General features: G+C 48.5%; 4 protein-coding genes across 5 annotated transcripts; 2 read left to right on the top strand and 2 right to left on the bottom strand.

Annotated features, from left to right (window-relative positions):
• Window positions 1–1,179: 1,179 nt before the first annotated feature.
• Window positions 1,180–11,912, bottom strand: LOC135814444 (serine/threonine-protein kinase PAK 5-like). The gene is made up of 6 exons (XM_065327567.1): window positions 10,684–11,912; window positions 10,048–10,181; window positions 8,044–8,170; window positions 7,263–7,388; window positions 2,474–2,608; window positions 1,180–1,822 (listed from the first exon to the last, which is right to left on the bottom strand). Exons 1-6 carry the CDS (start codon window positions 11,515–11,517, stop codon window positions 1,652–1,654), a joined length of 1,527 nt encoding a protein of 508 aa, XP_065183639.1. The 5' UTR covers window positions 11,518–11,912; the 3' UTR covers window positions 1,180–1,651.
• Window positions 11,913–13,634: 1,722 nt separating this feature from the next.
• LOC135814442 (sialate:O-sulfotransferase 1-like) lies at window positions 13,635–16,933 on the bottom strand. The gene is made up of 2 exons (XM_065327566.1): window positions 15,880–16,933; window positions 13,635–14,653 (listed from the first exon to the last, which is right to left on the bottom strand). Exons 1-2 carry the CDS (start codon window positions 16,487–16,489, stop codon window positions 14,268–14,270), a joined length of 996 nt encoding a protein of 331 aa, XP_065183638.1. The 5' UTR covers window positions 16,490–16,933; the 3' UTR covers window positions 13,635–14,267.
• A 3,872-nt stretch (window positions 16,934–20,805) lies between these two features.
• On the top strand, window positions 20,806–47,818 carry LOC135813403 (uncharacterized). Its single transcript, XM_065326499.1, has 13 exons — window positions 20,806–20,991; window positions 23,065–23,221; window positions 29,673–29,731; window positions 30,211–31,248; window positions 31,598–31,764; window positions 32,251–32,430; window positions 34,093–34,130; window positions 35,016–35,260; window positions 35,861–36,014; window positions 36,802–36,854; window positions 38,292–39,344; window positions 40,803–40,942; window positions 46,659–47,818. Exons 1-13 carry the CDS (start codon window positions 20,833–20,835, stop codon window positions 47,056–47,058), a joined length of 3,843 nt encoding a protein of 1,280 aa, XP_065182571.1. The 5' UTR covers window positions 20,806–20,832; the 3' UTR covers window positions 47,059–47,818.
• Window positions 47,819–50,259: 2,441 nt separating this feature from the next.
• On the top strand, window positions 50,260–61,196 carry LOC135814440 (cholinesterase 2-like). 2 transcript variants are annotated; one of them, XM_065327562.1, is made up of 6 exons: window positions 50,260–51,117; window positions 53,184–53,337; window positions 53,793–53,845; window positions 54,258–55,292; window positions 57,323–57,474; window positions 59,976–61,196. In XM_065327562.1, exons 1-6 carry the CDS (start codon window positions 50,881–50,883, stop codon window positions 60,262–60,264), a joined length of 1,920 nt encoding a protein of 639 aa, XP_065183634.1. In that variant the 5' UTR covers window positions 50,260–50,880; the 3' UTR covers window positions 60,265–61,196. The 2 variants fall into 2 exon arrangements, with proteins under 2 accessions (XP_065183634.1, XP_065183635.1); XM_065327563.1 differs by lacking the exons at window positions 57,323–57,474; window positions 59,976–61,196 and adding an exon at window positions 55,934–56,967.
• Window positions 61,197–71,135: the final 9,939 nt, after the last annotated feature.

The raw sequence follows: 71,135 nt of genomic DNA, 5'->3' as shown, positions 1-71,135 counted from the left end.
AGTGATACAGCATGCATTAGCACAGGCAGCTACACGAACTACACGTATTCAGCAATAGCGCTATAGCCTGCGCAAAAGAGCTTGCTTCTGTTAGTCGAAAAAGTGGTTGAGAGGGGGACAGCCTGTTCTTTGTCTATGGTTAACTTAGTCCTGCAAGGAAGACGTGGCCTAAGGCTATGTATGTGTGTTGTCTTGTGGTGGTACAGTTTGTGGAGACTAGGCTACCTCCCGGGGGGGGGGGGGGGGGAGGTACTTCAAACATGTACACTCAGTGTGACTTCCAACCAGTCGTCATAATAATTATCTGCATATTTTCTCGTTACTGAGGGCGCGTTCGAATTGTCACTCTTTGACTTTTCGAGGAGCTTCGTTTTCTGAAGAGGTGGCCTTATTGGCCTCTTCAGAAAAACGAAGCTCCTCGAAGCTCATCCGATGGGAAGGTGGATTAGTTTCGAAGAGTTTGGAATAGCTACGTCACGTAGTACGTGGAGATGGTCGATCTGATCGGACGTCATCATCGCCATAACAATTCCACTGAAAAACTCTGAAATGATAGAAATCGTTCTAATGGGACACTTCAACTAATCTCTTTATAAAATTTGTTAGAACAGTTGATGAAGACAATTCGAACGCGCCCTTAGTCTGCCATGGCGTCAGATGATACACGTAAATGTATCTACCCATAATGGTGACGTATGATATCCGTTCCCTAGGCCCTGCCCATCACATCCAGAGAATAACTGCCCCCAGGCCCTCTTAGTCTTACAATCATCCCATTGACTGTGCATTGCCATTGTATCATTGGTCACAACACAGTCACTGATTGTGTCAGTGCCGTACACTCCTCTTCATTACATCTCTTTGGGTGAGATAGTGTAGATCTACACACCGAGCACTCTGTAGCGTAGGTGACCATGCGTTCAATACTAATAATTATAATTATTTATGAGCCCGTGTAGCCACCAGGAATGCCCCACAGGCTGACCTTTAGCTGTACATTCCGCAATCGTATTTGTGTTTGTAGCACTGTATTCCACATAAAACTGCGTCATTTTAGTGTTTTACCTGTATCCATGGTCCATGAGGCCTATCACTTGTAAGCTGTAGACAAGGCTAAGGGAGTACGGCTTACACACATACACTGAATACACACAGTATGATACACACAGTAGGGCCAGGGCAGGGGTGCACTAAGGCGTTACAGTTAATGTTTAGAACTCGAAAGCCATTCACCCTAGCCAGATGGTTGGCTGGAGTGAGAACGTGCCTTTACTGTTTCGAGGCAAATTCAAACTGTGAACTCCATAGAAATTGCAAAAATAATAATAATTATTATAATGTTGGGGTCATACATTGCTTGTGGTTTCTCAAGTAGAGTTCAGGCTAGCTTCCAAGACCAGATCATTGCAGGAATTGTGTACACAACACATCACAGTTCAGATGGCATGTACAAGTATGAGTACATGAGACACATTTAAAAACAATCAGCTGCGATCGTTGTCACATGCATAACTACTACCTAGTTACAGTAGCAGCCCACGTAGAAGACACCACTGAACACATGTGCCGTCATACAGAGTCACATACTGTCAAATCAGCCGGTTGCTGCAGCAAACACTGCACCGGACCGCTCACTCCTTTCCCTACTCTGCTAGTTGAAGCCATAGGAGGACTGCGTATTGCTTTTGAGCAGTGTTGCTAGGGATTCCGGCGGCGCAACATGCTGCAGGATGGGATGGTGGAGGAGTGAGTTAGCAGTGGCTCTCTGCGCAGCGTTGTGCACCAGCATTTGTTGCAGGAAGCTGAGCAATGGTCTGGAAACCTGTAAAGGAAGACAGACAGTACATGTACATGGTCATAGTGTAGATGCAGCACATGATGGTGGAGGAATGGACAACAACGTTAACGGATGATGCCCATATTTTCCGGAGTATAAGTCGCACTTAAAACACCAGTAATTCACCCCAAAAACAGTCGGTGTGGCTTATACTACACTGGTCAAATTAACAGTCGTAAACAGGGTAGATGTCCGTATTTTCGGGACAACACATCTGGGTCCGGCTTATACTCCGGAAAATACGGTACACCTTCATAGAGAGGTGTCACAGACATGCTGCAACGCAAGCTAAAAGTGTGCATGGTTCTACAGTAGTCTGCAGAAGGAGTGGTTCAGCAGCTCATCCAACAAGCACGGTTGTGTTTGGAATGGCATAAAATCCTTTTCAAACATGCATGAAATCCGTATGGTGAGGATACCAGGGGGGGGGGGGGGGGCAAGAATAAAACACAACTTCAATTGAAGACAAAATGTGTGTAGATGCATGTTTCAATCAAGGGTGCGGTCCAAAGTTCTATTGCAACCTTATACTTGTACTTCAAAGTACTGTGAACCAAGCGCTTTAATCCCTGCAGGGTACGAAGACCCCTGTCGAAGCACAGCCGGGAAAAACAGAGCATGAATAATTCAACTCACACTAGAGCTGTCCTTGAAGGCTGGTGGCTGCATGTCTCGCACTTTCCTCATGGCCTGCAATGGCGGTTCATTGAAGTACGGCGGTTCTCCATCCACCATTTCTATCACCATGACGCCTAGAGACCAGATATCAACCTGGTCAGAGAGATCACACAGGCATCACAGGAGTTACACAAAACCAAAGGTCAGTCTGGATGAGATTGCCAATACTAGGGTGACAGTATTGCATTGCGCAAACTGTACGCAATGGTTTCTGACCCTATCGTATCTGACCAGATCAACTCTTTCAGATCGCAACTCACCAGAACTCGGACCACAAAGGAAAAAAAGACTTGACTCTTCAGACCTACTTCAAAGTAAATTGTACTGGACACTGCAGAGGCCCACTATGATGTCCCCCAATTCTAGACAAGAAATCGGGTTTCACTGGTCACAATCATGTGACACTGGACAATGCAGACAGTATCAACGCGGGTTGAACATGGGCCATGTTGGAAGCTCGGTGTTGGCTGACATTGAGAAGAGCACTCTGAGAGATACTAGTACATAGGGCAATTCAACAGTTCCATCAGGGAGAACGTGTTGTTCCAGGGAGAACGTGTTGTTCCAGGGAGAACGTGTTGTTCCAGGGAGAACGTGTTGTTCCAGGGAGAACGTGTTGTTCCAGGGAGAACGTGTTGTTCCAGGGAGAACGTGTTGTTCCAGGGAGAACGTGTTGTTCCAGGGAGAACGTGTTGTTCCAGGGAGAACGTGTTGTTCCAGGGAGAACGTGTTGTTCCAGGGAGAACGTGTTGTTCCAGGGAGAACGTGTTGTTCCAGGGAGAACGTGTTGTTCCAGGGAGAACGTGTTGTTCCAGGGAGAACGTGTTGTTCCAGGGAGAACGTGTTGTTCCAACAAAACCAATATACACATAGAGTCGGGTTTGCCAAATGAAAACTCATCTTCGTACACTGAGTAGTGTGAGGTCAGTGCCCAACTCGGTGTCCGGCTCTAGTATCCACCCCCCCCCCCCCCCTGAAGTATAATCGTGCTGTTGGTGACATATGCATTGCTTCGTGTGTGCTTAGTTGCTAGAGCAGGAACAGCTTTGTGTGGTTTGTTGATGTGGAGGCAGGAGGTCAGGCCTTGTTACAGAGTACCGCAATGGTACACGCTGCTTGTGCGATGATTGCATTGTGCCCCCTTAGTGATTTCTATTATTAGGGCGTTGGAACGTGATCTAAACTGCCAAGTGTGCCTGTGCAAGGAAGTTGCATTGCAATGTCAACATTGCAATAGATTTAGTTGGGTGGAAGCACCTTGTCTGCCATCTGTGTGATGACCTCGGACAAGTAACTTGCCTGCTTTGCTATGTTCTGTTTGCACCATTTTGCACGATCTCCGATCTCTGCTCGCCCTATGCATTATGGTTTTCACCTATCATCTTATTGTATTATCCTACTAATGTTCTGTTTCATGGTAAGAAGTAACCCAGTGCTACGGTTGTTGGTTGTGAGAAAGAAGACGTCTGTCCTGGAACTGTGTGGTGGACGAGAGGTACATGAGTTTTGCATGTTCTCTAACAGCGTGGTGCCGAAACCCGGGAACCAGTTTTAGGAGAGATGTCAAAAGCTCAGGGATACTTACGCCCGTATCGCGGGAGTGAGGATGACTTCGAGACATTTTGGGCCAAATTCGAGGTGCTCGCGACGATCAAGGAATGGGATTCCGACGAGAAGAAAATGCCGCAGCTACTGCTGTTTCTGGAGAAGGACGCTTTCCTTGTCTCAACAGGATGTCCGCGGAGGACAGGAAGAGCTCCACAGCAGTGAAGAAGAAGATGCAGAAGGCGTTCTGTGTCACACGAGCGCGAGCTTTCAGCTTGCTGACGAATCGGACGTTGAAGATTGACGAGTCGCCCGACGCATTTGTTGCGGACCTGAAGCGTCTGGGCAAACTAGCTGGACAAGAGTCCAGCGATAAGGATGACAACAGTGTCATCGTCGAGCAGCTAATGGCCGGTATTCCGTCTTCTTGGTCTCGCCAAATTCGTCTGTCAATGGCAGGAAAGGCGCTCACGGTGAGTGGGTGCTTAGAACTAGTCCGAGCCCTCAAGTTTAGTGACGACGGTCGATCTAGCAGTGCGGAGTATGGAACTGGAAGTGCGGCTGCGCTTGGCCCTGCTTCGAGTTCGAAACCGACAAAGAATGTGATATGCTTCCGGTGCAAGGAGCAAGGCCACATGAAACGTGATTGCCCGCAGGGTCAGCGCAAGCAGCCTGGACCATCGACTAGCTCGAGTCGCGCACGCGGAATTACGTGCTTCTTTTGTGACAAGAGTGGACACCGTAACGGCGTAAGGCTGATTGTCCTGAACGGAAGGCCTGGCAGGCCACGCAGTCAAGTAAGGGCACTGCCGCGGCTGCTGCCGAGATCGACGATGCTGCGCTCTGTTCTGTTGCTGTACCAGTGCTGACTGCAGGTGCCAGGCTCCCTAGGATTTATGTTGATGTCTGGAAAGGGGGGCAGTCGGGACAGTGCGCAATGGAAGGTGGCGGTCATTGACACTGGAGCCACAAGAACGCTGATGACCAATCAATGTGCTATGGATGGAGTACTGCAGTTGGCTGAGTCTGGCAGTCACATCATTGCCCTAGATGGCCAGCCACTGGGCATCATTGGCAAGGCCAGCGTGTGTGTACGACGACTGGACGACTGGACGGGTGGCGTGTTGCCACTGCTCGCGCGTACTCAGGAGCATAAGGCCAGTACGCCAGTTCGGCCATGTTTAGATTATCGCGGCGTGAACAAGCTGATCCAATCGCAACCGGGCTACGAGGCTCCCGTCTGTGCGGAGAAGATCAGGAAGTGGCGGCAGACTAGCGGTGGTGAGTGGAAGATGCTCGATATCAAGAAGGCCTACCTCCAGGTACACGTCAGCCCAGAGCTTGCACGATATCAAGCTGTGCTGTGGAAGGAGAAAGTCTATCTCATGACGAGAATGGGCTTCGGCCTAGCGATTGCGCCTAAGATCATGCACATGATTGTGCAGTGGGTCACCCGCAGCCATCCATCGGTTGACAACTATGTCGACGATATCCGCACCCCGGCTGGAGAAACGGAGCAGGTTGCCGCTGAGTTGGCTGCATATGGTCTGCCAACAAAGCCAGCTGAGCCACTGACGAAATCCCGTGTGCTTGGCATGCAGCTCAGGAACGATGACGACAACGACTGCAGGACCCAATGGACTAGAAGGGACATCGACCTGGAGCCACCGCCCAAGCTGACCAAACGTAGCTTGTTCGCATGGTGTGGGCGACTAATAGGCCACTATCCTATATGCTCTTGGCTACGACCTGCGTGCAGCTATCTCAAGCGGTTGGCCAGTCCAGAGGGAAGCGCGTGGGACGATCCGGTATCCCAAGCTGCAGTGCAATGCTGTGCCAACTTGTGTGTGTATGAAGCATGCTGAGGACGACCCAGTCCATGGCTGTTGGGATGTGGTGGCGGACGACGACTCGGTCTGGACGGTCTGGTGTGACGCGTCCGACCTCGCAATCGGTGTTGTCCTGGAGCTGCACGACGAAGTCATAGAGGATGCCTGCTGGCTGCGGCCAAAGCAGGACTAGCGTCATGTCAACGTGGCTGAACTCGACTCAGCAATCAAGGGCCTGAGTCTCGTAACCAAGTGGAAGGCTAAGCGTGTGAAGCTGGTGACCGACTCAAAAACAGTGGCAGGGTGGCTGACCCAAGTTGTCGATGGCACACGGCGTGTGCGAGCTGGTGGCCTGTATGAAGTTCTCGTGCAACGCCGACTGCAAATCGTAGACGACCTCATCGCAACAACTGGCTTGCAGGTCCAGGTCGTCTGGGTGCCGACATATCAGAACGTGGCGGATAAGATGACCCGTGTGCCATTTCGCTGCCCCAAGACGAGCAACAACGTGGCAGCCGCTGTACCGGCTGGTTCCGCTCCTGTCGAGCTGGCGGGGGTGAAGCAGGCGCAGCAAAACAACGGCCAGGTACGTGCCGTCATGGAACAAGTGTCGGTGGGCATGCCTGTGACAGATGACGACTTCAAGGCAGTGCGTTCCCAGCTCTGCATCAAAGATGACCTTCTCTGCCGGAGTGTGAAGGTCCCTGCTGACGGTGTGGTACTCGCACCAGTTCTTCCTGGCGAGATGGAAGATGGCGTCATTCGAGCGGCCCATGCCGGGTCTGGCCATGCATCATGGCAGACGGTCTATGAGATCCTACGCCAGAAGTGTTACTTTCCGCACATGGCAGAGAAGTGCCAGCAGTACGTCAGCCAGTGCCAGCAGTGTCGTGCAGCCAACAGCTCCGGAAGTCAGTCTGTGTCGCCAACTCGACACGAGATTCCTGGGAGCCCGTGGAGCACAGTCGTGATGGACACGCTCGAGCTAGGACTGTGTCGCAGCGGCAGATTCGCATGTGTCTTGATGGTAGTCGATGTCCTGACACGGTGGGCAGAGATTGTCCCGCTGCGCCGACATGACGGGCCCTTGGTTGCTGAAGCATTTACCGAGCTATGTCATTGTTGGGGCCCACCGGACACCGTCCGTATCGACAACAGTACCCAGCCCCAGTAGCAAGCCCCAGTACCCAGCCCCGTAGCAAGCCCCCCCCCCCCCCCCCCCCCCCCAGTACCCAGCCCCAGCACCCAGCCCCAGTAGCAAGCCCCAGTACCCAGCCCCAGTAGCAAGCCCCCCCCAGTACCCAGCTCCAGTACCCAGCCCCCAGTACCCATCGCTACTTATAGAGACACAGCAGCCGCCAGTCCTAGCTCACTTCAGTGGAGTATGCTTGTCGCGCAATGACCTGTGGTGCCATCCAGTAAGGTGTGCCAACCAGTGACCATCTCTTCGGCCGAGCATCATCCACACGAGCACAGAACCCAAAGTCAGATAGCTTCACCTGAAGTGGCAAGAAAGAGCATGATAAGAATGTCGAAGAGCATTCCGTTAACTTATCCGACGCATAGCACACAGACCAAGAAAGGATTTCGGGCATTCTGCTAAGCGTGGATGGGTGAACAGTTCTCAGCATGAATGCAACCATATCAATATCATCGAGGACGCAGGGTTAGGTGTGTCAGTGATGTTGGTAGTTTCAGCCTTGACACTGACTATATACATGTACATGTGCATCTTGTGAACGGTTCATCAAACGTAAAGTGCACTGGCAAAGAATAAATTCCCTTTCGTACTGCTTTCACTGGTCACGATGCATCGTCCCCGGAATGTGAATGCTCACCGGGCATCCCGAAAACACTCCGGCCAGATCACACTGAACTTGTGATAGAGCCTACTGCAGCTATGGTACAATACAAGCATCCTTGGTGCAAAATCATACTTTTAAAAAAAAGTACAGTGCATATAGAGAGTCACTCGCATCAAACAGAACAACTCCTCGTCTGCATCCTTCGAAGTAAAGTACTGTGTTACACATTATTTTCGGTATAACGTGAATTTCGGTAATTCCGGTAGAGAAATCAGGCACCAAACTTTAGATCACACCTAAAAGGCACCATGGCATGCACTGCTGATACAGGATGTAAGGAATAACTTACGTGTCCCTGCTGCGAGAGTAGAATACTATCACTCTTGATGTCCCGATGAATAATACCTTGCTCGTGTAAGTAGCTCAGTGCTTGCAGGCAACTCTTGCACACTGCAGCGATCTGATCCTCATCCATCCTGGAAAGCCGTGGCGGCGGCCACACCAAATTAACGGAAGTATATACATGTACATACAGTCGACCTACCCTTATAACGATATTTGCGTCACACCAAGAAATATTGTTATAAGGGTAATATAATATTATTGTTATAGGGGTAGCTGGTTCATTTCATACACATACGTCATAATGCATGGATTTTGTTCATTTTTACACTCTTCATAGCATAAAAAACTGACATACATGCACATTATGTGCACAGAAAGGTGCCCACTGGTGCCCCATTGCATTTCGTCATGTCCCAACGACTTATCAAGTGAAGCTTGCCCTACCTGGATACCGTAAAAGTTCGTAAATAAGTACGTATTTACTTTCGAATTTAGTGACCACACCCGTACCAACTTTCGGGCGGGTACTGACTTTCAGGCACGAACTAACTTTCGGACCTGACTCGTGTGTAGTGGAGAAGTCATTTTTCATGGTGATGTACATGCTACGTGCTGCATGTGCGCACCGTACCGGTACTTATTTCGGGCAGTATGTTTATCGGGCTTGACTTGACTTCAACAGACAGAGCCAAAAGAATGAAAGGGGTATTTCTTTCGGGCAGGTACTTATTAGACACCCTTAGCAAAAAACGTTATGTTGTAACGGTATTATCGTAAGGGGGGAAATACCGTGATTTGGGTTCAACCTTTAGCAAGATGCACGCTATATTTAGTACGCTGTTGCCACGAGAATAGCTTTGATTTCGCGCGGTACAACCATTTTTGTCACCATATACGCGATACAAGGTGAAATGCGTACGGACTATGCAATAATTGGCCAAAACACGTACCGTTGGTCACAACGATAAATCAGCCCCCATAATGTTTATACGCTGCAGCTTCAACGCTATTTGGGTGATCAAGGTACGAGTACCGTAAAAAATAGCGTTACCGTTGTTTGCTAAGGGTGTCTAATTACGGACTTTTACGGTAGTCGGCTCTACATATTTCCTGCTAGATATTGTTATAAAATGGAAAATGTCGATTGGTCAGCCCATTTTATATCGTTATAGGGGTAATATCGTTATAGCAATATTGTTATCGAGGTAAGGCATTGTATACACAAGTCAATGGAGTGATTTGGTTTGGCAGAAAAATATCGTTATAAGGGTAATATCATTATAGAGGTTATCGTTATAAGGGTAGGTCGACTGTACTAGTACACTATCCTGGTAACACCTCAGGGTTCTAGCCAAAGGGGGGTAGGGGGCGCAGCGCCCCCCCCCCCCCCCCCCCTGTGAAATAGTGCCGCCCCCCTACTCATTTTCCGATTTTTGTGTTTTTCACGCCATTCAACGAAAATACAGTCGATAGTCACTACTAGAGGGTTCATAAAGGCACATTTGTAAGGGGTGAAGTCGGGGTTCACCCTGTATGTTACATTTTGCATGGCAAGACAATTTTGGACAATGGAAAAAGTGGGTCATGGGGTAACTTTTTCCCATGCCCACCCCCTACTATATTGACCTGGCTAGAACACTGCACCTGGCATCCACCTAATCTATAAATTCAATGTGTTGCCACGCGCATATTTTTAACACCGACTGGCTGGTCAGTCTAGGCAGAGGCCAGTCCACTCCTCAGTGAGTGGTTGAGCATATGGACACACATCAGCTAAAATGCCAGCTGGCCGTGTCATCATTTTCGTTCAACTTCGGCGTTCGAACAAGTTGCATCGCAATAAGGGTGTTCAAACAGGACAGATTATAGATCTGTTGTCACAGTATCTAACACGCTATAATAGATGCATTCTCCCAGGGTTAGATCTACCTCTATACCCGTGCCGTGCGTGGGCACAGCATACCTACAATATAGCCAATTGGTCATCCGGCATGCACTGCATACCTACCTTAGATGAGTGACGATGTCCGTGAGTGCACCACCATTCATGTACTCCATCACCACCCACAGTTCATCGCGCACCAGGAACGAATCGAACATTTCCACCACGTTGGCATGGTGATAGTCGCGCATAATCACAACCTGACAGCAGCGTTGCGATACAAAAAGAGGAAAATAATAAAGGTGACTTCTAAAGACCATACCAAAGTCTCTACGTACCCAGCCGGAGTTGCCGGAGTTGGCTTTTACAGCATGTCCCACTGCTGTTTCAATGGTTACAATGTGACGGGCGGCAAATATAGATCCTTTTCTCGAATCAAATTATTAATTTTGCCCCCCGCCCCCTACCCCCTAACTAACACACATGTATGCATTGCATGCTATAACTTTGATACTTTTTCTCAATTCATCAACCAGGCGAATAGCACCTATCGTCTGGCAGGTGCAGCCATACACCACCCTGCATTGGACATTCCGTGCTGAGTGGAGAATGCTCGCTCTCTCTCTCTCTGCCGCCAGCACTGATGCAATGCACATGCACCAACAGTATGCGGTAGATATTGCATCCGTCACTCGGCACCCACTCTTCCAGCACACACACACATACAGTGGAGGAAGCACGGCTATTGTAGGTATTGTTTACCTCGTTAAATAGTAGCTCCCTACGCTGCTGCTTCTTGAGATCCATTTTCTTGATGGCGACCGTACGTTTTCGGACAAGATCCTTGGCGGTCACTACAACTCCAGTCGAGCCTTCGCCGACACGTACAAAGTTTTCATATTGATGGCGATTGCTCTCCGCACTCACGTGTCTCTCTAGCTGCAATCGGAATTCTTCATGGCTGACGGCTGTCCCATTGATGTTCATGTGTTTCTGTGCTGGTGAGCCAGGCTTTCTGGCTACCTCGCCTGATGCACTGGAAGCAGCCTTCGCTGCTGCTGCTGCTGCAGCCTGACTGGCAGCAGCTGCAGTGGCAGACACATCATTTGCAACTGTTGTGTTTGCTTGTGCTCCCTGATGACTGGCCACCGTTGGGTCAGTTCCTGTTGAGGCTGGACCAGCAACACCGTTACTAACGGACGATGGTTGCGCACCGACCCGCTCTACACTTTCCCTGGCATCGACAGACTGGCCTGCAGAGGAATTTTCCGCGTGGGTCGCAGCAGGAAATTCCCTGCGAACGTCCCCTGCGATTCGAACTGCTTCTGGAGCCGCTGCTCCATTGTCTTCGATTTCAGTTTCTGGATGAATGGGAGGCAAAGCAGCTAGAATTCTCCGTGTTTCTTCATCTGACAGAGCTAAACCTTCAACGATAGGTTTTGGCCTGGGCCCCTGGTTGATCAGGGTTTTCCACTGTGGAGGCAAGCCTTTGTACTGACGACTCTCCGGAATGTACTCCGTGTGGACTCGATGATGGAAATCTGTCGGAACGGAAATTGTCGGCTTGGACGAGCGGGAACCTCCGAAACACGACATTTTTTCTTGAATACGGATCCGTCACCGACCACGGCCTCACCGGACAGAACAGAACTATGTTCTTCGGACACTGCTTCAGCAACGTTATGGCAGAGCCGAACAGGTCAGCTGGCGTATCTCGCTGTCCCGACGGTCGCGGACTTTCAAGGTTTGGTCACTCAGAGTGCTATGTGCAGTGTTGTAATTATTATTATTTTCCAATGGATAAACCTCCAGGGGTTGGGTCAGAACAAAATCCTACGAAGTACAGGATAGTTAGTTGGAGTATGCAACACTACAAACAACACGGTAACCGACGAAGTAGAGCCATGCTGATAGATATCTGGCAAGATCAACAAGCGAACGAACGAGCGACACTTGTAAGTGTAGTTCATACTCATCACCGTAGGTCTACGCAACGACCACTCTGTCTCTCACCTGCTTTATCACGACTGTGTGACAGTGTGACAGGAGATACGGTCAGCTCCTGTTTCAAAAAATTTCATGAGCACTGACATGACTGGAGTCAAGCGATTGCCTTCTTTGTACATACAAAAAAGTGTAGATCTACCAGTCCAGTGTCCATGACATCCAACAGGCAACAGTCATCAACTACGGACTAGACTACTAGTACAGCTTAGCTAACAAGCACTCTCTTCGTTGTCCTATTCAAACAACTGACATAGTGACAGCCTAGCTAGCCAGGCAGTAGGGAGTCTGGCGACTTGAACGGTCCCATCTTTCACTTGTCACCAGGCCATGGGAGGGCAAGAGGAAAGATTGGGAGACAGCAACAAGAACAAAACAGCGGGGATAGTAGGCCGGGCTCCAGGGTAGAGCATGTGCTGGCGAGGCACACCAACAGCACTGGCAGAGCAGGCGCGTAGCACTGCCGTTGGAGATGGTCCCACGGAGGGTCCCCCCTGGGAAAATTTTGAAATAATTATGGTGCAAAATCCTGCATTCTGGGCACTTTTGGCATTGTGTTAAAAAAAGTGGTCCGGCCAAAGCCGGACCGGCTGCTACGCCCCTGCCTCTGCTCTTAGCGCTGGCGCTGTCGTGCGTCTTCACCTTGGCCACAGGTCACGATCCACAGGCCGAGTCCTGACAATACCCCCCCCCCCCCCACACACACACACACACGGCCCACCCCAGCCTCTCCCCAGCCAAGATAAGTGCTACTAGTACTAGTACAGTCATGTAGTATGTATTACCATGGTTACCGGTGTTCATCTACAGACTACACTCTATACACACCCCCACTCAGTGCACCAGACCAGAACATTTAGAATAAACACAATCACACATTTTTCATGACGATTACGTATGGAATCATTGTACATGATTCAGTGTAAGGACTCTCTTAGAATCTGGTCCCGATCAATACTGACATACACCGTACTTGTAAGATAAGCTAGCATCCAGCTCATTGTATAATGATAGGGTGAAGTGATAGCAGCTGAAGTGACAGATGATGGAGAGCCAAGGGACGTGTATCAAGCCATTTTCTCAGCCGATTGTTACCTTACGTCAGCCCTACAACCTGCACAGGGCAGGCCCGTCACTGACGTCTATGCTGGACAACTAATACTTCATTCAGTTGACGCAAGTGACAGACACATGCTGCAGCCGTCATCACCTGCTTGACAGCACAGCCATGCAGTCTCAATGCACATAACAAGCAAGATGGTAAAATCTGACCCTGAGGCATTCCCAGATGCTTAGGTCAAGAAAACAGAGAAAAAAGAAGCACTGGAGTTTGATTCAGACATATCAACAGGAGAGTCTCGGAACTGTTGCAAACCGGTGATCTAACCAGTGATTTTACACATATTGTCAGAACCAATAAGGAATGCCACACATCTACGGTAACATTAGGAGGAGAGTAGAGACATAGGTGCATCCTGAGCGACAAATGAATGCTCATCAGCATGTCCAGTCCTTTCCCTTGGCCTGGACCACACTGTAGCTATCAGGGATAAAGGCCTCACAAGGCCGCATCATGCACGTGCTTCATGAGGCCCGGGGTCTTCTTTCATGTCCTTTTGCAAATTACACAAGCAGCCCTCATTCTGATACACAAGCACACCTCACATGCAACACATGGCATAATTTTAAAGTGAATCACAATACCAAAATGAGATCGGACAATATGCTTGATTTTGTATTTCATTCAAATGGTTCATCTTGAAAAACGAATCGCTGTAAATTGGTTGCCCCAAACATGTCTTCAGAATTTGAAAATATCGATACTCCGATGCGAAACTAGTAGTGCGGCGTTGCAGAACTGCCAGAGAGACCGATGGTGAATAGGGGGAGGTCAACAATGCAGTACCTAGAAGTTTGGTCGTAAGTGGTTTCGACTGGTAGATCCTATCAACAACAGCAGCACAGCAGCAGGAGCGGCGGCGGTGAGGTCAGCCGCAGCGCTGCATGACAGTGCAAACATACAGCAGATCAAGGTGCTCTGAATGGCTGAGACAGCTGGACTAGGGTAATTGGCCAACAGATCTCAGTGGAATATCTAGATAACATGCATGAAACCTCAACGTTACCAAGCAGCACAAACTTGGCAAAGGGATAAATAATCCTCCATCTGTGAAATGTCTAGGATATAATCTGACTCTCGAGTGAGTTCAAGCCATGCTCATGAGCACACCGTGATGCTGTAGAAGTGAGCTCAAGCCATGCTCATGAGCACACAATGCTCGAGTGAGTTCAAGCCATGCTCATGAGCACACAATGCTGTAGATTTCTGCCACATGCATGGATCAAGGACTTTCAAATAGCTCCCTTCCATTGTCATCCTCCTCACTTCGCAGGTACTGCGCAACGCGAGGTAGAATCCTGGAGGAGGCGCGTATGTGACTGTTCATGATCCGGGTGAGCTCCTTGTCAAACGGATCGTAATTCTTGTATGATTGGGAATGGCTACGTTTGTTCACGCCCTGTCTATGATCAATAATACACTGGAAGCGGTCAGCGGGCACCTCCATGTTCAGGAAGTTTGCGATCCTCTGCAGCTCGCCTTTCAAATCCGCCACCAAGTCCTCAAAGTACACAATGTGCACAGGCCTACCGTTACTAACTCCAATCCAGAATGAAACAAGCTTCTCAAAACGACCTCCAATCACCGCCACGTTGTCCTTGAATAGATCTGGAGGAAAGCAATTTCAAACAATCGGAGAAATCAAAAACAGAACATCTTGAACATGTCACAGTGCTACATGTATTATAAACTCTCAATGTATATTCCGTTCCGCCATGGTTGGCTCTGTCTCCTCATCTAAATTGATTAACTTAATTGGCCGTCTTTCGACATGCCAGGAGATGTCACAGTGTCTAATGATAAAAATATAACGTAATCAGTTGCCTGATGATCGTGACTACGTGAAACTCGAAGTTGCAACACAGCCTCCCCTCTCTCACTTGTGTGGATAAAAAGTAAAATAAAAAAATGAAAAATCTCTTATGCTTGCCTGAACAACGGCAGCCAGATAGCCTTTCTTGGATTCAAAAGAAACCGACAGCAGTTCAGAAGTAAGCCCACCTTCGGGAGAGGAGGTTGGGGGGGGGGGGGGCAGTAGAATAAGTCATTTCGAATACTGCCAGAGCTATGTGCAACTACAGGATCCATAAAAATCGACCCCGCATGTGAGTTTTTGCTACGGGTGAAACGAGTCACATGTATATGTATATCAGAGCACTAGCTCGAAAATTTGAAAAGAGCGAGTACTCGTTTCCCAAAAAATACGCTAAGCATACTAGGCACAGCTGGCAACTGGAGGGCAGAATATTTCTGCCCTCCAGTTGCCAGCTGTGGTGTGTGTATGCACGTGTGCACATGCGGACATCCGATGTGTTTTGTGTGTGTGTGTGTGTGTGTGTGTGTGTGTGTGTGTGTGTGTGTGTGTGTGTGTGTGTGTGTGTGTGTGTGTGTCAATCCTTTTTCTGCACCTCGTCCTCACCCACTTACTGAGGTGTGGTGAGCCCATAAGTGGGATCATTTTCAAGTCCACCCAGAGTTTTGGGGATTTCAGGGGGTGTCGGCCGTTGGGCGGTTCAATAACCAATTGAGTCATCTTTCCAAGATTCCTTTTGAGTCTCTCTCCCCTCTCCCGGGGGGGGGGGGGGGGGGGGGGACTCACGTGACCAGTTCTGGCAGTGAGCAACAAGTACAGTACAGTACAGTACAGTGTGTGTTATGTGGTGTATGTGTGTGTGTGTGCAGATGTGTACTCACATGTGTTGTGTGTGCTGCACATGTACATGTATGTGTGTGTGTATAATATTGTGTGTATACGTGTGCACAATATTCATGTGTGTGGTGCCCTACAACCCAATGTAGTATTCCCAAATCAAACTGCTAAAAAATGTTCTTACCCCGTTTCGTTTTAAACATTTCCAGTGCGGCTGCTTCTCGATGGTTTCCCGTGGCTTCGCGGCTAAACTCGGCCTTTGCAGCATCAAACGGATTGCGTAGCAGCAGGATCGTACCTTCGTACTTCAACTCGTCGCCGAGCAGGAGCGAATGCGCCTTGACGACAACAACGGACGCGTTACTCCACGTGCCGCCACCCATACGTGTCTTGGACAGTTTCTCGGCGTATATTGATCCACTGTACACTCCGGTCATCTGCTCAATTAAATAGCGAGTCCAGAAGTTCCCACTCCCCGGAACACTGGTTAGCACTATTATGGGTCTCTTGCGCTGTAAGAATACAGGCTGCACGCACACATGGCCCATCAGTACGTGGTCATTTTCTGAAAACTGCTCACTCGCTGCCTTCATGGTCATTGCGATCCTGTCCCGCTCGGTCACACGTGGCCAGGACACCTCTTTGCCATGATTCCATACCGTAATGGGATGCAGCCTCCGGGGTGGCGAGGACCATGATGACTGTTTCCAGCCGAAAACAAACACAGTTATCACGACGATCGCCGTGCACGTCAATACGGCTCTCGGCTTCACTGCATCCAGGCTAAATGGCATGGCAGCGGCAGATAGAGTAACATTACCGGTACTAGCAACAGCACGCTGCCATTCTACACTTGGCTACTGACTACCGGACACTATCGTGGTCAATGACAAACGAACCGTTTGCACACATCTTCCTTCAGGACGATGCTGCTGCTGCCACACGAGAAAATAGTGAGCTGGCCCTGCTGTAGACCTACCAGTCACCTGTGCAGCTGCTGACTTGCAGCTGCGCAGCGAATAAAGCTACGATGCAGCCTTTGCTTTGCTTTGCAGAAAGCACCAAGATAAAAATATTTATACCTTTCGAGTTCGGGAGCCAAATTACATCCAGGATAGACGGATTCTGCTGAGCAGTTGGCGTAGATATCTGTGCACGAGTGATGTCAAGCGATTTGTTTAGCGACCCGTAACACGGAACACCTAGATCAGTCTGCGCTGCGCGCGCTTCGCAGATCTACCATACACACAGGACACCTCTTTATAATAGAGAGGTTCTGCAAAACGAAAATGTGTACGAACTTTCGCTCTACGTCACAAAGTGAGAAACTTCGCACGAACTTTCGCAACTTTGGACGCGAAACTTGCAGGGAACGCGAAATGAACTTTCGTAGGAAGTTTCGTGAGATCGGATCATGGCGTACGTGCACTTGGCGCATGCAAACTACGAAAATGTGCAGAACACAAAGTTCGTGCGAAAATTCGTACACATTTTCGCAAGACCTGTCGCGAAACTTCGTTCGAATTTTCGTTGTGCAGAACCTCTCTAATTATTTTAATTTGCTTCGTCGCGACTTCTTGCACAACTACTGCCTGCAGCCTGGCATTGTGTATTTGTGGCAAGTGGCAGTCGACAAGTAGTTACATTGTACTTGCGACGCGTGTTAGACAATCATGCAGAGCATGCGATCATCTGATCATGGGCCATGGCCACTCACCATGCATGCTCACTGATTCAGTCAGAAATCGTGTCACGTCTAAAGAATGCAGCTGAAGAATGACGTGAACCTTACAAAATAAAAATACAAGATGTAGATGACATCTACGTGGTGTCTACCCGTCACTCAGCGTCACGTCGACAGGGAGGAAAGTAGTAAAAATACAACTCCCTGCTACCGGTATACCCGTAGCCGTACCCGGGCCGTAGTGACATTAGTAGTAGTACTAGTAGTAGTGACCGTACCATGGTGACCAGTCAGGCCTTGTTCATGTTGTCAGTTGACGTCTACTACTACTAGTAGTAGTACAGTAGTAGTACTACTACCGTACTAGTACTAGTAGCGATGGCATGGCCGCCGGCGCAGCATGGAGCCAGGACTCAGGAGTCAGGACTGGTGATTTTCCAGACTCTACGGCCAGACGACTCACATCACGAATAGCCGAAAACCTCTGCTGGCCCTAGCCCCTCTCTGGATCATGTGCATGATGTGGATAGCTTCTGGCCGTCTCGGTCATCCCATACATGTACATGTACCCATGGCCCTAAGGGGGGGGGGGGCGATGATGTGCAAGAGTACCTCGGCTCGCTCACTGTCACTGACGCTCAGGCATGCAAAGACTCAATTAGTTACTAAGTCTAATCTTAGTTGCAAGGACGGATTGACAGCGTGTGTCTGTCGCCAGTCTGTCATGCTCTTCGACTACTGTAACTGAGTACTACTACTAGTACTACAGTACTACTTACTACTAGTACTAGTACTAGTACTAGTAGTAGTAACCTCAACTCAAGCTAGCTGTGTGTGCTTGCGACACCCGGACCAGACTCCAGAGTCCAGAGGCAGGCTTGCCGCGCCGCTGGGCAAAGACAGTAGTACTAGACGGTGCATGCTTGCGTGGACGTCTGGCGATGATGCCTGTACAGCTGTGCACCGCTAGCGCTCTCCCCTGACTGACTCAGTGACCATGGTGACTGTACTAGTACTAGTGAGACAACAGCGCTAGTGCCCGTACTAGTGCGAGTAGTGGTGCTGTGCCGGTCCAAGAACTAATTATTTTTTATTATGATCTGAATCACACAGCACAGGGTTTTCACGACTCCTAGACCTAGACCTGATAATTAAAAGTCCCTGGTACTGTACTGCCTCTCTCTACCAGACTCTAGTCTAGTACATAGTCATTATGTGATATAATGAAGCATATTAGTTTACTAGTATTAGTATTACGATTACGGATCTACACCACAGCCAGTCTCGCCACCATCATCGCACTGACACTGAGTCTGACATTCTGTACTGGAGCTGGAGGGCCCCGCCCGGGAGGATATCACCATGGAGATCATGATCGCTGACTTCGCACGCGCAAGCCGGGTCATCATCATGATCATGATTCCATGAACCTTTCCTGGCTTGAAAAGTAATTAAATTAGTTTAGTCGCACATCTGACTGCAAAATCCCCACAACACAGCTTACCAGACCAAGGTGTGGGTCCTCTGCACTCAGCTCAGTAGAGTCAAGTCGAGCGAGCTGCAACTCCCGGCGCCGAAAGGCGGGCTCACGCCCCGACACTAGGCTACATTATACATAACCATGATAACAAGGCTACTTCCCCTTGTCTAACCCACAAGACGAAAATGATAGTAGTAGTAATTAGTTCTAGGCACTTCAGTCACGTGACAGGACCTGTCAAAATTTGCTAAGGTGAGAGTGCGTACTGTACTTGCGTGGCACCAGTCAAGTGCATGCGCAAAACTGTACAGGTACGCGCTATGCTTCGTTGTACGGGCTGATAGTTGGGCGCATCGTGTTGCTCTGACGTTCAGCTTTCAGTAGATCCCGCATACGTCATAGTGCGTACATTTTTTGCGAGTTGTAGATCACGTACACTACCGGTAAAGAGTTTTTCACAAAGAACTGTTGTTTGCTCGCGTTTGAAACGCTGCCTATCGTCTTCAGCGTCGTCTTTCCATTCGGAAACAGTAGAGTTCTTGTTTACCAGGGCTTGCGCATCGCTGCGCAAGGAGACATTATGTACGTAGGCACTGAGAAGTATGCGCTTTAGGCGGAGGAGAACGACGATGCGTCGTCCTACCTGGGCGAATTCTCAAAGCGTACTGAAAGCCAAGTTTTGACACGGTTGCGCTGAAAGGCCTACTGATGTTTACGAACAATCAAAAAGCACAGTGGCTGCTGGAGAAACCCTCTGATGAGGGGATGCTTTGATATACGCAGCCAGGTACGCTTCACCAAAATTTCAAAGCTCACCAGCAGGCAATTCATGACTGCTGCATGGAGCAGTTGAAGGAGAGGGAGGCAGATATCACACCATGGAAAGAAGCTACCAACAGAGGTCCTGAGGAACTTCTTGCCAATTTGGAATCACTTGAGATGGCATGACTGTGGGCACGAATGTCCTGTGCAGCAATTCGCGCGCGCGCGCTTACCCTCCACGTTGCGGTGTACGGCGTACAACGAGGAAGTTGTGTGTTGTTTTTGTGCCAGAAGAATGTCTTTATAGCTCTTACGCTTTAGTACCCGCAGGAGCCTGCCAGTATGTCGTTATCAGTTCATTTCACAGCAAACTGAAGCTGTTACTATGGGTTACTATGGCGTTGCTATGGGTTGCTATGGAGTTGCTATAGTGATTGCGGTCACAATTGCCGTATTCTTGCCTATTCTGAACTTTTATCTGTATTGTTTCGATCCATACAGGGTTGTTGGTGTGAGTGAGTGATGTGTGCTTGAAAAAAACACTCTGATGTTTTGTGACTATATCCACTGATGATACTTCGGAGATGCTGTTGGTGCCACAAATTGTATTGATTTCGCCTTATGCAACTGCCTATCTTCAACCCTTCATATCTGAGTGGTATCACTGTGGATTTCAATAAAATTTTCTGTGTGACCTTGTGATACCCACCACCATCGATTACCGATGATAAACCTGGAAAAAACGCGATTTCAAAAAATGGGGTGAAGTGCCTGTCTGTGGCGTCGAAGTGCAGTACCATTCCGCAGCCTAGCCATGTGCAACACTGCCATGGGCTGTGAACTGGTGCGGGGCGCAAACGTACTTGACTCACGCACACAACGGCTTCATTGAGCCGCAGTATATTATTATTATACAATACCATCATATTTGCCGTAGTGTAGTTGACAAGGTTAGCACGTCGTTCAGGGGAGTGGCTGACACTCCGTCTTTCTGTGTCACGGAATACTCTACTACTACTACTACTGCTGTACATTGTAGTTTTCTTCAAAATGAATGGCCCGAAACTACCCCTTCTCGAAACTTTACTTGTAGCGAGGTGCCAACGTAATTACTTCTTGCAACATTTCTGACCTTAGTTCGTAGTTTCAACCCTCGAGCTTCACTGTCAGCTCTCGTCTTCAATTAACAGGGTGATCACTACTGTAGACCCATGGCGATCCAAGTCAGAAGACTGGCTACCAGTGCTGTTTCAGGAGTGTTCCTTGTGTTCCTTCTGCTGGGAAGGTTTCCGCAGAATGGCGCTGCCAACACAGTCAACACGACCACGGGTCCTGTGTCCGGCAAATCTGCCATCGTGGAAAGCAGAAAGGTACGTCACGGACGATGTTCCTAATTTCCTATCGCTATTGAACAAGATAAATACGCCACCTACAGGTACATGTTCATCACTCGGGTACATCGTAGCAGCTCAGTCCATGTAGTCCATGTAGTGCGCTGAGACAGTGAGAGCTCACACACCCGGGTAACAGTCACTCAGCCAGTGCAGGCTGGTACTTTACTACAATGATTATGTACAACTAGCAGCACCCCCGCCAGCGTTGCCTGGCCGAATGTGGCATGCGGGTGAAGCAAGTACATGAACAGCACACGTGCTCAGCACGTGGTGGTGGCCAGACCGCTGAAGTCCTGGTGAGGGAGGTTCTTCATCGTTGGAAGGAGAAGGAGGGACGTCTGTTACGCCTTCGGGAGGCTGGTCAGGGTTGTCCATCACCTAGCACCTGGTGGCGGATGAAGCGGCTCAAAAAATTCATAAACTTACGACCAAAAGTGCGATGCGCTCTTCACCGCAGATCAGATGCAGAGTGCAGTCAGTGCAGATCTTTTGTATCCTTTTGTTGCAGATATCAGATGTTTCTATTTGCAGAGAACGGTTCACGTGGTCCGCAGCGCTTGTGCGGCTGCTAGTAGTGCTACCTATGGCCTAGGCATAGGCTAGGTGGCTACATGATTCGCACCCTTCGCGTGCTCAGTGCTTCTGCGCGCGGCTGCTACTGCTACTCGTACTGATCGTGTCTGCTATGTATAAGTATAAGCGCTACCACCGGCCGTACCTACACTGTTCGCACGCTTCGCGTGCTCAGCACTTGGTGGTGGCTACACGATTCGAACGCTTCGCGTGCTCAGTGCTTCTGTACTGTGCCTGTGGCTGCTTCCGCTAGCTACACGATTCGCACGCTTCGCGTGCTCAGTGCTTCTGCGGCCGCTAGCTACACTGCACTGTGCTACACTGTTCGCACGCTTCGCGTGCTCAGGGCAGCGCTGCTCCGCAGCGCTTCAGCGTGACACAAAAACACACGTCACAGGTGCCTCTTCTTTATAAGGAGCGTGACACACACACACACACAGACACACGTCACAGGTGCCTCTCTTTTATAAGTAAAGATGTAGCAGATAGATGGTGCAGGCAGTAATAATACATGCAGTAATAACACCCAGTGAAAGATTTGTACATTGATATAATCAGTTTACGTAACCAGGCGCGTCCGCCGGTGCCCTTCACGGGGAGAGGTTCCGGGGGGTCTCCCCCGGAAAATTTTCAAAAAATGAAGCAAAATCCTGCATTTTGAGAGAAAAAAGGGGGGTTCCGGGCACCCAGGAACCTATACGGGGCACGCGCCTAGTAACGTAGTCTCTGTGTCCTTCTAGTTCTAATCTAACCACTCCAGTACATACACGACCATATCCAAGAGTCAGACACTATCATTCATAGTCGTGCAGCCTTTGTTAACAGATCTCAGTAGAATGATGGGATCATGGTGAAGGTCCATCAACTTAGTAAAGTAATAGTTTGCAGCTCCTGTGAGGCCCAGGCCCAGGTCATGTGCGTGTAACGTGCCCTCCTAGTCCTACTCAGTACTGACCGGTATTCATGCCAGAGCATGCAGATCTGGGCCTCGGTCTGGAAATTGCAGAACTACTGCAATGGGAACCAATGGTAACAGCAGATTTGTATACAAGAAGTGAATCATGACGTGACGTGATACCAATTTATACACCAACAGAATTGATGACTCGGCCTATAGCTAGGCTTCTTCTTCTCAAGATGCAAGATGCAAGATGCAGCTGTAGCTAAGTTACTGTACTCAGTAGTGGCTTTTGTCGGCCAATGAAAGTATGACTATGGTATCGGTCATGGGTGAAGCACCACAGTTTCTCAGGCCGTGACAGTTATCATGGTTAAGGCACACAGATATTAGGGTGTTGTGTGCCGAGTGGTGTGCCTGACGATGATTCCAAATTCCGCATTACCCACTCCTGCATGCGCAAATAGAGAACACCAACAAATGCTGTGCCTCCAAAACTTCGGGGAGTGAAAGCACCATCGGGCAGTCTGTAGAAAGTGTAAGACAGTGCCTGAATGCCCATTTCCTCTTCATTGCAGGTAGACAGTTACCAAGGTATTCCGTACGCTGTTCCTCCTGTTGGCAAGCTGCGCTTTCAACCACCTCAGTACCCACATCCGACCTGGGCGGCTGTGCTGGATGCCACAAAGCAAGGTCCAAGCTGCATTCAGCACTTGGAGAGTCAACACATACCAGGTGAACTACATGTCATAGCAAGCGTACAGTCATAACTGTTTATGTACTCTTTTGTTATAGTCACTGCATGCTGTAGACAGTGAGCTGTTTCGGCCATAACTTAACATCCTCATCAGTACAGCTACGAGCTTTAAAGGGGAAGTTAAGGCAAAAATTAAAATTTCACCAGTTGTAGTCTTCGGGGTGCTGAGTCGAATGGTCTTGGTCCGAGGAAGCTGAGACGCTCCCTTCCTACTTGAATCCCAATCGAACTCGCGCACTTCCACCGAAACTGGGTGACTGCGCCCTACTAGATGGGGATTTGTATGCAAAATGTCACTAAAAGCGCCATTTCGTTCTTATAAAAGCACGGATGACCGCGATTGGCCCATATGTTGTAATCTTTTGGACGCTGAGTCGACTGGTTTTGGTCCGAAAAGGCTGCGATGCAGCGTTCCTCCTTTATTCCCAATCGAACATGGTTGAAGAAGCGGTCACGTGCTCCTGGGTGCCCAAATCACCTGGTCACCACGCCAGCAGGTGACAACTTTCACACCAAGGTTCAACTCGAGTTCAACTCGAGTGACAGGACTGCACCCAAAAAAGGTCAAACAGGCTAGTAAGTTGTACCCTGCAGGCACGGTGACCAGGTGACTGGTGTACGCAGGAGCACGTGACCGCTTCTTCAACCATGTTCGATTGGGAATAAAGGAGGAACGCCGCATCGCAGCCTTTTCGGACCAAAACCAGTCGACTCAGCGTCCAAAAGACTACAACATATGGGCCAATCACGGTCATCCGTGCTTTTATAAGAACGAAATGGCGCTTTTAGTGACATTTTGCATACAAATCCCCATCTAGTAGGGCGCAGTCACCCAGTTTCGGTGGAAGTGCGCGAATTCGATTGGGATTCAAGTAGGAAGGGAGCGTCTCAGCTTCCTCGGACCACGACCATTCGACTCAGCACCCCGAAGACTACAACTGGTGAAATTTTAATTTTTGCCTTAACTTCCCCTTTAAGTAAGCCGAGTTGCCAGCCATGGTGCAAAAGTTGCACCACAGACATTAAGACAACTTGTTGCTCTAGTGCCAGAGTGCTCTAACTATGAATTTCCCATTTCGCTAGCAATGGTACATTGTGACGGGAAGTGGGAGTTGTGCTAGGAGCTGAGAGCGAGATATAACAGTGTATTGCCTATGATGTCATAAATATTTCCACTCAAATCCAACCGGAACTTCACAGCATGCAAAAAATAAAATCACGAAACCACATCAGCAAAGTTGCCTTTTTTTGTGAAGCGAGACTATGCATGTGATAGGAAAAGGAACTATATCCAAATGATTACGTATGAAATAACCACCTACACTCAATGGGAGGGCGGGTGGGGCACTGTTATATCTCGCTCTCAGCTCCTAGCACAACTCCCACTTCCCGTCACAATGTACCATTGCTAGCGAAATGGGAAATTGCGCATCGGAGCTTCAAGCTTCGATATAACAGTGTATTCTTCAAAGCGGACAGAACAAACAAAGCCCACGTGGGATAAGCATACTCATGCCCAAGCATGGACAACATTGAAGTATGAACCGTCATTGACAATGACTTGTGGAGTCACGGGACAGGCCCCAGCCTAATCCCCGGAGCTGAGAACGGCTGCACTGTAAGTGGCCGCTGCCGCTGATGCCGGTGCTACGTCCCGGTGGTAGAAACGGTGGAAGGTTGACGCACGCTTCCAGTCAGCTGTATCCATGATCACGGTCGTCGACACTCCGGCTCGAGCTGCCGCAGATGCGGAGGCCCCGCGAGTTGAGTGGGCGGAGAAATCAGAAGTGCTGATTCCGGCCTGTGAAAGTACGTCCTTCAGCCAACGGGCCACGGTCGGTGAAGACTCCGGCTTGTGTGGCTTCCGGAACGACACCAATAGGGATGGCGAGGCGTTGTCCGCCGTACGCCACGATGCGGAGCGCGCAATGTACGCCAACAAATGCTGCACCGGACAGAGCTCCGGTACCGGAAAAGGTGCGAAACACACTTGCTGGAGAGGCTCACCAGAACGCTGTGTCTTCCTTGGGCGCAGCAAGGACAAACGGATAGAACCATCCGATGTTTGGCAGAGGTGGTGAGACAGCATCCGCAGTTCTCCACAGCGATGAGCACCGGCCAGCGCCAGGATCATGGTCAAACGTAGAGTGAGCTGCTTATCGGAAAGCTCGGCTGCCGGCGGCCAGGAGCGCAGCATATCAAGCACCATTTGCACATCCCAGGTGAATGCATACCTTGGCTGCGGAGGACGTAGGTTGTAAACGCCCTTCAGCAGTCGAGACACTGTGGGGTGACTGCCTACCGCTGCTCCATCCATTGGAGGCAGGACCGACGACAGAGCTGACCGGTATCCGGACAGAGTCCGGAATGCCCGTCCATCCTGAAACTGGTCCGCGAGGAAGGCCAATATCTGGTTTAGAGCTGGTCGAGTCGGATCCACCTGCCGTCCACCACACCAGCGACTCCAGCATGTCCAAGCGCTGTCATAGTGACGTGCCGTGCTCGTCCGCCAGGAGGCGAGCAGGAGGTTGGACACCTGATCCGAAAATCCTGACAGCGCGAAGGAATTCCGGAGATGGTCCACGCGACCAACAGCAGCTTGCTGTCGACAATCAGGGGGTGCTGTTCGCCCAGAGGACCCTCCACCAGGTTGGGCCAACATGGGAGCAGAGTTGGAGAGCTGGTGGCCACTTGCAGCAAAGCCGGGAACCACGTTGCTCCCCGCCATAGCGGAGTCACTAGCACGAGCTGAGGAACCTTCTGCATCTGCACTTGCCGGATCACCCTGCCGACCAGCGAGAATGGGGGAAATGCATACGCGCTCATTCCTGCCCAGTCCAGGGAGAAAGCATCCGTAGCCATTGCCTTGGGATCCGGGTGCCAGGACACAAATGTTGGTGTCTGAGCATTGACTCTGGAGGCAAACAAGTCGATACAGCAACCACCCAAAGAGCCGCGAATCCACGAGAAGACTTGAGGGTGGAGACGCCACTCCGAAGAGCTGTGATGGCGTGACCAGAAATCGGCGATCGTGTTGAGCGCTCCCGGGATATACTCGGCACGAAGGGTGATCTGTCGATCGAGACACCACTGCCAGAGATCTGTTGCCACTGAGTTGAGAATCTGACTGTGTGCTCCACCCATGCGGTTGACATAGGCGACCGCTGTTTGATTGTCCATCTGCAGCAGAATATGGCACTTCTGAGCATGACGAGCAAAGCATTGCACTGCAAACATCCCGCCAGGAGTTCCAGGACGTTGATGTGTAACTTCGCTTCCTGCATCGACCAGCGACCGCCCGTCGCCTGGCCTGCACAAACAGCACCCCAGCCGCCGCCCCCGCCATGGGAGGCGGCATCGGAGGCAATGATGAGGGCTGGTGGATCCAGACGTACCGGCCTCCCATTCCAGGTGTCGAGGTACTTCACCCACCAAGTCAGATCGGCACGGGAGTCGGGGTTGAGAGTGATGGCTGTCTCCCACGACATGTTCCGGCGCCGAGCCGAGTTTTTCTGTGCCTGGAGGGCACGCAGGTGTAGAGGTGCTGGGGCTACCCCCGGCCATGCGGAGGTCATCATCCCGACAATGCTGGCCAGCTGTCGAATGGAGATTCCTGGCTCCGCCAAAGCGTCCCGGCAAGACCTGAGTATCTTCGTCCGGCGCTCGTCTGATATCTGAATTGTCAAGGAGACCGACCTCACTTGAAATCCAAGGAAGGTCATCTCCTGAGCGGGAACCAGTACAGATTTCTCGAAGTTCACGATAAATCCGAGGCCGCAAAGAAGATGGATAGCTGAAGCCGTGTAGACCAGCGCTGCTTTGCGCGATGCTGCCAGGATCAGCATGTCGTCCAGATAGATGATTACACGAATGCCAAACTGCCGAAGTGTAGTCACGACTGGGTGCAGAATCTTTGTGAATGCCCAGGGGGCCACAGACAGACCAAATGGCAGGCACTTGAACTCGTATCTCGTGCCTTGCCAGAGAAATTGCAGGAATCTCCTGTCGTCCTGCGCAATCGGCACTGTCAGATACGCATCCTTGAGATCGATTTTGGTCATATAGTCCCCCGGCTGGAGAAGATCGCGCAGGGAATGAATGCCCTCCATCTTGAAATGGTGGTAGGGCAGGAAGCTGTTCAATATCCTCAGGTCGACAACAGGCCGCATCTTCCCGCCTGCTTTCGGAACCACAAACACGGCACTCGCGAATCCTGGCGGCTCCCAGGAATCCACACTCCTGACTGCCTCTTTCTCCAAGAGAGACTGAACCTCCTGAGACATGGCTTGTTGCTCGGAGGCGGACAAGGGTCGGGAGCTGGGCACGCTGTTCTGGGTAGGCTGCGGATGGAGTTCGAGGTGGTAACCTTGAATAGCTCTGAGAATCCAGGGATCGGCAGACAGCTGCCTCCACTCGCTGGCGAAAAGGGCTAGGCGACCCCCGAGGGGCAAAGCCCAGTCCTGCGCCGAGACAGCGAACCGCATCCACCAGTCTGGCAGCAATGACTCGGCGACCCAGACCTCCTCCGGCACTAACATTTGCACCGCTGGAGGGAGGAAATGGCTTAGGAGCGGCCCCGCTTTGCTGTGTAGCTGGTGTTCGCTCCTTGCCCGTCCTGCTGCCTGGTCGGGGGGAGCATCCGACCTCGGTTGGCATAGCCCCGACCTGCTGAGCTGTACTGGGTCTGATTGTACGGGCTGCTGTAGGGCTGGTACCGGGAGCCACCGCCGTACCTGCTGACCCCGGCCCCTCGAAAAAACTGGCGTCCACCCGCTGGTGGTCCTCCAGAGCCAGACTTGCTGGTGCTCGGCTTCGGGGGAGCTCGAGCGTCCTTATATTGTTTGACCACCAAGCCCAGAGCCTTTTGGGACTCCGCCTTGGATTGGATGCGGTCCATCAGCTCTGGGCCGAATAGGGCCGTGCCTGCCTTGTCGAAAGGCTCCTCCGCCATAGGAACAAGGCTCTTGTCCAGGTGTTCCAGGAACTCCTGACGCCTCAGCACGGATATCTTGTTATTGGCGTTGCCCAGAAGGGACAAACCAGCCGGCACCATATCCAACACTGCTTGCGGATCCAGGCCTGTGCCAGCGTCCTGCGCTGCCCTGGCTTCCATCATTAGAGCAGAGAGGGGACCTAAACAGTCCAATACATTGCTCTGCAGCGAGTACAAGGTGTTGTCTCGCGACTTCTTGAAAGACTGCCGAACACCAGGCAAATTCATCACTTCTTGGTCCAGCTTCGGTGTGACCGCCACGTCCACCTCAGGCCGGGGAAACTGTTCCACCAGGTCCCTGCGCTCCTTGCTTTTCAAGGGTTTCCTGAAACGAGTTTGCAGGAACTGCTTGATCTCTGAGGACACCGGAGCATGCTCCGGGTCCTCTGTGCTTACGTCCACACACGAGGGTGCCTGCCCACTCGTGGTGTCGTGCAATTCAGCGTCACTCGAGCAGGCCTGCCCACTCGAGGAGCTAGGTGGAAGTAACAAACTTCCACGAGATAAACCAGACTTGGGCCTGCCCAAGGAACTGGCGATCTCCTGAGATTGAGTGCCTGCACCCAACCTGGAAACTTCGGAATCCGATTCCCTGGATCGCGAGGACTGGCCCTCGGCCAGGCTCGGTCCACCTTCCAAAACACGCAAACGATCATTGATAGGACCAAGGAGGTCTAAACTTGACGGCTGACGAAACAGCTTGACGGATCGTGTTTTCGTCCATTTCTAATCGCGAGAGAAGAAGAGCCAAGATTTACTAATCACTTCGGTCGAGCGGAAATAAAAAAGGCAACTTTGCTGATGTGGTTTGGTGATTTTATTTTTTGCATGCTGTGAAGTTCCGGTTGGATTTGAGTGGAAATATTTATGACATCATAGGCAATACACTGTTATATCGAAGCTTGAAGCTCCGATGCGCAACGGTAGCGAGCAATGCGTAATGCAGCAGCACTAAAGCAGCCTACCAAGAATGCTCGACAAGACAAATGTCGAGGAGCGAGATACACTAGTTATCACATACAACAGCAGCCACCCTAGTTAATAATTATACAAATCACAGTGAGTACACCATTACAATGATTGTAATGGTGGACTCACTGTGGAGCGTGTACATGCCATGTACACGCTCCACGTGTTCATGTTGTTTCTCTAGGTAGCACGGTTCTGTTAGTATGGCTCTGGATAGTATGGTTCTGCAGTGTGCACCACAGCGAGAAAGAGATGCTCTGCCATTGGTGCCCAGCCATTTAGCTTACACCACCCGCATGGTCGTTAGAAGCGGTGCTGCTGCCCCACCGGGGGAAATCACTGAACACAGGGTTTACTGGACTCAATCGAATACACGTTTATACTAGTATTCCATGTGCAATGCCTAAGACCAATCAATGCAGCCAGTAACGTTACCGGTACCTGGTTTCCCCTACCCATGGATGCAGGTGTAACTAATGAAGACTGTCTATTCATCAACGTCTTCTCGCCGCAAATCATCGGCAATGTAAGTCCACCAGGCTGCATAGTAGGCCAGTAACATCACGGGGTCTGTTGTGGCCCGGGTGCAATAGAGCCAGACAATGCAGCATTCATTTCCCATATTTTGCCTTGCGTTCACGGTGCCCCTAATGGTTCACACAAATCTATGTATTATTTCACCTCACGGCATTTTGAGTATCTATATAATATTGTGTTACTTGTTGATTTAGGTTTGCCAGTAAATCCTTCGGAAGAGATGGCAACGGAAACGTTTTTAAACGTTTCCGTTGCCTTAAAAGGATACTTAACCTGTGCGAATGGTGTGTGTATTGAATGCGCAACTAATTGTGTTGATTACAAATCTATGTGGAGTAAATAATTCAAAGAACAGCAGATGTTGAAGTATTATACAGGCTGCATTAAGCATTGTACATGAACTGCTTTCGAGGGTTGTGTACGTTAGTTCTGTGATAAAATCAGATTTGTTCTCCCCGCTGCTTGCAGACCTCATCATTGCCGGTAATGCTGTGGATATATGGCGGTGGATTTCGTGACGGTTCCAGTGCATTGTATCCTGGCCTGACGTTGGCAGCGCTCGCTAATGTGGTTCTTGTGACCTTCAACTATCGCGTTGGCGCCCTGGGATTCTTCTCGTCTCCAGCTGATAGCATACCGGGCAACATGGGACTATTGGATCAGTTAGCAGCCATGCGGTGGGTCAAGGACAACATAGCGCACTTTGGCGGCGATCCGTCAAGAGTCACTATCTTTGGTGAATCAGCCGGTGGTGCTTCAGTCGCATTGCATCTGCTCAGCCCAAAGACGCAGGGCTACTTTGTGCATGCCATTGCCGAGAGTGGCTCGTCACTGTGCCCCTGGGCATGTCAACTTCCAAAGCATGCCCGTGAAGGAATGGTGGCGTTCGCCGAGCAACTCCGCTGCACAACTGTAGAGGGCATCAATATGGACTGCCTGAGAAATGCCTCTGCCGACACAATACTCTCCGTGCAGAGTGCAGTCTACGCAGAATGGGAGACAATGAATCGAAACGCACCATTCATTCCTGTTGTAGACGGAGATTTCCTGCCACTAGACCCAGTTACCGCTCTGCAGACAGGGCATTTCCAAAGTAAAGTTGAGGTACTGACTGGTGTTAACCATGACGAGTGGTCGCTGTTTCTCAAGAAGCACTTTGAAAGCAACCCAGCACTGAATGAGTCCGCATACAATGTGTCAATCCAGCGGTACACGGAACGTGGCTTCTGGGGGTTTCCCAATGTGACGTCCAGTCCAGCCATTACCGAGGCAGTGAAGTTTGCCTATACAAACTGGACAGATCCGGAATCGGATGAGGCCCGCCTGCAGCAACTCATAAAAGCCGGAACTGACTTTGCCTTCATTTGCCCAGCGCAAGCAGAGGTAGACTATTGGACTGCATCGAGTGGAGGTGCAGCGGCGGCTGCACCCACGCTCTACATGTACCAGTATTCGCATGCTGATGGCTTCTCTCCAAGCTGGGCAGGAGTACCACATGCTGCAGAGGTATAGTCTTTTTTAAACATCCTGGATATGAAGTATGAACAGGCGAATCCAACAGGGGAATGGAACACGTAACACGTCGGATATCGGACACCTGTGTGTGTGTGTGTGTGTGTGTGTGTGTTCTTGTGGATGCGTGTATGCACCGTTCTAAAACACGTACTCTTTGACGTACTCCTTTATCCCGGATGGATTATACTTGCATGCAATTCATTATGATAATTATGTGTGTAACACCTGATCACTGCTTTTGATGAGTATGTGCATCACGGTGCAGTACAAGTGACTAGTAGGTTAAAAACTGCTTCGGCCTTTGCTTTTGTACTTTCACTGCAATCCTACTGTACTACAGGTTCCATATGTGTTTGGCCTGCCACTGGTACTACCTTTTGAAGCAGACAGTGAAACCAAATCTCTGATGGACGGGAGAGCACAAGCCAGATTGCCAATCTACACAGTCGCGGACAAAGATGTCAGCCGCAACATCATCAGCCTGTGGAGTGCATTTGCTTGGAACGGGTAAGCCCACGCATGGTAGAGCATCACAGTACTTCTCTTGGCCGTCTGCAGAATGAATGCTGTTTGCATACCTTTTTGATAGTCTCTAGAAAACTGCAAGGCGGTTGACTACCAACGTCGTTCTACAATAATTATGATTTACTGATTTCCATCCACTTCTGAACAGTTATTGGTTTCTTTATTTATGGATTCCCCAAAGGCCGAGGCCTAAGTCGAGGGGGTCTCCGTTCATGGCTTACTGGGAATATATCTGCAATGGTTTAGAGTGTGTGATGGGAGTGTAAGTATAAGTCTTGGCGTACGTAACAGATATGCACTGTCTACCCCGTATGATACACACGCCCCAGATATGTTGAGCTAGACCACCGTTGAGCTAGACCACTGTTGAGCTAGACCACCGTTGAGCTAGACCCGGTAACCGTGACAATGCAAATGGCGGATTGTAAGTTATGACTGTGGTGTTATATTGCCATCTTTTGCTTCCAGCAATCCATCAAGTGGCCTACCCCATAACTCCAAGATCACACAATGGCCGGTGTACACACCCAAGACAAAGCAGTACCTCAACATTGACACAGAGCTGACCGTGTCCAGTCATCTCCACGCCGACAAGTGTGCGCTGTTTGCACGTCTTGCTCCATATCTGCATGAGAACTGCCCAGGAAAGTGACACTGTGAAGAATTGAGATAGACTGAACATTATGCTTCTTTTGTACCATTACTGGCTTTAGAGAGTAGTGTCCACATCTTTCTGGTCATGTGACACCACTGTTTTTTTGTATAAAGTGATCATGGCATGTGGACGGTGGAATAAATATGGCTGACATCATGTGACCCTATAGATGCAAGCATGGAGCCCTACACATACACACGTATGGTATGTGTAGGGCTCCCTGGATGCAAGGGTTTACTGGAGTTGGGACCAACATGGCTATCCAGTATGGTTATGTGATGGATGTGAAGCCGCTATAATTCATTTTCATGGCTCTCTCTCTCCCCCCCCCCCCCCACACACACACGCACATCAACAAAAGTGTTTTCGGGAAGTTCAAAAATTCGTTATCTAGATACCTTGTCCAGTTCCTCTAAAACCCTTCTTTTTTCCCTTGGATCATTCCAAAGTATGAACATCGTCGCCAACAACTATATGTATGGGATTATTCCTTGACGTTGTGGCAAACAGTGCTTCCCCGTTTGCAATTTTTCTGGAGGTTTTGCAATGTGCAGGACACCAAACTTGAATCATTTTCATAGTTCACAGCTTTTTACTAAGGGTGAAACGACTACTAGTATACCGAATACTCGCAATAGTATTCATTACAAGCTAACGAATCGATTATTCGAAGCGTTTCGATTACTCGATTATGCATACAGCATTATTGATTATACACGTATGATTGTAGATCGGCCGATGTGCGAGAAAAATTCTCTTCTCCACAGGGTCAATTTTAAAATTCTAAATTTTCGCATTTTCAGCTTCTATTATAAATAAGGCTTTTATCTGTGGAAGAAATAATCGAAAAATAACCAATAATGGATCGATAAAGGTGTAGGTTATTCCGTAGTCAAAAAAGTGTAAACGTTTCACCCTTACTTTTTACCCAGAGCCCCAAGGGCTTTTTCCATACACGGATTTTTACGTACATGCGTAAGTATGCTGATCACGGATTTCCTTCACGGGTTTCCTTCACGGGTTTCTTTCTGAGAGCGGAAGGGAGGGTATTTCAACATTCTGCTCCTAGATAGCATTGGAATAAAAACCAAGCCTGGAAGGGCATGCGTGTGCCATAGCATCAGCATGTTCCCATCAGAAAGAAAGTGGAAGCGGATCAGTCTGGGTGAGGCCATGAGACCCCTGGGACAGGAAGTTCCAGTCAAGCGGTTGGCGGTCCATAGCGGATCTGCAGTGTAACCTGGTCGAGAGACAGTGCCCGAGTCTGCTCAGGTTTCAGCCACCACATGGTCTCTGTAAGACTGCCCGTGACCATTCTTTGCCCATCGAATGTTTTGAATGTCCAAGACTACAGCTGGTTTCAGTGAATCAGTGACCACCGGGCCACAGCCAAAGAGCACAATATTCCAGCCTCATTGGCTCAGTGGTCGCTGAAAGCGGACTTCATCTCTGAGTCACTACAGACAGTGGTTGGTGTACACACTCTCATTGGCTTTGCAGAACTCCTTGATCTACTCCACACATTGCACCAGGAGAATGATTATGATTGTACGGTGCTATTTCCTGCTAGAGACTGTGACGACTCAGGGAGAAGACCACCACCAGGGAACATACCACCAAAATGACTATGTTTTGTTACCCGTTTCCATTCCCAGCTTTGCGGTGGTGCGGTGCAGCCAGGTACGATGTGATGGTATGGATCTTTTGCTAGCTACTAGTATCATGAACAGTTGAACACTGTCAAACACAAGCACTTTGGCAGCGTCCAGGGTACACTACCGGTGTAACTCTGTTACCACTACCACTAGTACTAGGTACATTGTTCTTTTTAAAAGTTTAAAATAATTAGTACCCAGGGATTAGCTACTACTTGTACAACCAGACGCTTTCCTGTTCATGAAGACAGTCAGTAGTCTGCCATGGTCGACAACACAGCTTAAATCCAGCTGCTCCCAACTGCGCTGGTCAATTTCCGTTTTGCAGGAAGAGAACACAGGCAGGCTGAGGCAGCCAGGTACTCCGTGTAGGTCCAGCTTGAATCTGTTATGTCGGATTAATGTACAATGTACGACACCCTGACCTTAGCTACAAAACGAATGGCGTTTTCCCTTCATCGGGATCCCGACTCCCATCCCGGCCTGTCTAGTCATCGCTCGGCAAGGGTCGCAAACTCGCATTGCTAAATTCCGTGACCTACCGTATCAGTATCCACCTCCGGAGCTCCGGAGCTCCCCGCATGCTTGCCTGTGCAATGCAATCCGTCTATCCGGCGACAAACGTTGTTTGTCATGTCGCGGATTACACCATACCAGTCATAGTGGTGTCCTGATGATCTGCAAATCTCGTGCCAACAGAAGGCCTGTCCACGATACGACCTCCTTGCTTACCGCTGCTGCATGATCCCAACAACACAGGTTTGACTGCGGCAGTAGTAGAAGAGAAGGTATTTCGCTTTCGCTCCTGCACGTGTTTCGTTTTCGCTGCAATACTTTGTTGCAACAGGAAAGAAAAGAGACTAGTTATTGGCACTCTGGTAGATCCACAGGCCAAGTCTTCACTTTGCGGCAAAGATACTAAGTTGGTAATAGTAGCGCTGGCCAGGGCGTGCGGAGGGCTGAAAATAAGACCGTTATGTCCCAGTCTCTTGGCTGCCGGCCTCGGCAGCTGATGTTGGCTGTGGCGTTGCTCCTGCTTACTCAGTGGAGTGGTTTAGCAGAGTCGCAATCTGAGGAGATTATCTCAACGACCGTTGTGAATACAGTCTACGGACCAGTTCTCGGAGAGATTACTCGCATTTCAGCGCCCGACATTCCTTCGACATTGGTAAGTATTCCCTCGAAACAATCATCGCCTTCCATTCAGTGAATGCGTAGCGACTCTACGCCGTGGATGTGTGGAAAATACACCTGACAACCACAGGTATATTCTACGCTTGAAGGAGCATCATGAGTGAGTGAAGTCTCCGCGGGAAAGAATCTTGGTAGACTTTGCAAGTCAATCTTTATCTGAGGCTTGTCGCTCCCGTTCTACCATAATTCGGTGACGAGACTTGCCTTGTGCGGTATACAGTGCATCGTGGTTAGATCTGTCATTATTTTACAACAGTTCAGAAACCCAGAGCAGTTCAGCGGAGAAAAACTCGCTATGCGATTCACAGAGCCACAGAGATAGTTGCACCGCGCTGTTGCGTATGTACACTGAGGTGTTGACCATGCTAGGCTTTGGCCCTGCCCTGGCCCTGTACTGCCCCCCCCCCCCCGTGCAGGCTGCTCAGTTCTATGGATTTGTATGGCCTACATTCCTCCCTTTAAAGGCTAAAGAGCTGGAGGTTCCTGAATACAACCGTGCACTTCGAACTACAATCTCATTCAATACTAGGCCATCTTCAGTGGTTGTGTGTGTGCTCCGTTTTGTTGTCAACAGCTCAAGAGATTCAGGGGAATTCCCTTCGCGGCTCCTCCGCTGGGAGAGTTGCGCTTTGCACCACCTCAGCCACCTCAGAAGTGGAGTACAGTTCGTGACACCACACAGTACGGGCCGAGCTGCATACAAAATGTCGGAGCTCAGAGAATTACTAGTAAGAAGCAGCTGCTATGTTTACCACACACCATGCCATGCTCCGCAAAGATGTACCCACCACCTCACGTTCCAAGCTATAGGTGTATGCACCAGCTGGTGGCATGCACATACTTCTAGACCGCTGCTGGGTGCAGTTCAGTTGGCGGGCATGTGAAATCCACCCTCGTAGAAAAAGAATAGATGTGGTCAGTGTCACACGCACGTACGCGCGCACACGCACACACACACATGCACACACATATACACACACACACACACAGTTACACAGACACACACACATACACAGTTCGTAGTGCTACTTGTAATAATGTAATGACCCAAATTCTATCGTCCACTCTCCTTGATTCCTTCTCTGCAATCGGTACTGACAAAGACCACACCATTATAGAGGTTATGGGATTACATGATCAGTTAAGATGTTTAGTATGGAGTGGCAAAGCTGTGGTGCAAAGCTGTGCTGCAGAGCTGTGCTGCAGAGCTGTGCTGCAGAGCTGTGCTGCAGAGATGTGTTAGTGTTGGTTTCTTACTCAATATTTTGTGTCCATCAGCAAATCTGCTGACTCACACTATATTCTCAGTGGTTAAGTTAGTGTTAGCACCAACAAGTGAATCCACTGACTCGCTACCTTGATACCTCTCTCAGAACCTCCATATTATGCATGTAGCGAGCTGAACATCACTCACCTCCTTGTGGCATTTTGGACAATATCTCGTCATACGTTCTGCTCTGGTTACTTGCCTAATATGGTCATCTTGGCTGTCTATGCTATGATTATGTTTGCTAGGCGGGACAAGCGAGGACTGTTTGACTCTGAACATCTATTCGCCAGTTTCCAACGTAAGACGTGCAAAAGGTTGACCACACGATCTACACACTCAGCAGTACATGTACATGTACTTCGATGTGATGAAAATGTCTGGAATGTCTCCTCTGACTCGTGTTTTCCTAAGGGCTGGGCTTTCTTGGGAAGTTATTTGACATCACCTATTGCGGATAAACTTAACTTGCAAGTTTTATATTTCAGGCTTGGAGATGGGGCCACAATATAAATTATGGAGGAGAGGAAGCTAAGAGCAGTAGCACGGGCTCAAAAAGGCGAGTTCGGAATACCACTACCACACAGGCGGCTCTGGGAAGGTTTTGGGCCAGACAGAGAGTCGAATGGTCTTGGTCCGAGAAAGCTGAGACGCTCCCTTCCTACTTGAATCCCAATCGAACTCGTGCACTTCCACCGAAACTGGGTGACTGCGCCCTACTAGATGGGGATTTGTATGCAAAATATCACTGAAAGCGCCATTTCGTTCTTATATAAGCACGGATGACCGCGATTGGCCCATATGTTGTAGTCTTTTGGACGCTGAGTCGACTGGTTTTGGTCCGAAAAGGCGATGCAGCGTTCCTCCTTTATTCCCAATCGAACATGGTTGAACAAGTGGTCATGTGCTCCTGCGTACACCAGTCACCTGGTCACCGTGCCTGCAGGGTACAACTTACTAGCCTGTTTGACCTTTTTTGGGTGCAGTCCTGTCACTCGAGTTGAACCTTGGTGTGAAAGTTGTTGCCTGCTGGCGTGGTGACCAGGTGATTTGGGCACCCAGGAGCACGTGACCGCTTGTTCAACCATGTTCGATTGGGAATAAAGGAGGAACGCTGCATTGCAGCCTTTTCGGACCAAAACCAGTCGACTCAGCGTCCAAAAGACTACAACATATGGGCCAATCGCGGTCATCCGTGCTTTTATAAGAACGAAATGGCGCTTTTAGTGACATTTTGCATACAAATCCACATCTAGCAGGGCGCAGTCACCCAGTTTCGGTGGAAGTGCGCGAGTTCGATTGGGATTCAAGTAGGAAGGGAGCGTCTCAGCTTTCTCGGACCAAGACCATTCGACTCAGCACCCCGAAGACTACAACTGGTGAAATTTTGATTTTTGCCTTAACTTCCCCTTTAATAAAGTGTGACTCCTACCCACAAGAACAGTATACTAGTAGTAAACGAGACTCTAGTGGTTGGGACTTATGTCACCTCGACGATTCATGATCCAGTACTGCATGTACAGACCAATTTCATCATTGTGTTCAATGTGCTGATTTCCAATTCGGGGCAATATCATTTTAATATCCCGTGCTGTTTTGTAAGCACGGTGTCGACCTCCCATGTTCACTTTGAACTCATTTCCCTCAAAATTTTGTTTTGCACCTTTTAAAACACGGAGTTAAAACACTTTCTCTGTCCTCTTATTGTTTAAATTTTGTTTTGCACCTTTTTATGTAGTTTACGACGGACACCTTCCCAGTCATGGTGTGGATCTATGGTGGGTCTTACCGTGACGGCAGCAGTGTTCTCTACGATGGCTCAGTGTTGGCAGCGCTGGGTAAAGTAGTGGTCGTTACAATCAACTATCGACTTGGCGCTTTTGGATTCGCCTCATCCACCATCCCGGACAAAATCAGTGGCAACATGGGATTTATGGATCAGCAGATGGCACTGCGCTGGGTCAATCAGAACATTGAGACATTCAGTGGCGATGTTGCCCAGGTGACTATATTTGGCGAGTCAGCAGGTGCCGGTTCTGTCAGCTTGCACTTGATCAGTCCGAAGAGCCAGTCGCTGTTCCGCCGTGCCATATCCGAGAGTGGCTCCATGCTGTCACCCTGGGCTGTTCAGAATGCGGCCGACTTGACGCTGTCAGTACAGGCACTCGCTCAGGGCTTGCAATGTCTGACACCAGGTCTCTACGTTGACGTAACGTGTTTGAGGAACAAAACGGCAGAGGAGATACTCACTGCGCAGAATGTTATCTATGACTTTTGGAAGAAAACCAACCGCCAGCTACCGTTTACGCCAGTGATCGATGGCGCTGTCCTTCCCTTGGCACCGGATTTAGCACTGCCAGCAGGTGATTTCATGCCCCTTGAGGTGTTGTCCGGTGTCAACCAGAACGAGTATGGCCTGTTTGCTGCGTACGCAATAGCAGCACGCAATCCTCCCGTGCCATCAATCAACAGCACTGAGTTCAACGCGTCCCTGTCCAGTTTCACTAACCTAGGCTACTGGGGATTTCCCCCAGCGGGCTTGAGCAAGGCAGTCCATGATGTCATCAATTTTGAATACACCGAATGGGAAGATCCAAACTCCGGCGAGGCTCGTCTGCAGTCTTCGATTACTGCTGGCAGTGACTTCAACTTTGTGTGTCCTCTGCAACAGCAGGCTGACCAATGGTCCAAGGCCCGGTTTGCAGCACTTGGTGCTAAGCTGTATATGTATCAGTTCTCTCACAAAGACGGGACATTCCCGGACTGGGTTGGTGTGCCGCACGCAGCTGAGGTGAGTAGCTCCCAGGCAAACAGCTATTCTGCTAATTGTAAATTAATAGCTCCATAGCTGCATAGAACATATGGCAGAAAAGGTCCAATGCTGTCCGCTGGTCCCATAATGAAATTTATTCCCGTAGCTATGCAGAAGACGTTACTTCAGTAACGTCTGGCGCTAGCCAGGGTCCACACAGCTTTAATTTGGTGTTTGTTTGTTTGTTTGTTTGTGTCACGCCTGGCGCTATCCCGTATCTGTCCCGTACCGTACCATCAAACACAGCTGGCCACATACAGCAGGCCGCAATATTCAAATAGGGCTTTCAAACGCAAGATCATAACATGAAGCAACTTGGAAGAATGAGTATGAATGCGAAAGATATGGGAGAATGCATGTAGGGCGATAGTGCGGGTTCGAATCCCAGGTAATGCCTGAAAAAATAGGAGAATTGAAAAATTTATAACATCCCTATTCTTTTTTTGCCGTCATCAAGGTGGTAGACGGTGTCGTATTACCCTCAACCGTACCTGTCCCATACCTGTCCCGTACCTGTCACGTATCCCGTACCGTACCGTACCATCAAAGACGGCTGGCCACAATGCATATTCAAAATAGGGTTTTCAAATACAAGATCATAACGTGAAGCGACTTGGAAGAATTAGTATGTATGCGAAGTGTATCGGGGGATACATGCAGGGCGATAGTGCGGGTTCGAATCCCAGGTTATGTCTAAAACGAAAAGTAGAAATGTATAAGAATCTATAACATCCCTACGCTTTTTTTTGTCTAGGTCATCAAGGCAAAAGAGCATAGCGTAGGGCCCTGAGCTTCCAAGCTCTCTCGTTTATTTCACCTTCCCTTGGCCAGAGAATATAGGCCAATATGGAGGGAGGGGGGGGGGGGGCGAGAGCCAGCCATGGCAGTAGGCATATTGACAACTATGAAGCATATTACAATAGAGAGAAGTTAAAATCCCCCTATCCAAAGATATCCTTCACTAACTATTGGCTTATAGCGGCAACATTCCCGACTAGCTGATAACATACTGGAGAACTTGTCGAAAAGCCATCCTTGTAACTCAGGTCCGAGTCAGGGGTCCGAGAAGAGCTCCCGGATCTGACTAGTTTTCTGCACTTGTCCTCATGCTTGAGTTGAACACTACGAGGTGTGGGAGCAAGCCTGCCTAAAGCCTTTTAGGTCAGGACAGAATGTGAGTGTATTGGATCAGACATGGCTCATGCTGGCTAGCAAGGGATGAGGATCAACATGCATGTTGAAGCATGAAGATGAGCAGCGACAAGCGCGTGGTTGCATCCGATTATTCAAGTGGAATGCACATCATCATATACCAGTAGTCCAGTATGCATGTGTGTCCATTGGCTTCAGGTGTCAAACGGGACGGACGTGTTATTGGAGTCTGATGGAATCTCTCTCTCTCTTTCTTTCTCTCTTCTCCTGTTGTTTGAATTATAGCTTCCGTACGTGTTTGGTGAAGTGCTCATGACCAATTATCTGGCAAAACCACTCACAGGACAGTTGTATTACGTGACTGAAGATGACCGCAACGTCAGTCTGACCATGATCAGCATCTGGTCTGCCTTTGCACATACTGGGTAGGTGCTATGGGTATTCTAAATATTTTTAAATCTCAGGGGGTGGTTGACGTTTTTGGTGCTCCTCGGAACAGCTTTCCGGGAGCCCCCCGCAGCAGTTTTACCCTTCTACCTTTGTCCTTGCTGAAACTAAGAATGTCCCTGGACCAGAACCTTGATCTTGCCCTGATCGGGTACCAGGAACTAATCGCCATCGCTGAACGCAAGTCCCTGGACTCCCCTTCGAGCCTCGCCCGGCCAGAGCTGGTGCAGGCACTGCGGAAGCACGGCGTTGGAGGGAAGCCCGTCACTGACACCGGTACGTCGTGGATTAATGACTCTAAGCTAGATAGCCTTGCTAACACTATCCAGGCCTTGGCGGGGGAGATTGCCTCCATGAGGGAGGACAGGGATAGCATAATTTTGTCCTTGAAGCTGGAAATTTCGGAGCTGAAGGGGGAAGTGCAACAGCTTCACCAGCAGCAGTACAATGGTTCATCCAAGCCCGTACACTGCGACACTCCAGACATGCAATCCCGTTGTACTCGTACAGTGAGTACGAATAGCACACAGCCAGAAGAGGATGCACGCACTCTACACAGCAGGTCAACTAGCACTAGCAGGGCCACCGTACCTAACACCAACCACATGGAACGCAGGAACATACCCGTACACACTGGTAGAAATGCAACAACTGGGGGCGCACTTACAACAGCAGGCGCCGGTGGTGCACCAGTACAGCCCACATGTACTCAGGGTGCTGCTGGGAGCACAGAAGGCGATCCCCATCAGAACAACTGGCAAGAACAGCGGCGAAGGAGCAATAAATCAGCGGCCCACAGCGATCCCATTGCCCGGGCAACAAAATCCAAAGTTGTGTCTGTCTACAGAAAAATGGCCACAGAAAACCCCAACCCCAACACACTCACTGGCACACATCTTCCCAAGCGATGTGCCTTCTTTGTCGGGAATGTTAGCCCTGGAAGTAAGGCACAGTCCATTGTCACCTGGTGCGCTGATAGGGGCGTTGATGTATACGCATGCACAATTGCCGAAACCCAATACTTTGGTACCTGCTATGCACGCGTTTCTGTCGCGGAAGAGTTTGAGCAAACGCTGCTTGACAAGGAATTCTGGCCCGACACCATTGCGCACACCGTCCGCAAATGGCGCTATGCCGACTCCGCTAGCAAGTGATGGGTCCTCGGTCACCTAGCCAACAGCTAAATCCTCTTGCCCAACCCTTTGTGCCCCACGCAAGTTCATCACACCCTTCCCCTCATTGCGTTACATATTCTTCTATATCTAGTGGTCATATTCCACTTGCACCACCATTCCTTCCTGATTCTGGACGACAAACTACTAAAACTCCTAATCAACAGCAGCTCCACGACGCCCCCTACCACAAACTAATGTCGGTCTTCACCCCGTTGAGCGCTCATGCTTTCCCGTTTTTCCCGGACCACGCACATTCTATTAACATTGTAACTATCAACTGTCGCTCTGTAACAAACAAACTTCCGGAATTGTACGCAATATGTGATGCCAACAAGCCCACCATAATATGTTTAACAGAAACCTGGCTAAGCCCGTCACTTTTATTCAGTGTTCCAGGCTACACATGCTTCCGTAAAGACAGATCTACACATAAGAACCTGAGATCAAACCTACGTGGCTATGGTGGCGTGGCCATTCTCATACGTGATGGGACATTTCCACATTGCACCCGTCGCCATGACCTTGATTCTCCCCAAAGCGAGGCCGTATGGCTTGAGCTTGGTGCACCGGCAGGTCTCCGGGCCAATCCGCTACTCATTTGCTGTCATTACCGCCCCCCTTCACAATCCCTTCTTGATATCACCTCCTTTTGCGACACACTTACCGACACGCTGTGTTCCTTGGACCTCTCTTTATTTGATGTTTTTCTTACCGGTGACTACAATGCCCACAATTCTGACTGGTGGAGTGGTGACACCACATCGCGTGCTGGTACGGAGCTATCACACGTGTTCTCTAGCTTTGGCCTCCAGCAGCTTGTCAATTTCCCCACCCGTGTCGCTCCGAATGGAAGACTGTCCTGTCTGGACTTGCTGGCTACGAACCGCCCCCTCTCTGTACGTTCTGTTGACGATGCTGCCCCGCTTGCTGCATCGGATCATTTGCAAGTCATTACAACGCTAGCCTACAACATTGCCACTGCTAACACCTCTTACAACTGCTCTCAGACTCCTACCCCTCCGCGACATGCCTTCCGCAAGGTTACACCCTCCACTTGGTCAATCATCAACTCTGCACTTTTTGCCTGTGACTGGCATCTTTTATTCACCTCCACTACTGTTGATGAAGCTGTGGAGAAGTTCACCACAGTTCTTGATGACGTGCTCTCCTTCTATGTGCCACAATACGGAGCAAGACCCGCTACACCCAAACATGGCAGCCACCACCCTCGTCAGTCCAGCCGTGACCCCAAGATCCCTTGGCTCGACAAAGATCTCCAAGGTGCAATTAAACTCAAATACGACTACTACAGCTTAAGTAAGAAGTACTCCACCTATGCTAATATTTCTTTATACAAAAAACAGCGCAATCTGGTGAAGTCATTGTCACGTTCTAAGTATCGAGCATATTTACGTTCGCTCACTACCACCCTATCTCACCCCTCTTCCAGGCCTAACCTGTATACCTTTGTTCGCACTCAAAGGACAACTAGTACACGTCAAGACATACCACCGTTATTAGCTTCCAATGGTTCGATGGTGACTGACCCCAAGTCTATAGCTAATACTCTCAATACGCAATTCACATCAGCTGGTATTCCAGACGACCATTCCTCTCCAATACCACCTCTGCAACGTTCTGCGACTGTGCCTTCTGATCTGCGCTCTATACATACCACCACATCATCTGTTCGCAGCTACCTAAAAAGACTAAAAAGCAACAAAAGCCCTGGTCCTGATGCCCTACCAAATGAAGTTCTCAAATTTCTGGCTCCATCTCTGGCGTACCCACTGTGCCTTATATTCAACCTTTCCTACTCCTCCGGCGTATTTCCTGATCGTTGGAAGATCGCTAAGGTCACGCCCATCTACAAGTGTAAAGGCTCCCGATCACAAGCCTCAAACTATCGTCCAATATCTCTTCTCTGCTCCCTTTCAAAAGTATGTGAAAAGGTATTTTACGACCAGTTGTATTGCCACATTTCACCATGCCTTAGCCCTTCCCAATCTGGCTTTCGGCGCAACGACTCAACCTCTGACCAACTAGCTCGTCTAGTACAAGACATTGCCACCCTTCGTGATGCTCGACACCATATTGCTCTCTGTTTCTTTGACTTGGCAAAGGCCTTTGATACTGTCTGGCATCGTGGCCTCCTTGCCAAGCTACATATTGTCTTTGGTGTGTCTGGCCCTGCTCTGTCCTGGCTGGAGTCCTATCTGAGTAGCCGATCCCAGTTTGTTTCTGCCCTCTCCATCAACTCTGATCCTCTACCAGTGTCTTCTGGAGTTCCCCAAGGCTCCATACTTGGACCTCTTTTGTTCGTAGCATACGTAAATGATTTACCCTCTATAGACCCAGGTGTCTCGTTATTTGCTGATGATACAACCCTACTGTCAGCATCCTCGTCCTCAGCGGCTCTTGTACCTCGAGTGTCGGCTCAGATATGCAGTGTCCTACGCTGGATGCAAACATGGCGACTTAGACCCAACCTGACTAAAACCGAAATAATGTTCCTTCCCCCAATCTCATCCATGTCACTTTTACACCATCCTGATTTCCCAGAACCCATAAAGGTTGTTTCCAACCATAAGCACCTGGGAATAATGCTTGATGATCGTCTCTCTTGGTCTTTCCATATTGATGCTCTTTGCAGCCGTTCAAGCTCTGCCCTAGGTGTTATACGTCCCCATTGTTTCCATCTTCCTTTCAAATGTAAAATTTTGTTTTACAAACTGTACATCCTGCCTCTTTTCATGTACGCTGCTGTTAGCTGGTGTGGCTTGTCCTCGGTTCTCGCTGAGCGTCTCGAAATCCACCATAGAAAACTTCTTCGTATCCTGTTTAGTCTACCCCCTCTCTACTCTTCTGCTTCCCTGTATGTCCTTGCAAATGCTTGCCCACTGTCGACCCACCGTCAAAAATTAATTTGCACTTTTGCTCACAAATTTAAATTAGCTCTACACCCTCCTCATCTTAACGTGTATAACTGGTTCCGAATCACAGATGGCTCCCAGACAAGATGCTCTGTTGCCCTCCCCTTGGCTAAAACGTCCTCCCTTGTACGCTCTCCACTCTTTGTTGCTTACTCTGCTTGGCTTGCGCTGCCCGCTACTACGCGCAATGCCAGTACCCTGGACGCATTTAAATCTGCTCACTAGATTCACCATCACCTGTCCCTCCCATGCTTCTCCGTCTTGACCATTACTTTTCTTCTTTTATTCACCATGGTTGGTTAACACCCACATCTCCCGTACTGGCTGATTTTCTTCTCATGCCATGAGGTGTTGTCTATAATAATAATAATAATAATTCATGGGGTAGATGCCAGGGTGGTTCACTGGGTGCCGGGATGCCAGGGTGGTTCACTGGGTGGATGCCAGGGCGGTTCACTGGGTAGATGCCAGGGCGGTTCACTGCTGAGTCGACTGGTTTTGGTCCGAGAAGGCTGCGATGCAGCGTTAAGCCCTTATTTCCAATCGAACACGGTTGAATAAGCGGTCATGTGCTCGTGCGTATACCAGTCACCTGGTCACCGTGCCCACAGACTACAACTTACAGCCTGTTTGAGCACGTTCCTGTCACTCGAGTTAAACCTTTGAACCTTTGAGTTGAACCTTGGTGTGAAAGTTGTAGCCTGCAGGCACGTAGGCCAGGTGACTGGTGTACGCATGAGCACGTGACCGCTTACTCAACCGTATTCAATTGGGAATAAGGGCCGAACGCTGCATTGCAGCCTTTTCGGACCAAAACCAGTCGACTCAGGGTCCAAAAGACTACAACATATGGGCCGATCGCAGTCATCAGTGCTTGTATAAGAACGAAATGGCACTTTTAGTGACATTTTGCATACAAATTCCCATCTAGTAGAGCGCAGTCACCGGCCCCAGTTTCGGTGGAAGTGGCGAGTACGATTGGGAATAAAGGAGGAAGGGAGCGTCTCAGCTTCCTCGGATCAGGACCTTTGTCATTGCTGTGTGATAATTGTATTACTGGCTCTGTCCACTGGACATAGAGCACTGCACGCAGCCTGAGGACCTTAGAAAACTGTCTCTTACATCATGTGGATAGAAGAGCAAGGTCAAATACGTCAGCCGGGGTGTTCCTGGGTCAAATACGTCAGCCGGGGTGTTTTTGGGTCAAATACGCCAGCCAAATACGTCAGTCGGGGTGTTTCTGGGTCGAAATGGAAACTATACTGTGTAGTGAAGTGGTATACCGGTCAGGCACTGGCTACCAGTATACTTCAATGATTCATTCCCCGGAGTGTACTGCTGCAAAGATCTTTTTGAAATGCATGATATAATTGATGCTACTCTGGGCTGGACTGGATAATATCGTCACTTCACTGACCCACTGTGCTCATGCCATCGGGCCTTGCTAACAGGCAATAAGGTGATATGCCAATGGCTGTGGGTATGTGGGTATGCACGCATATGTGTGTATGTATGTGTGTGTATGTGTGTGTGTGTGTGTGTACGTGAACGCCACTGCTCTGTTCTTTCCATCGCTGTTTTCAAAGTGACCCAAGCAATGGATTGATTGAAACCGGCGCCAACTTCACAACCTGGCCAGTGTTCAACTCCACGACACGCCCCTACGTTGACATCAGCATCAACCCAAGCCAGGGCAGCTTCTTGCACAACGAGAAATGCCAGATGCTGGCGCAACTCACACCCAAGCTCATCAAGTACTGCCGTACTGATCCAGGACCAAACTCGCCGCTTACACGTGGAACTGAAGCACCACCACCCGAACAGCCCTGCTCGAGCAAGAGCCAGGCATACTTCTACGCCACCATCATCCTGGCAATCGTTGCTGCCATGTTCCTGGTCGAGATAGTCTTCCTCTCCTTCCGGGTTCACGACGCCAAGAGAAGAGCCAGGGAGTATGACGTGCGCAAGGGTCTGATGAGTGACTAGCCACGCCAGGCCTACTCGACCACGCTTGCCTGTTTTTGTGGCTTCATACAGACAGGCGGGTCTGAGCCATCTTGATGTTCACTGCAGTCAGACGCGAACGGCCGATGGCACGGCAGGATGGCGGCATTGTGATTACGACTTTGATGATTTGTAGCGCAGGGACTGTGTCTAGTATAGACTGCTTTAAATAGCTGTATGACCCCACCTTTTAGAGCACTGTCATGATTTCCAGCAGATTTCTTCATGTTAGGGACTACTGGTACATACATACATGTACCTGAACAGTCTATTATACTACATTACGAGTACTAGTGCTGAGGACCGTGAGACGGTATTGCAAGTGTGCCGCATTCTATGCATTATACAGTACAGCACACCGTTTCACAACTCACCCTTTGCTTTGTTGCCGCGCTGACAACATATGCATGGTTGCTAAAAAAAACACATTAGCTCAGTACCCGGCAACCTGCTCTCCCATTTTCGTTGGCTGCTCCCCGAGCCCGGCTTTGTACTCTGAGATAGTGTGTTGGGCTATGTATGCAAACAGCTCGGCACTTTTCTTTACTCATGCAACTGTGCTACTGTGTGACAATGATCTCACAATGATCTCACTTCTCAAATTGTGAGGGTGGCGTGCTTCTTCCTGCTCGTGACGCTTGGATAGTACTTTTCAGAACCGTTGGAAACAATTTTGGATTCGCCTGGTCATACCATATTCTTTCTTTATTTTTGTGTATGATAGTATAGCAGAAAAACGTGATCTCCTGAGCTGTAAACACACGTTGGTGGCCAAAATGTTTGTCTGGCGATGACCTGACCAACGGGACCGGTTGCGCCCGGCTGGCGTTTTCAGCTTGACATGCCACACGAAACTAATCGAACTGAGGACCGGAGCATATCCATAGGGCAATGGTCCGCATACTCATAGAGGATTTCCCCCTGAATCATGCATGCAGGCTTGCACCCCATGGCGGTTATACATGTCCACTTCCAGCCCTTGTGCTTTGGTAGCTTTGTTGGTATACAAGACCTAGTGGAATAGCATGAGTAGACACCAATATTTCCTTTTCTCCTTTTTTAGAATTTACCGGGTGTTAGCGGCCGTTGTGAGTTCCCTTCGGGAACGGACATGATAGTTTACTCTTTTTTTTAGGGGATTCACGAACATCAGAATAATTATACAGCTATAGATTATACGCCCAGTTCGCAATTTGCAATTCAGGCATTGATTACGTACGGGCCACAACGTCGTATTGGCAGGGTCGTAGCACTAGGATATCAGGTGAGGTGATCCGTCCGAATGGGGTACAAACTTAGACTCTTAAAATAGTACTGGACCGGAAATGAAAACTATTGACGAAATGACCATAATGCACGAATTGGGTGTGTCCACTCTCCAATACGAACAGTAAAGAGAGAGTGCTCGACCAATGAGGGCTCCCGAGTTGGGTGTGTCAACTTATTCGAAACAAGGTCCGGCCATGGCCTGAGAGGCCGGACCGGCTGCTACGGCCTTGAATGCTATCATAATCGATGAGTATCAACAAGTAATTCGTTGGGGCAAACATACGATAGGCAATGGTGGAGTCAGGACTGACAACTAATTTAAATTATTACTTACTTTTAAACTCTGAATAGTACTAGCACCCGTATATCCGTAGTAAGGCTGGGTTGATTGCTGTCCTACATTGTAGTGGAGCTCACGATTCCTGCAGACCTACAACTATACTTACAAGGCTACATGGTAGGCACTTGAGTGACATGACTGACTCCCGACTCACGATTGCGATCCGGAGTACACCAGGAGCCCGCCGAACTAACTTCCCGCTCGACAAACCTGCAAGAAAGCACCATGCACTCCCTGCATGCTCAGTGCAGATGAGAGTATTTCGGGGACCCCTCGTCAGTTGATCTTTTGCAGACTAATGAAAGTTAGACATCACTACGAGTGTAGGGATTCAAAGCGATAGATAAAGTGACTCGTGATGCTCTGTATTCATGGTACAATGTACTATTAGTCACTATTAGCAGATCTTGCATTTTATGTTTGCGTGGCTCGCGCAATCGGCATGGCCACCCCAGTGTGGGTTCGAATGATCAGTTGCATACCGGTATTGAATAGATAGTTTGTATGGTGCTTGTTTTTCGAGTTAGTTGTAGTCTTTGCTTTTGCTTTTCTCATTGTTGCACAAAATGGCTGCCAGAAGCTATTCACAGCACTGTCACCTTCAACTTTTCAAGCCGAACTGTGTTCGCGCGAGGGACAGCGAACCTTTTACATTATTATTATTTAAAAGAAAGGTTTGCTCCCCACACCGGAGCTCGCGCTATTCCGCCGACTTTACTTGACACTTGACTGACTCACGACTGCCATCCAGAGCACACGAGAAGTCCATCGAACCTTCGACTCGGCAAACCTGCAAGAAAGCACCACTCCCCGCTCAATACACAGTGTTTCGGGGAATTCACCCCTCATCAGTTGAGCTTGAGTAGGCTGAGGAAGATTGTGCCTGAAGAGCACCACTTATATAGTGCTCTCCAGGCACAAACATCACCAGGGATACAAACTAACAGAGACGCTCCGCTTCCAGTGCGACAAACACCTCGTGAACACCAGATAGTAGCGTGAGTCAGTGTCGCTCCTGGACGTGTCGTGAGTCGTGAGTCAGTCAAGTGTCAAGTAAAGTCGGCGGAATAGCGCGAGCTCCGGTGTGGGGAGCAAATCATCGCCGAAGTCGCAACCACTACTTCGTATTATTATTATTATTATTATTATTATTATTATTATTATTATTATTATTATTATTATTATTATTATTATTATTATCTTTATTAGAGGGATGATCCAGAGGCAGGCAGCCTATCGAGGGGTTCTCCACTTGTGCGATATTGAGTAGGTACATGATTGTACGAACCTAGCCCTAGGCTAGCTAGGCCTAGGAGTAGGAGTCGGGCAGTAGACCTACGTGCAGTACAGAGAAGTAGGAGCAGCGACAGGAAGCGTGAGCTCCACAAAGGAGGAACCAAGAAACTGCGTGAAGTGACAGTGAGCTAGTGACGACGACGACGACACATGCGCTTCCTATTTTTGTCACAATTTTTGTTTTGTTTTGTCATCCATGGCCATGATCCATGCTGCAGTCAGCTCCTCGGTTGGAAACATAACGTTCCAAACTAGAATGAGTCTTTACTATAAACCCAGTTATACGACTATCTACAATCTGTCTACTACTAGTAATGTATGTCTGCGCTGCACATTCTTGCAACTCAGATTAGCTCCGCGGCTGAGAAAAAAAGCAGCGTGGGTTCTTACGTTGTAGTCACATCGATATCGGTACATTTTCGGAGGTAAGGAGGCCTCAGCGTGAGTCTGGCATGGGGTCATTTGTATGTTTCCCCGTTCTTCACTCTAATCTTGTCTTGTCTATCCTGCAGTGCAACACAATCATGTTCTTTGTTGTGGATAAATAACTACCGGTATACTTACTTTGTGTCTCTCAGTCTCAGTCTCAGACTCATACTATTATGACTCATAGCGGTTTTCCAGTGATCCGCAAATCTCGTGCGGACACACCATACAACCTGTTACAATGCAATCTTTCGTTGCACATCGATGACACGAGAGAGTCGCGAACGTAACGTAAACCCGTCAATGGTAGTCTGAGCAAAACGCTGCAAAGGCAAGAGAGATCGAGAAGAAAAGGTATTCTCGATCTCGACAGTCGAACAGACGGCAACACTCAGCCTTCACTAGGCTTCTGTCAAGTAAGTTGCTTTTTTTTTAGTTTGCGGTGGACAGCAACCGATATAGTGGATTATGACATGGGGAATCCAGAGGGTCTCGAGGCTCTAATCAACGACAAAACCATGGCTCAGTCTCTTGGCTGCCGGCCTCGGCAGCTGATGTTGGCTGTGGCGTTGCTCCTGCTTTCCCAGTGGAGTGGTTTAGCGGAGTCACAATCTGAGGACATTATCTCAACGACCGTTGTCAATACAGTCAACGGACCAGTTCTGGGAGAGATTATTCGCATCTCAGCGCCCGACATTCCTCCAACACTGGTAGGTCTACTAGTACAGTGTACATATCCCTGAACTACTTTCCATCACCTTTCATTGATTGAACACGTACGCAGAGATTCAATGTTGCTGATATAATTTTATTGTGATGAATGTCAACTACTCCACTAGTCTCTAGATATGACAAGATGCCAAGCTGCAAGAGAGGCAAGAGCAAAAAAAATTCACGATCATGATGAATGAACCCTCAAAACGGGCTTGGTAGATGTACACCAAAACTGCAAAAGTCACAAACTACAGCTCTGCCTCTGACCAGAGAAATCCGACCTCATGGATAATGTGGTGTCACGTTCAAGGGTGCGGCACGGTATGTGTTGCTAGGGCTGCGTAGCCCCCCCCCCCCCCCCCCCGCTATTATGGTTCATGAGGTTGGATTTCTCAGGACTGTGGAACGTACATTGTCATGTGCATTCGCGATTGTAGGCGTTTAAATTTTAGTTTGAAATTTGTACCCTCCTGCGGAGCCCACGCTGCTTTGGCAGTGGCGGAGGCTCGCTTGCCGACGTAACCGTCGGAGATCATCATGAACAATGGACTGACTAATTATTCACTTGTCCTGTCTTTCTAAATAACATGTTGTTGCACATGTTTAAAAAAAATTGTGTACAACCCCGAAAAAACCCAAAAAAACCGTACATTGTACATAAAGTAGAATGTTGAACACCTAGTTGCAAGACAGAGCTCATGATGACAGTTTTCTATTTTATAGGTCCTAGTGCCCTTCTAGTCAATGTACAATGTCATGTATGTAGGTGTATGTGTTGGAAGGTGCATTCCCACATGGGATTTCATGGCTACTATTATGTGCCGATAGCCTAGTGCAATCAATAGAGAGAAGTGAGAATGATGGAGGTGATGATGACATGTATTCTGTTTCTCCCTGGTGTGTTTTACCTTTAGTTTTCCTTGAGCAGTGTTTCTGCTAAGTATTTTCCCTTTTCCCTTTTCACTTCCCTTTCGTCTCATCCACCCTTCCAGGAAACTCCCCGGATAAGTATCCATTTACTTTTGGAGAATCCCTCAAATAAAAGCCTGAATGAAAAATGAACCAAGCATGGGAATGACACAGTCAGTCAGTCAGTCAGCAAACAGTGCACACATTCCCTGTAGGTATCCTCCCACTGTCTTAGTGATGTTGGTGAACACCGTCATGGTCCCAGTCACTGTACTGTCTGTAGTGTGAGATGTGCAGTGATTCATGATGCAGGACCAGCGGTAGCAGTTTTTGATTGGTCCGGCCATACCCTACCCTACCGGCCTTTCGTACTCTGTGTATGATATCGAGGGAATACACATGACCACCCTCAGCAGTGAACACACTTTGGTGGCTAAAACGTTGGTCCGGTCATGGCCTGACCAACCGCACTGGTTCAGCTGGGCCTGTGATGGTGACCATGGTGACCTGAACAACAAGCATTGCCGCGGGTATGCATGCACGGCTGCATACTCTGCTCAGTTATGCATGTTTGGGTGGACTGCAGGTCTACCAGCATGCGCCCATACATAATTAACCTGTGCTTGTCATTCTACATGTACCGGTACTAGTACTTGAGTGAATCCCTAAGTTACTGTGGCTGTACTGGCTATGCCACAGTAGCATGTCTGACTAGTCATGGATACCTTCCATCAAGTCAGAATTTTGTTTTTGTTTGAAGTTTTATTTTACATCGCAAACCAAACGGGCATTAATGCCCAATATTATGATGGCGATAGAATAAAAAGTGTGGCCCGATAAAGCTGCACTTGAGAAAATGAGAAAACAGTCAATAGGAAGTATTTGTACCGGTAATTACAAGTCAAGTTCGAACGCAGTAACAATCAGAGAGAAATAGGAAGATGAGGACCTATGCCAGAGGGAGGTGCTATTCGGCCATATTAACCGTAGAAAAACACTTTCAGCAATTCACACCAAGAACCAGTTCCCAAGAGTTCAACCAGGATACATCGGGCATGCACTCAGTGACTGTAATGCTGCTAATAGAATATGCTGAGGAACTGTCACGGTACTCCCCTGAAACTAACACTTGATGCGTTCTGTTTTGCAACAGCTCAAGAGATTCAGGGGAATTCCCTTTGCGGCTCCTCCGCTGGGAGAGTTGCGCTTTGCACCGCCTCAGCCACCTCAGAAGTGGAGTACAGTTCGTGAGACCACACAGTACGGACCGAGCTGCATACAAAATGTTCAAGCTCAGAGAATCCCTGGTAAGAAGCAACCTCTAGCAATAAACACTGAGAAGCCATTTGAACGTCATGGTTATGATTTCTGCTGTTGGTGCAATGAAAAACTGGAGTGTATCATCTGTCAGTATATCATAGTTCAATTTTGTTTCAGTATCCTTTTGTACAATGACGATTCCTGATAAGCGTTGTACAAAAACTTGTTTGAATCCTTATCATCTGTGTTATTGTTTTGTGAAATCACTAAATGTATCGCCTCACTTTCACAGCTCCACTGCATGGTTATGGTCATAGTGTAGAGTCTACATGTCTGCCTCCCCCACCCCAAGTCGACTGCTTAACTTGCTAATGTTGAGGGCTACAAATCACCCATGTCCTTGCTGCATGTGTTTTTAGAGTGCATAAAGAATGGCCCTCTAGGCTCTATTATAGTAATTATGTCCTGCATCGGTGTCCTGCTTGCTTTTTCTCCTCGATAGGTGAAATAAGTGAGGACTGTCTGACTCTGAACGTGTATGCACCAGTTTCCGACGTAAGCATTTGTGTCTGCATGCTCAGCAAATGCTGACAGATGGTCTGAACTCGGGTAGTACTGATTTTCTTGCCTCGGAAATTTGGTAATACATGACCTCTGATTTGTCAGTTTGAGCACCCTCGACTACTGTGTGCTCGGATCAAGTCCTGCCTACCACTAATGTCCAGTCTCATGGCCAAAGTATCGCGGCACACGTGCACAGTTGCCACGATACCATCCTTTACTCATATACAGGCATGCATGCACCATGGTGTATCGAGACCGATGAGACCAGCAACATAACTTGGGACAGGCTGCCGATTTTGAAACTATGCCTCATTCCAAAATGATTCCACTTAGTGCATCGTCTAGGTTTCCCGTATTCTTTTTTTGGAATTTCTCTGTTTGTATGCCATACGTCTTCATGCAGTCTTTGACGGAAACCTTCCCAGTAATGGTATGGATCTACGGTGGATCTTACCGCGATGGTAGCAGTGTTCTCCATGACGGATCACCTTTGGCAGCTCTTGGCAAAGTAGTGGTTGTCACCCTGAACTATCGCATCGGCGCTCTGGGCTTCACCTCGTCCACCATTCAAGATGAGGTCGGTGGTAACATGGGATTCATGGATCAGCAGCTGGCACTGCACTGGGTCAATCAGAACATCGAGGCATTCAGCGGGGACATTGACCGGGTCACCGTATTTGGTGAGTCGGCCGGTGGCAGCTCTGTCGGTCTGCACATGATCAGTCCGAAAAGCCAGTCGCTCTTTCACCGGGCTATAATGGAGAGTGGCTCCATTCTCTCAGGATGGTGCGTGCAGCGCCAAGCTGACCTGACACTGTCCACACAGGCGCTTGCGCAGGGCTTGCAATGTCTGACACCGTTACTCCACATTGATCTGAAATGTATGAGGAGCAAAACAGCGGAGCAGATTCTCGCCGCTCAGAATGTTGTCTACGACTATTGGCGCAAAACTGGCCGTCAGTTTCCCTACACGCCGGTGATTGACGGGAATATCATTCCAATGGCGCCCGATGCAGCACTGTCCTCGGGGAACTTCATGCCTCTGGAGGTTCTATCCGGTGTCAACCAGAATGAGTGGGGTCTGTTTGTTTCACACATGAGTGTTCCAGCCATCAACAGCAGTGAATACGACATCTCCTTGACCAGGTTTACAAACTTAGGCTACTGGGGATTTCCCCCAGCTGATTTGACCGAGGCAATCCATGACGTTGTCAACTTTGAATACACCAACTGGGAAGATCCCAATTCCGGCGAGGCTCGTCTGCAGTCTGTGATGACTGCTGGAAATGACTTCAACTTTGTCTGTCCTCTGCAACAACAGGCTGACCAATGGTCCAAGGCCCGGGTTGCAGCACTTGGTGCTAAGCTGTATATGTATCAGTTCTCTCACAAAGACGATGCATTCCCGGAGTGGGTTGGTGTGCCGCATACGGCCGAGGTGAGAACTATTGGATGTTATGAGCTTATGAGCTGCTTGGTATTTCTGGTACAGTCGACCTACCCTTATAACGATATTTTCGTCTGACCAAGAAATATTGTTATAAGGGTAATATTGTTATATGGGGTAACTGGTTCATTTCATACACATACGTCATAATGCATGAATTTAGTTCTTTTTTACACTCTTCATAGCGTCAAAAGCGTATATACATGCACATTACGTACACAGCAAGGTGCCCACTGGTGCCCCCATTGCATGTCGTCATGTCCCAGCGACTTATCAAGACTTAGTGAAGCTTGCCCTACTACCTTGACAGTGGACGACTCTACATATCCCCTGCTGGATATTGTTATAAAATGGAAAATGTTGACTGGTCAGCCCATTTTATATTGTTATAGGGGTAATATCGTTATAGCAATATTGTTATAAGGGTAAGGCGTTGTATACAAAAGTCAATGGAGTGATTTGGTTTGGCATAAAAGTATCGTTATAGGGGTTATCGTTATAAGGGTAGGTCGACTGTACATGTGGATCCATGTGCAAGGGCGTCGGAACCGCACCGGCCGGTGGCCGCCTCACTTTTTCGGCCGTTTTTTTTTTTTTTTTGTATTTCTGGTACATGTGGATCCATGTGGTAGGAAGTGCACTGTCGACAGGAGGAGGCTACTACTTCATGGAAGTTTCGAGTATACACCATTTACCTGTTTATGCTTCTATAATAGGACTTGTCAATATTCATAAGTTTGAGCAGTTGAAAGGAGAAAAAGTCAACTAACTTATGAATAATTTCAGCCAGCGGAGTAAATGGGCCTCAACCAGCGAAAACAGCCCTTAGGGTCAAATTTTTCAAAATTCCTTTTTGGTTAGAAATTTGTTGAAACACATCTACTGAAGGACCTCAGCCAAGAAAAAGTTCAATATTCCGATTCAAAACGGGTGTATACACCAATATACAAGATGTACTCCAAATTGGTGCAATGTATGTATACGATGTATGTGTACAATAAATATTCAGCATTTTTAGGTGGGTAGGCAGCTTGAATACCTTTGAAATAGCGCAGTAAGCAGCTAGAATGACAAAGAATAGCGGAAGAGTGCGGAGACATGATCGACTTATTTGCAGCTGCATCCTGCGTGGAGTCGTTCCGCAATGTCTTCCATTTCTTCCTGCGCAGCTGACGACACGACGTCGCTGCCGTCACTAGCCCCAGACTCAGAATTTATCTCAGGTGATGACTCCTCATCTTCCGACTCTGACGAGTCATCGACCACCTTGAGCCGCAACGCAGCAGGAGATGACGGCTGCGATTCCGCCTCGCTGTCGACATCGATGTCGGAACCAAAGAACGTCTCATCCTCACTCTGAACTTCAGCGGCTACTTCAGCATCCACTCCCCACCAGGCTCGAGCTAGCTGTACACAATGACTGCCGCGTGTGCTCTGCGAACAGCTCTGGCGTCCGCAGCCATCGCAACAAGATCAAGGAACACTCGAGTCGCCACTCGACACCACTTCAACTAACTTCAAATAAATTCAAGCAAGGAGATCAAGAAGAACTCGTCGCGCTGTTCGCAGCGCGATCAAAAAATCGTTGAACGTCACAAATCGACATTTTTCTTGAAAAAATTACGAAACCTCTAAGGGTCGTTTTCGCTGATTGCGGCTCAAATGTTGAATCCTTTCACTAAGGAAGTTTCCAAGAGAATGTGTAGCAAATGGCTGCACGCTCTCATTAGCCGATGATAGTTGGCCCCATGCTCAAATTGAGAAACACGTTTCAATCAGTTGTATGTATTTCAATAGTCACGGACTGTTAATTGAGTAGATAACTTTGTCCACATTCCTATGTGTGAAGTATACACACGCGTGAGAAAAAGGTTATGTGTGCATGAGCGGGTAGAAGGATGACACACTCTACATGCATGGAGTTCCGCCAGGTGTCAAGCAAGATGGAGACATTATCTAGAGTGACAGAGTCCTCCCCGTCTCCCTTTAACCACCTCGTTGTCTCTCTTTCGTTTTGATAGATTCCTTACGTGTTCGGTGAAGTGTTGATGAAGGATGTTATGCCAAGGCCACTCGCAGAATCAGCAGGTGAAGACTATTACCATGTAACAGAAGCAGATCGCAATGTCAGCCTAGCCGTGATCAGTATTTGGTCTGCTTTTGCATATACTGGGTAAGTGCATTTCAATGATTCACTCGATGATGTGCATTTCGAAATAGTGCTAGCGACTTTGGCGATACTTTCACTCAGTTGAAGTATAGGAAAGTTAATTGGTCCCCACACTAGAGCTCGTGCTATTTTGCCAACTTGACTTGACACTTGACTGACTCACGACTGCCACCCAAACGCACTAAAGGTAATAATGTGATGCATTTCCTGGAACTCCTACCTGCATGCATCATCTGGTTTAACCAGCTGTTACTTTGAACTAATGTTAAAGGGGAAGCATACCATAAAATCAAATTTTCACCAGTTGTAGTCTTCGGGGTGCTGAGTCGAATGGTCTTGGTCCGAGGAAGGCGAGACGCTCCCTTCCTCCTTTATTCCCAATCGAACTCACGCACTTCCACCGAAACTGGGTGACTGCGCCCTACTAGATGGGGATTTGGATGCAAAAAGTCATTAAAAGCGCCATTTTGTTCTTAGAAAAGCACGGATGACTGCGATTGGTCCATATGTTGTGGTCTTTTGGAGGCTGAGTCGACTGGCTTTGGTCCGAAAAGGTTGCGATGCAGCGTTCGGCCCTTATTCCCAATCGAACACGGTTGAGTAAGCGGTCACGAGCTCGTGCGTACGCCAGTCGCCTGGTCACCGTGCCTGCAGGCGACAACTTTCATACCAAGGTTCAACTAAAAGGTTCAAAGGTTCAACTCGAGTGACAGGAACGCGCTCAAACAGGCTGTAAGTTGTAGCCTGCGGGCACGGTGACCAGGTGACTGGTGTACGCATGAGCACGTGACCGCTTAGGGACCATCGCAAAAGTTCGCAGAAGCCCCCGAAACGAAGACCGTGAGTTTCGGGCCTGACCCCCCTCCCTCCCCCCTCAAACGAAACGACAGTCACAATATGGGCTTCATTTTTTCACTTGGATGCTCACACATAATAATATTATTATAATACAGTCAAATCTGTCGTAAGCGACCGCCCCTTGGTGCAAGAAAAAGCGGTCGCTTACGGCAGATGGTCTCTTACGGCAGATGTATGGTAAATCCGGCATACCAGGTATATGCTTCCATGTACTCAAATCGACGAGAATAATGTGATTTTTAATATCATTTTATTGGATATTCAACGACGACCATACCCGTATAGTACGCGTATGCAACACGGCAGTAGATCGACACTGCCTGGACTTGAGAGCTACAGCACAGCCTCAGTACAGGCCAGGCGCCAGTCGATCGCACTTGCAAGACAGCGCATTTTCACACTTTGCAGTTGACAGCGCACTGGCAAGTACAGTTTCGCACCTTACTGAACCTGGGTCGCGGTCGCTTACAGCAGATTTGAATGCAGCCACCGTGCATGAAATCGCGGTCGCTGGTCGCGCACAGCAGATGGTCGCTCTGGACGGATCAGTTTGTATGTGAAACCGTCGGCGCACGGAAAATCGGTCGCTAACGGTAGATGGTCGCCTACAGCAGAGGTCGCTAACAGCAGATTTGACTGTATACTACACAAGCATTGTTGTATCAGTGTGTAACAATGTACAGCACTTTATAAATGCAACGATGATATCACCTTGCAGTGGGTGATCTAAGAACGAGAACAGCTAGAGCTATGCAGTTGTATTCTTTGAGCATTACAATAAACGTTGATTGGTGTATATTGCTTTCACATTCAAGCGATCTACGCCGGCTGTGATGGCATGCTAATCCTACAGCTCCTATAATTATGTCGTCAATACTTTTTTGAATTGAAGCCCGGTTTGCGATTTTCGCACCGACTCCCTCCCCCCCCCCCCCCCCCCAAACGTATGCTCTTCGTTTCAGGGGCTTCTGCGAACTTTTGCGATGGTCCCTTACTCAACTGTGTTCCATTGGGAATAAGGGCCGAACGCTGCATCGCAGCCTTTTCGGACCAAAACCAGTCGACTCAGCGCCCAAAAGACTACAACATATGGACCAATCATGGTCATCCGTGCTTTTATAAGAACGAAATGGTGCTTTTAGTGACATTTTGCATACAAATCCCCATCTAGTAGGGCGCAGTCACCCAGTTTCGGTGGAAATGCGCGAGGTCGATTGGGAATAAAGGAGGAAGGGGGCGTCTCAGCTTCCTCAGACCAAGACCATTCGACTCAGCACCCCGAAGACTACAACTGGTGAAAATTTGATTTTAGGGTATACTTCCCCTTTAAAAGCATTATCTGTTGTAGGCTGGGCTGGTGCCATTTTAGCCTTCGTAACCGTCACAGGCTCTGGTCAAACTACACCAGAAATTTGGTTGGCATCTGTAGTGTGAGAGTTTGTGTGGCTACCTTAAACTAAGAGCTAGAATCCTGGGGAAATGTCAGGGAAAGTGAGCACCCAACTGTCCTGGATCAATCCTTGGTAATCAGCTACCTGCATATTGAAGCACATACTCCATTTTTGTTGCGTGTATGTGTGTATATTGTAAAAGTGTTGTGTGTATTTTTACTGCTCTGATAATTCTTTCCATCGCTATTTTCAAAGTGACCCAGGCAATGGATTGATTGAAACCGGCGCCAACTTCACAACCTGGCCAGTGTTCAACTCCACGACACGTCCCTACGTTGACATCAGCATCAACCCAAGCCAGGGCACCTTCTTGCACAATGAGAAATGTCAGATGCTGGCGAGGCTGATACCCAAAATTGTCAGGCGTTGTCGCACCGAGTCAACAACAACCCCGGCCACTCATTCTACCCATCTTCACAAAAAGAAAAGGAAATACTTCCGTCGCACACCTCCGTTTGGTCCAAGGCCCATGGGATACAGCTAAATATACACTAGTAGGCATTTTAGCCATTTTATTCTGTTGCTCACCCCTTTATCTATTTTTATTACAAGTAATCTATCAGGCAGGCATAGGGGGATGGTCTAAGACCATGATTGAGAAACAGAGGGTACCAGGTTCAAGTCCTGTTTGGAAGCGGAAGGAATTTTCCAGCCGTGCTGGGACCCACAGTGAATTGGGAACTCGTGGCCTGGCACGAGGGTAACATGAATGCAGCTAATGGGATTTCGGCCTTTGACCACTTGGTGGCGGTTCTGATCTACTCACCTCCCACCGTTTAAGCGCTGCATCTGCGCCTTTGATCCTAGAGGGTGGTGGCGTTCCCACGGCGGATGCGGTAAACTCGGCTTCCAGCCGAGTCTCATGCGAACCGTGAATTTATTTTATTTATTTAATCTAGTTTCACCAACATAGCCAGGATAATTTCGTTGAGACATTGAAATTGAAAGCTCCTTCAAACACCAGGTTTTCTCCTGCAAAGTTTATCACAGAGGTAGGTGCTCATTAACTATCATTTTTATATACATGTATTTCTAAATGCGAGTAGTCACCTTGTACCACGTTGCCTTAAATGCAATTGGTATGATGATGTGCACTTGAAGTAGTTCCAAGGAAGCTGTACTCAGTCTAGAAAACGTTGGACCCGGGGACTATAGCACCATGCATGTAGATCATGCCTACTATCAAGAGTACAATACATACATGACCAGTGGTTATGTACACTCTTGCCACTATCTGTCATAACTTCATAGAGGGACTTTTTCTTTCATGTTAGGAACAGTACCACACTACAAGAAAGTGATTGTGGAAACTTCTGGGACACGAAGTGCCTTTACTAGCACACCAACTCAATATCCTTGCTTTGGATCATGTAACAGACCTCTGCATACTGCTCTCCCTCTCTCCTCCCCTCCCCCTCCAGTTTTGTACCCTGGTATCGCACTTTCTGACTACTTAGTACATACTTATCTTGCTACACAGTAGTACAGTCGTGGATAGTTGCTTCATAACTCGTTTTTCCATGTGATTGCTTCTACATGTATTTTAATGGTATTTGCTGGCTCAGTACCCGAGATAAAAGTACCTGTTGCATAAACCAAGGCTTGCTCTGCTGTTCATATTAATTAATTAAATTTCATTGTACACTTTGGTCACTGACTCATTGTATGCTACTCTATTCCAATCACCTGATTTCTCACAGAGTCACACTGCAAGAGTGGTGTGCTTATTGCTATACGTACACCTAGGATAGTGACGATCACCAAGAGTCCACAACCAGTTAAAATACCGTATAGTTATGTATTTACTGTCATACGATTGTGGCAGGTTATACAATGACAGTAGACTCTAGGTGGTTCACGTAGTAGATCTTCTACCTGCCATTGGTCACAAAGGTGATAGCCATGCATGCGAAAACTGAAAGGCCTCAGCAGACTTGTATTGGCCAATGCTGGCAACCCGAACTGCAGGGCTGCTCAATGAAATCCGCGATTGCATGAATCAAGCTTGCGCCCTATCCCTGCACCAGTTCACCATCCCAGTGTTCACAGGCCTAGGGCTACACAGCGCTGCCCGGTGTGACAAACACTCGTCTGATCGGATTTCACTGAGCAGTAGCGCACAAAGCAGTGTATCCACACGTCCACAGAAGCATTGTTGTGGTTAAGGTTAGTTCATTTGATGCACAGAAATTGATGACCTACCGATACATGAGGCTAACGCTATCAACATATCCAACAGTAATAGCGATACCAGATCATCCCATAATATAAATCTACTTCAATTATATGTTCCGTGATAAGTATAGAAAGACAATGCCAATAGTTCAGGCTCATTCTCAGTTTAAAACTACTTCAAAGCACAGAAAGTTATAAAATATAGAGTGGTGAATATAGATTATATGAAGTACACCTGTAAGTGTCTGTATGTTTCGTTCGCGGGTTACTATGATAGGATGGCGAGGAACGGTAGCAAGAAATTGTTCTCTGCAGTTTCAGGCGAGAGAGTTCTAGTTTGAAGTAGAATTTGAAGAATTGGAGATCTACAAAGAAGCCTTTCGGAGAGGGAGAGGGTGACGTGTCACCTGACAGAGTTTAGAGTGGCCATCATGGAAATGGAATTAGTCACAACACGCTGCTGTAAGAGACAGGCCAGGCATTAGGATGGATGCTTGCTATCTTCCTGGTGGTGAAAAGAGAGGCTTCCCTTACCTCTTACCTGCGTCCTTGTCCAAAGGCATAGGAACTGGCTCCAAATTGCCTGGCTGGACAAATGATGGGTTGAAATTGCCGACAGCTGCCAACCTACTTGCCAGATTGGCAGCACTGTCAGTGGAAGAATCGTCGTCTGAGTCAGAATTGCTGCTGGAGTCGTCTTCTGAGGCAGAGTCAACGCTGGCAGCCGAAACACTGTCGAGAGAAGAGTCACTGTCACTTCGGACTTTCAAGGATTTGCCATCAACCAGCACCATCCCCGCGAAGAGGCCAACGAAGGCCACCAATACCACGAACTTCATCTTTCTTGCTTCTCTGCACACGACCACGAGTAAGAATTCCTTTGATAGGCGCACTTGGGATTTGATCTTGCTAAATGTGTTCTTCGAATCCTTTTTATATCAGTGAAGCTCTGTCGGTGCGTGCTGAGGCTCGCTGCCGAGGAAGAGCTTCGAGCGGTGAATGCTGATAGCACGCTGCTGAGGAGGAGCTCTGCCCTTCGAAGATTATCTCCAGTATCACAATGTCATGTCTTTGTCATGGTGCTCCCTGCCCAATCTCTGCTTACTTGCGGCCGCTGCTTTAGTTATCCCTTCGTGTTCAGCCTTGGGAAGGTGTCGTGTGACATGGTCACTATATCAGGCCAATATCTAGAGCTGATGACATGGACGAACATTCCTTCGGGCCATTAATTATTAAGCAGGTTTGGCCTATCGACGCCGCCTGACGGATCCATAGACAGGCGCTATGGCTATCGTGCAGGATTTTGCCTCCGTGCGTTCTGTTATCTGACACGGTCGGTAAGGCTTTCGCCAACGTTTCCTAGCAGCCTAGCCCGCCAGCATAGGCGAAATGGACACCAGTCCGACGGTTGGCCACGGCACGTCACCAGTTCACACTGAGATACCGAGAGCTGTGTGAACACGGCATCATCACGCATCGTATGTGTGTGACGTTCTCATGTCTGCTGCAATCATAGGAGTAGAAACATTGAGCGTGGATAGTTGGGACCAGTCGAAGTTCCGGCATAAACCTTGCTAGGGTTCCGATTGCTTGCGACAATCTCTGGAAGGCGAAGTTACACTGGTTTGGCACACCGATTCGTCATCTATATATACTGCATGTACATGTACATGACGTTCTGATGCAAAGTATTATTATTATTATTATTAGACACAATCTCATAGCATGTGACAAGCATAGCTAATGCAGGGACAGAATCCCCGGAGACAAGGGCGTTGAGCCAGCCACGGCAATAGTAAGCTAGGAAAACAAAGCAAATATGAATTAGAGCAGAAAATGAATGGAAAATTACAAAGAAAAACGATTAACGGAAGTGAGCACTATCAAAATTCGTGCATCACCCAGGTATTCGAGAATGTTCTTCGATGATAATTATTGCGTCTAGTTCAGTTGTGATAGTAGATCTTTAAACTGACCAATAGAAGAACAAGTTTTCAGACCGTATGGTAATGATAACCAATGAGAGTAGCCGGAAAACAAAGGGGACTTTAGATACTGGGCTGACTTAACAAGAGGCAGGATGAGCGCGTTACGGGTTGAGCTTGTCGAAAACCAATTGTACTTCATCATGTGTGAAGGGGTTTTATGAAGAAATATTTTATGAACCAGTGTACAGAGATGGTGCTTATGACGAACGGAGAGAGGAGAAGTGTGTGCAAGTCGATAAAGGGCATCCGAAGGAAAACATCGATCCTTGTTGTAAAGAATTTTAAGTATAAATCTATGGTGGACTTCTAATTGGTTCAGAGTTGTGTCAGAAAGGCCACACCAAGCGGTATCGCAATAGTCGAATATAGGGAGAATATAGCACTGATAAAATAATAGTTTACACTGGATGGGCAAATGAGTGCAATGTGGTTGTAGTACCCCTAATGCTGAACTGGTTCGCTTGCATACACAGTTGACATGTGCAGCCCAAGAGAGTTTGCAGTCAAACATCACACCGAGATGTTTGTGCTGAGTAACAACACGGATAGGCATAGTCGAGTCAGGGAAGTATAATGGTTGATCAGGAGGGGATGAAGAAATATACATGGCTTCTGTCTTGTCTAAATTGGGCTGGAGTTTCCACGTTTGCATCCACATGACAGTGCTGTTGATGCGATGCTGCATGGTAAGGAGTAATTGTGCAGGGGAGGAATCAGAACAGATAAGGCCAGTGTCATCCGCATACAAACTAACATCGGGGACAACTGAAGGTAGGTCATTAACGTAAAGCAAGAATAACAAAGGACCCAGAATGGAACCTTGGGGCACTCCAGACGTTACAGGGAGGGGATCAGACAAGAAATAAGACAAGCGAACAGCCTGAGAACGAGCAGACAGATACGAGGATATCCAACGCAAGGCAGCATCCTCCACCCGGAAGGTGACCTCCAACTTGGCAAGTAAGCCACGATGCCAAACGGTGTCGAATGCCTTAGCCAAGTCGAAAAACACCATTCCCACATGCTCCCCACAGTTCCTCTTTGTCGCTATGTCTTGGACAAGTCGAGTCACCTGGTATTGAGTTGAGTCACCACGGCAGAATCCCGACTGAGCTGGTGAGAGAGCCGGAGCGATGTGCAGGTAGAGGGAATCGAACACAATACGCTCACAAAGTTTGGAAACTGTGCGCAGCAGAGAGATGGGGCGGTAGTTTGCCGGGCAAGCACGGGAGCCTTTATTCTTGTAAAGCGGTGTCACGATGGCGGATTTCCAATCCTGTGGGAATGTACCAGTTCGAAATGACATATTAAAAATAATGGCGAGAGGATAGGCTATTGATGGTGCAAGAGACTGCAGCACTTCATTCGGGATCCCATCTGAGCCGGGAGACTTTCCACATTTCAGGCGCTTCAGATATTTCCGAACTTGAAACGTAGTGACAGTGATTGTACGGAACGGAACAGATATGAAAGGCGACTGGGACAAAGGGGGAATGCGCCACGAAGGATCATCAGGTAGCCCAAATGAGGTGAACTGAGTGTTCAGAACATCACCTATGCTCTTGGGGGACGTGGCGACCGTACCGTCGGATGCTATCATCGTTTGGGGTATGACACGGCCGGTATGACAAGTACGTGCACAAGAACGACGTAATGGGCAAACGATTAGCAAGTGGTTTATCAATCAGTCTGATGGGGATGAGAAAATAAGAATAAGGCCAAACTAAAGAAGGTGTGTGGTTCGACTAACATGGACATTTTTTTTACGGGCGGGCGGGCGGATTTTTTTTTTTTAATATATTTTTTAGTACATGTAAATACACTGTATACGCGTATCGAGTAGACTCTACTACCAGCACAAGGCAGCAGTCGTACCACTCACTGCACTGCACTGCAGTACAACTAAGTACAAGTCAAGTCCAAAAGGAGCCGCCTGCGTCCGCAGACTCACGCCGCACAGCACGTAGACGTGGACGTGTTCAGTCCACGTACGTCAGTCACACGACAGCCCGCCGAAAAAAAGTTACGGTCGGGCTGAAATTGTACGGTCGGTCGGGTGAGTCGAACCACACACCTTCTTTAGTTTGGCCTAATGTATTCTGCTGGCTTTGTGACGGTGAGACACGTACCTATAGGCTATACCTGCGTGCAGCATTGCTCACGATTTCCTGTCAACGCCTGTATCCATGATCCAGGGCTATCGTAAGCGTTTTACTTCTACTTCTAGAGTGGGCCAGACGACAGTAACCATGATAGACAATGCCGTCAATCAACCCCATGATCCAGTTGCTACATGTACATCTAATACCTGCAGCTACGTAGCAATTATCACACATGTACGTTTATGGACTTGCCTTTTAGGAGAGCGTGGAAGGTTGATACTAGTAGTAGTGAAGAAGGAAGGAAGAACGTGAAGTACAAGCGGATTGTGACCTGTTTTGACCGGTGCTGTGTGGTTTGCAACGGAGTTATGAAGATATTTGGTCTGCATGTACATGTCATGTTTTGGATGACATCCAGAATCTCTCTGTATAAAATTATCACTTAAACAGTGTGCGTAGAATCAATCCATGCAATAAGGAATGTGGGAACGGCAATGGAGATAAAGTCCAGAGGTTAGCTATGGGTAACGCGTGTCGCCTCCGCAGGCTTCTGGAACGGCGCCGATCGCAAAGTGCCAAGCGTGTACCTGCAAACAATGTTCCAGGTTTGGTAGAGCTGTCATTGTGGTGCGTCCTAATGCGTGCAAGAATTTTAAGTAGCATTCCAGCATGGAGAGTGACGGGAGACTTCCAGAAAAAACGAAGAAATGTGCTCATCCCGCTGTTTTCCTCCATGCATGGCAACCTTGAATCATTGACTCAACTAACTAGTTACTTAGTCGGCCTCGTGTCTGTCTGTCTGTAATGCGAACTCAAGACATACCATGGCGATAGTCACGTACAGGGTCAAAAAGGAGCGACATGTGTTCCCACGTCATCGTAGGCAACGGTATATTCCGTGTGAATTGTAAGCTACCATCCTCTAACACAACCACGGTGTGGAAGCAGCAATTCAATTGTTGTAGTTGCTGTAAGCTATCCTTCTTGCATTACACTAGTGTGCGGGAGTAGGTTGTGTCTTCTGACTTCACTCTTCAGTACCAAACAAAATGAGTCCGTGAGTCTGCAAGACGCTTCTCCGTAGACATTCGGTGGAGTTGTGGAAACTTACTTGGGCGGGTGATTCCTCACCTTCGCTACCTGTGTCAGAGGTCGCAGGTTACGCTTTACATCATTCTGTAGCCATTTTTCCCACTTCTGTTTGCATAGGGAATTGGTGTTATCACTTTGTTGATTTTGCAAGCGGTGTATTGGAAGAGATCGTCGCATTTGGCCGAAGTTCTAGAGTACATGTACATTATCATGTACTAGTACAGTACACAGGGTACACAGGGTACACAGGGTACACAGGGTCAGCTTGGGTCAGGGTCGGAAAGCGCACGACAAGTAATACAGTAGTTGCCAGACCTCTTTGTTGTATTCATACCTGCAATTCGCGGTGGCCTTGCCTTGCATTTACACGTACATGTACAGTTATTAAACTACTAAAGAAGTGGCGTCGCTTTTCTACTGGGACTACACTCTACAGTAACTGTTGTAGTTGTAGTGACTCGTGGTGAGTATGGCCTTGGGAGTGTTGGCAACTAACTAATGGTATATCCCGGTATGCTGCTTGTATGCGACGTCGTGCATTGTAGGCCTGTGCAGGAGGAACCACATGCGTAGTTTCCACGGGTTGGCACTGTTCTGACCATACTGCGGGGGGAGGGGTCTGGGTCCTGTACTTTCCGAGAAGATGTACGCATAGTTGCATACCTCCCGTCCATGCTCGTTTGAGCTAGGTTTTAAAACGCCCGGCCCTCGGATCGTGCTCGGCACAATTAATTATTCACAAGGCTTTGCTGTTAGTGCTTTCGGGTTTAGTCTTTTGCGGCAAACTTCGAATCGTTGGCAGCCAGACACGGTCACGTCGGCAACGTGCTGGTTTTCACTGTGAGGTTGGTGATACGGATAGCGGTGCAGTGCGATAGTCTTATCGCTGAATCAGTGTCACCACATCCACGGCCACATGCACAGTTAGGTTGGTGATGCTTCGGTCAGTGTCAGAGCTATCTATTCTTCAGTCAATTCATTGAAAACTGGCACCCTGACTTTTTGGTGTCTCCCACATAATCATTATAGTTGTAGAATAATAATACTGTATGGTGAAAACAACAGGTCATGTACATCCTGCATTGTATGTGAACCTTAACCCTGCACGCGTTGCCGCTACTGTGTGCTCTACTACATGTTCAGAATATACTTCAAGTAGTGACCATGACACACACACACGCACGTACTAGTACGCACGCGCGCACGCACGCACGCACGCACACACACACACACACACACACACACACACGCATAATACAATACAATCTACAATTGTAAGCGCGCGTGTATATTTAAAAAATTATTGAAGAAGAAGGCCTATGGCCGACACAGCTACATTGTACATTGTAGCTGTCCGAAGATGAGTAACGTTTTGAATATACATATACATGTACTAGACGCATGCACTGATTTTTGCTTCTCCGACAAGTATCATGGTCTATGATGTACATGTACATTGTACAAGTATGGCCATTTCTTCTACCTAGTTGACCTATTAGCACCTGATATTGAGTTGTGAGCTTGCAGTGCCGAGGGAAATAGCATACCGGTGTGTGCTCACATTCCTCCTCTAGTACAAGCAAGACTAGGTAAGGCCTGGGATTATGTGGGTTATATCTCGTCAGTATAATAATTATTATCTTGTTAGTGCCAGTTTTCTAATACCTTCATACCATTACCGGCCTGTACTGTGTAGGCAGTCAGCCGAAACCGAATATTAAAGCCATAAAGGTGAAGCGACTTGTTTATCGTCGATGACCACTTGACACCTAACACTAACAGGCAGAATCTCCCTTTTCAAAAAGTTTTTACATGATGTGATGGTCCGATAGTGCGAAACCTGTATCGCACGCCAACGTTAACCTAGTACATGTACATGTACCTGCAACCATTTTACTTTGACAGCTTGGAAAACACACAAGCCCCGTTACCAAGCTTTTAATATACTGGAATTAATTAATATTATTGCTCTGCGTATAGCGTAGAAAGTGCCCGTGTCTCGTCACTGCGCGCCACATGCATGCACGGCCTGCGGAATAGCTTCCTAGTCAGTACTGGGCACAAGGTCATAATCGTTCTGGCCGCCATGACTGCATCATTCCTATTGAGAGCTAGTATCTGAGACCGTAGGTTAGTGGCTGTTGTGAGATGACGAGTATGTATTGTGTATCCAGGGGAAATGCTTCCACTTCACCAGTAGACGAGATGAGTCAGTGAGACTCAAGAGGTCTTGCATCAAAGACCGTCCTCCTCGTGCTTCTGGCGACCTTCCACACCACGACTGGCGCAGCGGGAGACATGAAGTGAAGTCTCACAGACCCATCAATGGATGGGGGAGACCCAAGGCCAAGCCACTGAATTATTCACGAATAGAATCGAAGTCAATGTTTCCGCTCTTGATACACGTATGACATGACAGGTACGGAAACACGAAAGGAAGTCTTACCAGAACTACATGACATTGTAACTATTATTTTACTGACTTACTTGGCAGAAGCGAGGTCGACAGTTCACTATACACACCAGGGAGTAGTACAATATTATGGTATTGTACTACTCCCTGCTACACACAGGTTGGTGGACAGGGAACACGCTGTGTGTGCTGACAGTATCTACGCAGTCAAGAGTGTTCTAAAACGTGCCAGGCTGGGGTGTGTGTGTGTGTGTGTGTGTGTGTGTGTGTGTGTGTGTGAGAGAGAGAGAGAGAGAGAGAGAGAGAGAGAGAGAGAGAGAGAGAGAGAGAGAGAGAGGCTGGGGTGTGTGTGAGAGAGGCTGTATGTGTGTGAGAGAGAGAGAGGGTGGGGTGTGTGTGAGAGAGGCTGGGGTGTGTGTGAGAGAGGCTGTATGTGTGTGTGTGTGAGAGGCTGTATGTCTTTAAACAGCTGTGTGGTGGACACCAGGCTAAAAATAGTGGCGGTCAATTCATCAGCCTTGCAAGCTGTTGAATGGTGTAATCCCAGCACAAGTTGCTATGTCTAACATAGCTGTTCGCTATCATCGCTTCCGCGATGGGCATGTCTGAGGTCTGAGGTATGTGTGAGAGAGGCTGGGGTGTGTGTGAGAGAGGCTGGGGTGTGTGTGAGAGAGGCTGTTTGTGTGTGTGCGTGTGTGTGTGCGTGTGTGTATGTATGTATGTGTGTGTGTATATATGCGCGTGGGACAGAGAAAAGATGAAAACCACAGATCTGCGGAGGATGGTTGAACTCTGTGAATAACGTGTACGTGTAACACGACAAAGGTCAGTTACGACGACTTGTCGACCGCTGACTTCGACGTATTCTACATGACTTGTACATGTACAATGCACAATACAGGTAACTAGAACGAACAGTTCACCTCACAACTATCAACGCCTTACGTCCGAAGCACCGATTACTACTAGTACAAAAAACAAATGTGTACGTGCAGATTGTACCCTAGGTGAACGTGCTCAAGGAGGTAGTTACGCCTAGGGACATTGGGTGCGTCATAAATACTCTGTGCAGTGGATCTTCATTTAAACCCTCTGCCAACCGCAGCATAGATCACGTATTGCAATACTAACAGCCTGAAAATTACCTTGCGCCAAGACCAGGTCGGTGGAGAACTAGGACGTCCAATTAATAGCTCCAAAAACGTATCGTCCACACTCCGTGGCTGAAATATGCGGAGAGACCCCGATGCCCTGATTTCACCACGCAGGCCTGTCCAGCTAGTGGTCTGAGGATTGAATGGGCCATAGATACCACCAGCGGGCAGCCAGAGGGAAAAGAAATACGTGGCGTCTGAGCTACAAGCATTACATGTATCAAACTGGTATTTGAATCAACTTAGTGTTTACTTGTGTATGTATTGCATCCAGGGTACTGTTCACGTGCTGTTGATTGTACTTATGCACTATACAATGTAATCCATGTACTCATGACCAAGGCAATCACCAAACAAATGAATACAAGCACATGGCGGTATATCTGAGGTGCACTCTCTATTTATAGGACTGGATACGCTGTGAAAACAGG

Source organism: Sycon ciliatum, chromosome 4, assembly GCF_964019385.1.
Source record: "Sycon ciliatum chromosome 4, ocSycCili1.1, whole genome shotgun sequence".
Taxonomy (NCBI): domain Eukaryota; kingdom Metazoa; phylum Porifera; class Calcarea; order Leucosolenida; family Sycettidae; genus Sycon; species Sycon ciliatum.
The sequence above is the reverse complement of the archived record's forward strand: the minus strand, read 5'-3'. Positions and strand labels throughout refer to the sequence as shown.

Coding starts and splice junctions, on each gene's coding strand:
- LOC135814444 (XM_065327567.1), bottom strand. CDS start 11,517: ATGTCGTGTTTCGGAGGTTCCCGCTCGTCCAAGCCGACAATTTCCGTT. Junction 8,171..10,047: donor GACATCGTCACTCATCTAAG/GTAGGTATGCAG, acceptor ACGGCTTTCCAG/GATGGATGAGGATCAGATCG. Junction 7,389..8,043: donor TACTCTCGCAGCAGGGACAC/GTAAGTTATTCC, acceptor TTGCCACTTCAG/GTGAAGCTATCTGACTTTGG.
- LOC135814442 (XM_065327566.1), bottom strand. CDS start 16,489: ATGCCATTTAGCCTGGATGCAGTGAAGCCGAGAGCCGTATTGACGTGC. Junction 14,654..15,879: donor AATGTTTAAAACGAAACGGG/GTAAGAACATTT, acceptor GCTTTCCTCCAG/ATCTATTCAAGGACAACGTG.
- LOC135813403 (XM_065326499.1), top strand. CDS start 20,833: ATGGCGATCCAAGTCAGAAGACTGGCTACCAGTGCTGTTTCAGGAGTG. Junction 31,765..32,250: donor AGTGCATTTGCTTGGAACGG/GTAAGCCCACGC, acceptor TTTTGCTTCCAG/CAATCCATCAAGTGGCCTAC. Junction 34,131..35,015: donor CAGCCAGGTACGATGTGATG/GTATGGATCTTT, acceptor AAAGATACTAAG/TTGGTAATAGTAGCGCTGGC.
- LOC135814440 (XM_065327562.1), top strand. CDS start 50,881: ATGGGGAATCCAGAGGGTCTCGAGGCTCTAATCAACGACAAAACCATG. Junction 51,118..53,183: donor CCGACATTCCTCCAACACTG/GTAGGTCTACTA, acceptor GTTTTGCAACAG/CTCAAGAGATTCAGGGGAAT. Junction 53,846..54,257: donor TGTATGCACCAGTTTCCGAC/GTAAGCATTTGT, acceptor GTCTTCATGCAG/TCTTTGACGGAAACCTTCCC.